Source organism: Sphaeramia orbicularis, unplaced genomic scaffold (genome assembly GCF_902148855.1).
Source record: "Sphaeramia orbicularis unplaced genomic scaffold, fSphaOr1.1, whole genome shotgun sequence".
In the NCBI taxonomy this organism is placed as follows: Eukaryota; Metazoa; Chordata; class Actinopteri; order Kurtiformes; family Apogonidae; genus Sphaeramia; species Sphaeramia orbicularis.
In genome coordinates, this window is record NW_021941646.1 from 1 (window position 1) to 69,676 (window position 69,676).

At 41.8% G+C, this 69,676-nt stretch overlaps 5 protein-coding genes across 5 annotated transcripts in view; all 5 read right to left on the minus strand.

Annotated features, from left to right (window-relative positions):
* Nucleotides 1-1,684: 1,684 nt before the first annotated feature.
* On the minus strand, nt 1,685-28,355 carry LOC115416698 (X-linked retinitis pigmentosa GTPase regulator-like; the record flags this gene model as incomplete). Its single annotated transcript, XM_030130544.1, has 10 exons — nt 28,345-28,355; nt 19,469-19,634; nt 16,460-16,585; nt 15,456-15,548; nt 8,500-8,562; nt 8,236-8,394; nt 7,561-7,710; nt 6,935-7,093; nt 4,103-4,258; nt 1,685-1,908 (listed from the first exon to the last, which is right to left on the minus strand). Coding segments are annotated over exons 2-10 (1,161 nt in total), but the record flags the coding sequence as incomplete, so codon positions are not given.
* LOC115416693 (tubulin alpha chain-like) lies at nt 21,518-33,657 on the minus strand. Its single transcript, XM_030130539.1, has 5 exons — nt 33,594-33,657; nt 29,705-29,927; nt 28,632-28,780; nt 26,325-27,005; nt 21,518-21,842 (listed from the first exon to the last, which is right to left on the minus strand). Exons 1-5 carry the CDS (start codon nt 33,594-33,596, stop codon nt 21,546-21,548), a joined length of 1,353 nt encoding a protein of 450 aa, XP_029986399.1. The 5' UTR covers nt 33,597-33,657; the 3' UTR covers nt 21,518-21,545.
* LOC115416694 (tubulin alpha-1A chain-like) lies at nt 32,760-43,130 on the minus strand. The gene is made up of 5 exons (XM_030130540.1): nt 43,113-43,130; nt 42,363-42,585; nt 39,428-39,576; nt 37,484-38,461; nt 32,760-32,773 (listed from the first exon to the last, which is right to left on the minus strand). Exons 1-4 carry the CDS (start codon nt 43,113-43,115, stop codon nt 37,484-37,486), a joined length of 1,353 nt encoding a protein of 450 aa, XP_029986400.1. The 5' UTR covers nt 43,116-43,130; the 3' UTR covers nt 32,760-32,773.
* Nucleotides 43,131-48,939: 5,809 nt separating this feature from the next.
* LOC115416695 (myc box-dependent-interacting protein 1-like) lies at nt 48,940-66,753 on the minus strand. Its single transcript, XM_030130541.1, has 12 exons — nt 66,715-66,753; nt 65,907-66,002; nt 65,704-65,811; nt 60,348-60,433; nt 59,324-59,399; nt 59,114-59,169; nt 58,994-59,035; nt 52,973-53,015; nt 52,621-52,737; nt 51,004-51,057; nt 50,095-50,196; nt 48,940-49,493 (listed from the first exon to the last, which is right to left on the minus strand). The coding sequence occupies exons 1-12, from the start codon at nt 66,751-66,753 to the stop codon at nt 49,392-49,394; spliced, it is 921 nt and encodes a 306-aa protein (XP_029986401.1). The 3' UTR covers nt 48,940-49,391.
* Nucleotides 66,754-68,798: 2,045 nt separating this feature from the next.
* LOC115416696 (X-linked retinitis pigmentosa GTPase regulator-like) overlaps nt 68,799-69,676 on the minus strand; it is a 28,729-nt gene continuing 27,851 nt past the window's right edge. The window contains exon 12 of the mRNA XM_030130543.1: nt 68,799-69,653. Coding sequence (XP_029986403.1) covers nt 68,799-69,653 — 855 coding nt within the window. The remainder of the gene's footprint in view (nt 69,654-69,676) is intronic.

Sequence of the window (69,676 nt, forward strand, 5' to 3'; positions counted from 1 at the left end):
TTTGTTTTTATAGTAGGTTAAAGTGAACTGGAACATAGAACAGAACCAGGACTGGAACATAGAACAGAACCAGGACTGGAACACAGAACAGAACCAGGACTGGAACACAGAACAGAACCAGGACTGGAACATAGAACAGAACCAGGACTGGAACACAGAAACGAACCAGGACTGGAACATAGAACAGAACCAGGACTGGAACATAGAACAGAACCAGGACTGGAACACAGAAACGAACCAGGACTGGAACATAGAAGAGAACCAGGACTGGAACACAGAACAGAACCAGGACTGGAACACAGAACAGAACCAGGACTGGAACATAGAACAGAACCAGGACTGGAACACAGAACAGAACCAGGACTGGAACATAGAAGAGAACCAGGACTGGAACACAGAAACGAACCAGGACTGGAACACAGAAACGAACCAGGACTGGAACATAGAACAGAACCAGGACTGGAACACAGAAACGAACCAGGACTGGAACATAGAACAGAACCAGGACTGGAACATAGAAGAGAACCAGGACTGGAACACAGAAACGAACCAGGACTGGAACATAGAAGAGAACCAGGACTGGAACACAGAAACGAACCAGGACTGGAACATAGAAGAGAACCAGGACTGGAACATAGAACAGAACCAGGACTGGAACACAGAAACGAACCAGGACTGGAACACAGAAACGAACCAGGACTGGAACATAGAACAGAACCAGGACTGGAACACAGAACAGAACCAGGACTGGAACATAGAACAGAACCAGGACTGGAACATAGAACAGAACCAGGACTGGAACACAGAAACGAACCAGGACTGGAACACAGAAGAGAACCAGGACTGGAACATAGAACAGAACCAGGACTGGAACACAGAACAGAACCAGGACTGGAACACAGAAACAAACCAGGACTGGAACATAGAACAGAACCAGGACTGGAACATAGAACAGAACCAGGACTGGAACACAGAACAGAACCAGGACTGGAACACAGAAACGAACCAGGACTGGAACACAGAAGAGAACCAGGACTGGAACATAGAACAGAACCAGGACTGGAACACAGAACAGAACCAGGACTGGAACACAGAAACAAACCAGGACTGGAACATAGAACAGAACCAGGACTGGAACATAGAACAGACCAGGACTGGAACACAGAACAGAACCAGGACTGGAACATAGAACAGAACCAGGACTGGAACATAGAACAGAACCAGGACTGGAACATAGAACAGAACCAGGACTGGAACACAGAACAGAACCAGGACTGGAACACAGAAACGAACCAGGACTGGAACATAGAACAGAACCAGGACTGGAACATAGAACAGAACCAGGACTGGAACACAGAACAGAACCAGGACTGGAACATAGAACAGAACCAGGACTGGAACACAGAAACGAACCAGGACTGGAACATAGAACAGAACCAGGACTGGAACACAGAACAGAACCAGGACTGGAACACAGAACCAAACCAGGACTGGAACACAGAGCAGAACCAGGACTGGAACATAGAACAGAACCAGGACTGGAACACAGAACAAAACCAGGACTGGAACATAGAACAGAACCAGGACTGGAACATAGAACAGAACCAGGACTGGAACACAGAACAGAACCAGGACTGGAAACACAGAGCAGAACCTCACACATTCAACTGGTTCTGATTCCCACAGAACATGCTGCTGGCGTCCAGGGACACTTGGACTGTTGTGATTTTTTTTGGCTAAAACAGAATAATGAGGGCGTCTGAATGTGAATGCGAACACCTACTGCCTGAACGTGGTACTGGAGGAAGCGTGGACACAGTGTGGGTTTGAACTGGTTGGTGAAGTTTTCCTCCCCCAGGCCCAGTTTTCCATGTCGACCGTCACCGAACGTGTACAGTAAACCGCTGTCTGAAAAAAAAACACAAAGAATATTTACATGTATTAAAACAATCCAATTCCCTATAAATATATACATAAATAATTTTCAGTGAGACTCAGTTGTCCAATCCACTGATAAAAACTGTATTTGGACAGTTTATCAGTGCTTATACATGTTATACATTCACAAAAATACATTTATTCAACATTTTGGTTGTGAAACCTCCTGTAATTACACAAGATATTTGTCAATGAACAAACAAGTCTGGTTCAACTGACAGAACTAATACTTCTGTTACTGTTAACTGTCAGTAATTTTATCTGGTTTTAACATTTTTTTTTTTTACAGTATTAAACTTTAAATGAACAGTTTAATCTCATAAATAGAAAAGAAATATTTGTGACACTACAATACATTTGCAAATGTATTTTAACTGTATTCTTCTGTCAAAAAAAAAAATATCTTTTAAAAAATGCAAATTTTATGGTTATTCACAGTTACAGTTTGTTTTATTTTACAAAACAAAAGAAGGTTCCAGGTTCAGACCAAAGTGAAGTGGATCGGACCAGTAAAAGTACAACTACTCATCTGAATTTTCTTTACATGATTACGGTTATTAAGTCAACCAACCTATTCTAGTTACAATCTTCTACTACACAAACCTGCGGCCCAGGGGCCCAAACCAGCCCACCAAAGGGTCCAATCCGGCCCTGTAGGATGAATTTGTGAAATACAAAAATGACACTTAAGATATTAACAGTCAAGGATGTTAAAATAATTTTAGGTCAATTCAATCTAAAGTGGGTCAGACCAGCTAAAATACTATCATAATAAACTATAAATAATGAAAACTGCAAATTTTCCTTTTTGTTTTAGTGTAAAAAAAAAAGAAAAAAAAAAGAAAGTAAAATTACACAAAGAGTTTACATTTACAGACTAGCCTTTTAAAAAAAAATTAACAACTTGAAATATCTTAAGAAAAGTAAGTGGAATTGTACTAATATTCTGCCTTGTTGTAAAATGTTTGGTGTATTTGTGTGATGCACATGTATAAACGATAAACTGAGGCGTAACATTGTTCAAATTGCACAGATTTTTCTTCAGAATTTTCCGGTTCATATTTCTTCATGTTATGTTCAAGTACAGTTTGTAGATGTAAACATTTTCATTATGGAATTTGACTTTACTCTGAAATATACAGAAAACTTTGGAGTTGACAGTATTTATAAGTTCTTGTATTATTTAGATTATTTTATTGGTCCGGCCCATCTTATATTGTTTTAGGCTGAATGTGGAAGTGACCCAACATGAGTTTGACAGCCCTGTTCTACTACAACTGGATTATGCTACTCTGTTGGATTTTTTTTTTTCTTTTTTGTCAGATTGTAATTTAGGGTCATGTGATAACCAGTGAGAGTTACAAAAAGAAACATATTCCTTTAAAAAAACTAGAAAAGCACTTGGAGAGCACAGACCTCTGCCAAGGCAGATCATTTCTGATTCCAAATGATCAACTACGACTTCCTCCAACTAGGATAAGGGACAGGACTTCTGTTAGGGGCTGGAATTACAGGCTTTACCTTAAAGTTAAAGTGGCACTTCTTTTTCACTTTTGTTCATGTTCTTCACACTTTACTACGACAGGATTTGGAACTGTAAATTATTCATAATGTAATTTGACTTTTTTCACGTTTAAACTGAGGAAAAAATTTGGAGTTGTCATTATATACGTGTTACTATGTTAAGATAAGATAAGATAAGATAAGATAAAGTAAGATAAGACAAGACAAAATATGATAAGACAAAATAAGATAAGGTAACATAATATAAGATAACATAAGATAACATAAGATAAAGTAAGATAAGACAAGATAAGATAAAATACGATAAAATAAGATAAGACAAAATATGATAAGATAAGATAAGATAAAATAAGATAAGACAAATAAGATAAGATAAGATAAGGTGAACAAGTGTAAATTTTTTCAGAATTTCTGATGGGGTCATGTGGGGACCATTGGTTGAATTGCCATGGAATGACCCTTTTCTGTTTTTTTGTGTAATTGTTGCACTTTGTAAATCCATCCACTGGCCGGACTGGACCATTTGGTGGCCCAGTTTTGGCCCCCTGCCCTTATGTTTGACACCTCTGTATAATACAGATATAGCGTGTGTTCGTCCTAGTTGGAGTGAGCGTGTGCGTTTCGAGCGGTGACAGGTTACCGGTGACGACGGCCGTGTGGTTTTCCCCACAGTCCACCCGACACACTCGACCCTTCTGGAAGTGTTCGACCTGACGAGGAATCCGCGACTCGAAGATGAAGGTCCCGTGTCCCAGCTGACCGTACTGACCCAGGCCGAACGTGTAGACGCCGTCGTCTGGGGAAAAACAAACAACAACAAGGCTTCGGTTTAACTTCTGTTCACTTTAGACGGATTATTTCAGCCTGGAACTGCCACAAGACTTCCCAAAAAGAAGGAATGAAAGAAGGAACTTCTGTTTTTTGAACATGTAGACGGTGAAATCAAAACAAAAATCAACCAACATAATATAAGTACTGGTACATAAATGAGTGATAAGCAAACAAACAACAAAAAATAATAAATAAATAAATAAATAATAGTAATAACTAGTGATAACAATAATAACTAGAAGCACTCGGAGAGCGCAGACCTCCGCCAAGGCTGATCAGTGCCCCCCCCCCCCCCCCCGTGGGCCCCCCCACCCCCGATCACCACCAAAATGTAATCATTTCTTCCTTATCCCATTTCCAACAAACCCTGAAAATTTCATCCAAATCTGTCCATAACTTTTTGAGTTATGTTGCACACTAACGGACAGACAGACAAACAAACAAACAAACCCTGACAAAAACAGAACCTCCTTGGCGGAGGTAACAACAATAACAATAATAATAGCAATAAAAGTAATAAAAATAGTGTATAATTTTTTTGGGTTGTTCTGTTTTTTTTTTTCTAATAGTGTATAATTTTATTCGGTTGTTCAGTTTTTTTTCTTACCGTGTATAATTTTTTTGGGCTGCTCCCCCTCTGGGCCACTGTACTTAAGTGTTCAGCAGGTCTTAAACAGTAGTTCCCTCAGTGCATGGTTGTGGGTTCACGTCTTTACAGGTTCATTCAGACACACTTAGTGTTGCTTGTTCCCGGTCGTACGGCAGCAGAGCACCACTGCTGGTCAGTTCTTACCTGTTAGCGTCAGTGTTAGCGTCGTTGGTCAGTTTTCACCTGTTAGCGTCAGTGTTAGCGTCGGTGGTCAGTTCTTACCTGTTAGCGTCAGTGTTAGCGTCGGTGGTCAGTTCTCACCTGTTAGCGTCAGTGTTAGCGTCGGTGGTCAGTTCTTACCTGTTAGCGTCAGTGTTAGCGTCGTTGGTCAGTTCTCACCTGTTAGCGTCAGTGTTAGCGTCGGTGGTCAGTTCTCACCTGTTAGCGTCAGTGTTAGCGTCGGTGGTCAGTTCTCACCTGTTAGCGTCAGTGTTAGCGTCGGTGGTCAGTTCTCACCTGTTAGCGTCAGTGTTAGCGTCGTTGGTCAGTTCTTACCTGTTAGCGTCAGTGTTAGCGTCGTTGGTCAGTTCTCACCTGTTAGCGCCAGTGTTAGCGTCGTTGGTCAGTTCTCACCTGTTAGCGCCAGTGTTAGCGTCGGTGGTCAGTTCTTACCTGTTAGCGTCAGTGTTAGCGTCGGTGGTCAGTTCTCACCTGTTAGCGTCAGTGTTAGCGTCGGTGGTCAGTTCTCACCTGTTAGCGTCAGTGTTAGCGTCGGTGGTCAGTTCTCACCTGTTAGCGTCAGTGTTAGCGTCGGTGGTCAGTTCTCACCTGTTAGCGTCAGTGTTAGCGTCGGTGGTCAGTTCTCACCTGTTAGCGTCAGTGTTAGCGTTGGTGGTCAGTTCTTACCTGTTAGCGTCAGTGTTAGCGTCGGTGGTCAGTTCTTACCTGTTAGCGTCAGTGTTAGCGTCGGTGGTCAGTTCTTACCTGTTAGCGTCAGTGGTCAGTTCTTACCTGTTAGCGTCAGTGTTAGCGTCGGTGGTCAGTTCTTACCTGTTAGCGTCAGTGTTAGCGTCGTTGGTCAGTTCTCACCTGTTAGCGTCAGTGTTAGCGTCGGTGGTCAGTTCTTACCTGTTAGCGTCAGTGTTAGCGTCGGTGGTCAGTTCTTACCTGTTAGCGTCAGTGTTAGCGTCGGTGGTCAGTTCTTACCTGTTAGCGTCAGTGTTAGCGTCGGTGGTCAGTTCTCACCTGTTAGCGTCAGTGTTAGCGTCGGTGGTCAGTTCTCACCTGTTAGCGTCAGTGTTAGCGTCGGTGGTCAGTTCTCACCTGTTAGCGTCAGTGTTAGCGTCGGTGGTCAGTTCTCACCTGTTAGCGTCAGTGTTAGCGTCGGTGGTCAGTTCTTACCTGTTAGCGTCAGTGTTAGCGTCGGTGGTCAGTTCTTACCTGTCAGCGTCAGTGTTAGCGTCAGTGGTCAGTTCTTACCTGTTAGCGTCAGTGTTAGCGTCGGTGGTCAGTTCTTACCTGTTAGCGTCAGTGGTCAGTTCTTACCTGTTAGCGTCAGTGTTAGCGTCGGTGGTCAGTTCTTACCTGTTAGCGTCAGTGTTAGCGTCGTTGGTCAGTTCTCACCTGTTAGCGTCAGTGTTAGCGTCGTTGGTCAGTTCTCACCTGTTAGCGTCAGTGTTAGCGTCGGTGGTCAGTTCTTACCTGTTAGCGTCAGTGTTAGCGTCGGTGGTCAGTTCTTACCTGTTAGCGTCAGTGTTAGCGTCGGTGGTCAGTTCTTACCTGTTAGCGTCAGTGTTAGCGTCGGTGGTCAGTTCTCACCTGTTAGCGTCAGTGTTAGCGTCGGTGGTCAGTTCTCACCTGTTAGCGTCAGTGTTAGCGTCGGTGGTCAGTTCTCACCTGTTAGCGTCAGTGTTAGCGTCGGTGGTCAGTTCTTACCTGTTAGCGTCAGTGTTAGCGTCGGTGGTCAGTTCTTACCTGTCAGCGTCAGTGTTAGCGTCGGTGGTCAGTTCTTACCTGTTAGCGTCAGTGTTAGCGTCGTTGGTCAGTTCTCACCTGTTAGCACCACCGTGTGTCCTCCTCCACAGGCCACCTGGCTGACCGGTCGGCCGATGGTCTTGACCTTCTGTGGGACTCGGTGTCCGGTCAGCTGGTCGGTGCTCAGACCCAGTTTACCGCTGTCGCGCTCACCAAACGTGTACAGAGCTCCGTCCACTGGAGAACGCAGACACAAACGTTCAAATATTCGTCATTTTGAACATCGTCTTCAGAGCTTCAGTTCATGAATGGATCCTTTTATTATTTGAATACTATAGTTGTTTTGAACTGGACCTTGTATATCCTTCATGTGTTGTATATATTTATTCTGTCTGTAGTATGGAGTTGGCCTTTTCTGTATTTTTAATAGTTCTTTGTAGTTTTGCATATTTTCAGCCTTTTTTTTTAGTATAATTGTGTTTCATTTAGTTACAGTCTATTTGCACTGGAAGAATCTGCTGCTAAACTGAGTTTCATTCTTCCTGTTACAGTCACATTAAAGATCTATTCTATTCTATTCTGTTCTGTTCTGTTCTGTTCTGTTCTATTCTATTCTGTTCTGTTCTGTTCTGTTCTGTTCTGTTCTGTTCTGTTTTGTTCTGTTCTGTTCTACTAAGGCAGAATGGTAGTGTCCACGGCCTCACCTGTCACTAAGGCAGAATGGTAGTATCCACAGGAAACCCAGCTGATTGGCCGTCCCACGCCCACTTCCTGCGGTGAAGAGGCGTGGCTTTCCTTCCCCAGGCCGATCTGCCCCTCGCCGTTGTCCCCCCACATGAACAGTTTACCGCTGTCTGTGAACAGGAAATAAATCCAACACCAAAACCACCGGCACATTCAAATCAAACTACTGCCTTTTTAAAATCGGATTTATCCATGTTTTAACATTTTTACTAACCATGATAATTTTATTGATTAACATTAAGATAACATTAAGATAGCAACAAGTGTTCTTAAAAATACAAAGCTCTTTAATTACACTTAAAAATAAACATAAATTCAATACATTTGAATTATCCACTGAAATGTGTATATCTAATTTTGCAGTAACTATGACTGAATTCCATAACAGTAAAATAAATAATGAAAAAAAAAATCATATTTTAACGCATTAAAAATTTATATTCAATCAAATATTTATGCACTCCTTTATTTTTAGTCCAAAATAAAACAAAAATTACTAAATCCACTCATTTAGAATAACATTTACAACGTTTGCATTTATTGAAAATGGGAAACAATATAGGTTGGTCTCATTTTAAACAGGTACTAAATAACTTGGACAATGGGAAAATCTTTGACCTTTGACCCCAGGTCACCTGTGAGAGCGGCCGAGGTGTTGGAGCCGGCAGAGAGCATTCTGATTGGTCCGTGCGAGTCGAAGAAACGGATCCTGTGAAAGGACGTCCTCTCCTCGCAGTCTCCCAGTCCCAGCTGACCTTCACTGTTTCCACCGGCGGCAAACACGTTCCCCTGAGCTACAACAAAACAAACAAACACACAAATAAACAAACAAACAAACACACATGACCAAGCGCTCCCATCCTCCTGTACTGGGACAGAACCATTAAAGCCAGTCTAACCTGTACAGATGAGTGTGTGGTTCCTCCCACAGGACACCAGCGTCACCTTCTGCGACTTCAGAGCTGAAATCACACAAAGGTTTAAGACATCTGAGTTCAGTTCCATATTCAGCTACATTTGATCTGCAGTGGGCCGGACCAGAAAAAAGAGCACAGAAGGACCCAGAAATAATGACAACTGACCATTTATGTCTGTGTTTGAGCGTAAAACCCCCCCATTAAATTATGAAAATACTTTTATAAACTATCCAAAAAAAAAAACCTGAATAAACTGAAATTTAAATTAAAAAACATAAGAAAATTTTGTGTAATTTTCTCAGTCTTCTTCCTCCACTTCTCATTAGTCCATGTGCATTCTGGATCAGATCTCCAAAGACACTAAACACTGAGGAACAGGAAGAAAAGAGTTCAAACTGGACTGAATTTAATACAGACATTTCAGGTTGGACACATTTGTTCAGGTTAGTCACATTTTATTGGTACAGGAGAGTTTGGAAATGGAAAGAGTTTCACAATTTAATGGGATTTTTTTGCACTAAAACAAAGAAAAAGAATTAAGTTGTTAATTCAAGATTTTTTTTACTTAATTGAAGATTTTTTTTTTGGCTCAATTGAAGATTTTTTCACTTAATTGAAGATTTTTTTTTGGCTTAATTCAAGATTTTTTGCTAAATTTGAGATTTTTTTTTTTTTTTTTTTGGCTTAATCCAAGCTTTTTCCTTAATTCAAGCTAAATTTGTTTTTGCTTAATTCAATTCAAGACTGTGGAATTTTTGCACTTGGTAAAAACATCCCAGGGGCTGAACTAGACCCTTTGGGGGGGCCGCATTTGGCCCCAGGATGCATGTTTGACACCCCTGGATTAGGATTCAGTTTCATGTGGGACTGTTATTAGAAACCCAAACTGACGAATGTCCAGAACCAGACCAACACCAGACTGAGCAGATCCACCTGGATCCACTGAACCAGACCAACACCAGACTGAGCAGATCCACCTGGATCTCAGTGCAATGGTTCATTTGGGTTCAATTCTTCTCTTTGCTTCTAAAATGACTCACAGATGGTTTGGACTGAATTTAGATCAACAATGATTATGATTTGAAATGTTCTAACTCTAAATTGATAAAATATTATTTGTGCTCTTTTGTACTCACCCAAAAACCACTCAAAAATCATCAAAATTCACCCAAAAATTACCCCAAAACCACCTAACATTACTCAAAAACCACCTAAAAATGACCCCCAAACCAGGAGTGAATTAGACTGATACTACAGTAGTGTGTGTAGTGTGTGTAGTTTGTGTAGTGTGTCAGTGTGTTTGTGAGCAGATTAAGCAGATTAATTAAAATCCCTCAGATTGGGATCAGAACAAATCTGGTATTTTCTTCCTGAGCAGAGTTTCCTCACACAGACAGCGCCTTGTACACCACATGAAATCTATTAAAAGGTTTTACACTTCAGCTGATCACAGCAGGTCTGAATGGTTTTATAAAATATGACATCATCTGCATATTCAGTGCAGTAGACCTTCTCAGTCATAGGTTTGTTTATGTAAAATATGACATCATCTGCATATTCAGTGCAGTAGACCTTCTCAGTCATAGGTTTGTTTATGTAAAATATGACATCATCTGCATATTCAGTGCAGTAGACCTTCTCAGTCATAGGTTCGGTTCAGTTGTGTTCTACTACTCGGTGCTCGGTCAAAACTACTCCTTGCTGATTGACAGAGTGACTGATTTATACATTTTTTTATTAGTCATGCACCAAAATAATGGTAGAAGTATTTGTGTCCTTTGTGTTTTTGCAATAATAATATGATTAAATGACCCAATCACCTCCTGCCTTTGAGCTAAAGCACATCATTTACTCCTGCAGTGAATTTATTCATGAATTCCAGATTTTCTCAAAAAAAACCTTATTCCTTAACCCTCCAGTATCCAGGTGAGTATATTACGCACACTTTGCACGTCATGTTACAAAAGGTCATATTATGATTCACAATTTGTTTTAGGTCAGAATTCAACGGTTGTTCTGTAATATTCTGACCCAGCCACTGAAACCATCCCATTGTAAACGGTGTTACATTCCTACACTAACACTCTTCTACCAAGTGAGTACAAAATGCACACTGACACATTTAACATCTGACCTAGAACCAAATACAATAATGTAAATGAACCAATGTCAGAGTTAATCATTAACATACTGTATGCCAGGACGAAAAAATAAAAAAGACAATTTTTATGTAGAACATTGAAAAAAAACGTAGTTCGTGTTTTTTGCATCAAAAATAGGGTTTGTTTTTCAAGTATGACATTCAAAGGGTTAAAAATATGACAGTTATTGAGTATTGTTTATATCTTAAGCTGATGAAATACAAAAAAAAGGAAAAAAGTTTAAAACATTTAGACATTCCTACGACACTGCACAGATGACACACTTCAGGTTTTTAGAAGGATGTCTAAAGGCAGGAGAACGACACAAGGGGACGCTAAGCTCCAGGACCATTGGTCCGATTTTCAAATAGGACCAATGGTCCTGGAGCTTAGCGTCCAAACTCAAAGCTGTGGTAAATGTATCCAGATCCATTTCTTCTGCCCCAGTTCTGTGTTTATTCTGTTACAGAAATAGTCCATGTTCTGCTCATATTCAATCAGATCTGTACAAAATTCAAATTCACACTTGATATCATTGATACTGATTTATTGGATCAATCCACTTCCTATCTGTTAGAATGGGAACATTTTTCAAAGTGGCACCAAATCCAGAATCAGATCCGGATCCAAATAATTTCACTGACTTTTGATGACATCATCATACAGAAGCTGAATACCAAGTCTGAAGTCAATCAGAACTGGAGTTTCAGAGAAGAAGACGATTGAAAGTTTTGTAACGGACAACAGAGGATGACAGACGACGGCAGACGACAGACGACGGCAGACAACAGACGACGGCAGACGACAGACGACAGATGACGACAGACGACAGACGACGACAGACGACGACAGCAGACGACGGCAGACGACAGACGACGGCAGACGACAGACGACGGCAGACGACGACAGACGACGGCAGACGACGGCAGACGACAGAAGACGACGGCAGACGACAGAAGACGGCAGACGACGGCAGACGACAGAAGACGACGGCAGACGACAGACGACGGCAGACGACGACAGACGACGGCAGACGACGGCAGACGACAGAAGACGACGGCAGACGACGGCAGACGACAGACGACGGCAGACGACAGAAGACGACGGCAGACGACAGAAGACGGCAGACGACGACAGACGACGGCAGACGACAGAAGACGACGGCAGACGACAGACGACGGCAGACGACGACAGACGACGGCAGACGACGGCAGACGACGGCAGACGACAGAAGACGACGGCAGACGACGGCAGACGACAGACGACGGCAGACGACAGAAGACGACGGCAGACGACGGCAGACGACGACAGACGACGGCAGACGACAGAAGACGACGGCAGACGACAGAAGACGACGGCAGACGACGACAGACGACGGCAGACGACAGACGACGACGGCAGATGACGGCAGACGACAGAAGACGACGGCAGACGACGGCAGACGACAGAAGACGACGGCAGACGACAGACGACGGCAGACGACGACAGACGACGGTAGACGACGACGGCAGATGACGGCAGACGACAGAAGACGACGGCAGACGACGACAGACGACGGCAGACAATGACAGACGATGACAGACGACAATAGCTTACAGCCTGTTGGCCAGTAAGCTAAAAACAGTGTAAAGGACCATTTCAGACTGACCTTTCTAAAAACAGGACCATTTCAGACTGACCTTTTTAAAAACAGGACCATTTCAGACTGACCTTTCTAAAAACAGGACCATTTCAGACTGACCTTTTTAAAAACAGGACCATTTCAGACTGACCTTTTTAAAAACAGGACCATTTCAGACTGTCCTTTTTAAAAACAGGACCATTTCAGACTGACCTTTTTAAAAACAGGACCATTTCAGACTGTCCTTTTTAAAAACAGGACCATTTCAGACTGACCTTTTTAAAAACAGGACCATTTCAGACTGACCTTTTTAAAAACAGGACCATTTCAGACTGACCTTTTTTAAAAACAGGACCATTTCAGACTGTCCTTTTTAAAACAGGACCATTTCAGACTGACCTTTTTAAAAACAGGACCATTTCAGACTGTCCTTTTTAAAAACAGGACCATTTCAGACTGACCTTTTTTAAAAACAGGACCATTTCAGACTGACCTTTTTAAAAACAGGACCATTTCAGACTGACCTTTTTAAAAACAGGACCATTTCAGACTGTCCTTTTTAAAAACAGGACCATTTCAGACTGACCTTTTTAAAAACAGGACCATTTCAGACTGACCTTTTTAAAAACAGGACCATTTCAGACTGTCCTTTTTAAAAACAGGACCATTTCAGACTGACCTTTTTTAAAAACAGGACCATTTCAGACTGACCTTTTTAAAAACAGGACCATTTCAGACTGACCTTTTTAAAAACAGGACCATTTCAGACTGACCTTTTTAAAAACAGGACCATTTCAGACTGTCCTTTTTAAAAACAGGACCATTTCAGACTGACCTTTTTAAAAACAGGACCATTTCAGACTGACCTTTTTAAAAACAGGACCATTTCAGACTGACCTTTTTAAAAACAGGACCATTTCAGACTGACCTTTTTAAAAACAGGACCATTTCAGACTGACCTTTTTAAAAACAGGACCATTTCAGACTGACCTTTTTAAAACAGGACCATTTCAGACTGTCCTTTTTAAAAACAGGACCATTTCAGACTGACCTTTTTTAAAAACAGGACCATTTCAGACTGACCTTTTTAAAAACAGGACCATTTCAGACTGACCTTTTTAAAAACAGGACCATTTCAGACTGTCCTTTTTAAAAACAGGACCATTTCAGACTGTCCTTTTTAAAAACAGGACCATTTCAGACTGACCTTTTTTAAAAACAGGACCATTTCAGACTGTCCTTTTTAAAAACAGGACCATTTCAGACTGACCTTTTTAAAAACAGGACCATTTCAGACTGACCTTTTTAAAAACAGGACCATTTCAGACTGACCTTTTTAAAAACAGGACCATTTCAGACTGTCCTTTTTAAAAACAGGACCATTTCAGACTGTCCTTTTTAAAAACAGGACCATTTCAGACTGACCTTTTTAAAAACAGGACCATTTCAGACTGACCTTTTTTAAAAACAGGACCATTTCAGACTGACCTTTTTTAAAAACAGGACCATTTCAGACTGACCTTTTTAAAAACAGGACCATTTCAGACTGACCTTTTTAAAAACAGGACCATTTCAGACTGTCCTTTTTTAAAAACAGGACCATTTCAGACTGACCTTTTTAAAAACAGGACCATTTCAGACTGTCCTTTTTAAAAACAGGACCATTTCAGACTGTCCTTTTTAAAAACAGGACCATTTCAGACTGTCCTTTTTAAAAACAGGACCATTTCAGACTGTCCTTTTTAAAAACAGGACCATTTCAGACTGACCTTTTTTAAAAACAGGACCATTTCAGACTGTCCTTTTTAAAAACAGGACCATTTCACACTGACCTTTTTAAAAACAGGACCATTTCAGACTGACCTTTTTTAAAAACAGGACCATTTCAGACTGACCTTTTTAAAAACAGGACCATTTCAGTCTGACCTTTTTAAAAACAGGACCATTTCAGACTGACCTTTTTTAAAAACAGGACCATTTCAGACTGACCTTTTTAAAAACAGGACCATTTCAGACTGTCCTTTTTAAAAACAGGACCATTTCACACTGACCTTTTTAAAAACAGGACCATTTCAGACTGACCTTTTTTAAAAACAGGACCATTTCACACTGACCTTTTTAAAAACAGGACCATTTCAGACTGACCTTTTTTAAAAACAGGACCATTTCAGACTGACCTTTTTAAAAACAGGACCATTTCAGACTGACCTTTTTAAAAACAGGACCATTTCAGACTGTCCTTTTTAAAAACAGGACCATTTCAGACTGTCCTTTTTAAAAACAGGACCATTTCAGACTGACCTTTTTTAAAAACAGGACCATTTCAGACTGTCCTTTTTAAAAACAGGACCATTTCAGACTGACCTTTTTAAAAACAGGACCATTTCAGACTGTCCTTTTTAAAAACAGGACCATTTCAGACTGACCTTTTTTAAAAACAGGACCATTTCAGACTGTCCTTTTTAAAAACAGGACCATTTCAGACTGACCTTTTTAAAAACAGGACCATTTCACACTGACCTTTTTAAAAACAGGACCATTTCAGACTGTCCTTTTTTAAAAACAGGACCATTTCAGACTGACCTTTTTAAAAACAGGACCATTTCAGACTGACCTTTTTAAAAACAGGACCATTTCACACTGACCTTTTTAAAAACAGGACCATTTCAGACTGTCCTTTTTTAAAAACAGGACCATTTCAGACTGACCTTTTTAAAAACAGGACCATTTCAGACTGACCTTTTTAAAAACAGGACCATTTCACACTGACCTTTTTAAAAACAGGACCATTTCAGACTGTCCTTTTTTAAAAACAGGACCATTTCAGACTGTCCTTTTTAAAAACAGGACCATTTCACACTGACCTTTTTAAAAACAGGACCATTTCAGACTGACCTTTTTTAAAAACAGGACCATTTCAGACTGTCCTTTTTAAAAACAGGACCATTTCAGACTGACCTTTTTAAAAACAGGACCATTTCACACTGACCTTTTTAAAAACAGGACCATTTCAGACTGTCCTTTTTAAAAACAGGACCATTTCAGACTGACCTTTTTTAAAAACAGGACCATTTCAGACTGTCCTTTTTAAAAACAGGACCATTTCAGACTGACCTTTTTAAAAACAGGACCATTTCAGACTGTCCTTTTTAAAAACAGGACCATTTCAGACTGACCTTTGACACAGGTGGGCTTGTTTACCGTCACTTTGGATCCCAAACCCAGTTGGCCCCAGTTGTTGCTGCCAAACATGAAGAGTTTCCCATTTTCTGTGGAGACAAAGACAGCAGCTGATGTCTGTGTTCATGCCAGCTGACACATCTGGACAAAACTCAGATTCAGTCCCACACTTCTGTGTGCAGCATGTGTTCCAAGTCCAAAACCAAAACTTTAACAGGTTCGCACTAGGGATGGAAACAGATGAAAATGTCATATCATGGTTATTGTGACCAAAATTATCACAGTTCTCATTATTATCACGGTATTATTGAAATTGTGCTCAAAATGTTCAAAAAGTACTGATACACACACTGAAAGAATTGAACCAAGCTGTATTTAAAATAAAATTAAATTAAATAAAATAACAGTCCCACTGTCCCTTCTGTGTCAGAAACATTCCCATATTAACCCTTAGTGGTCTGAGTCTATTCTGTCTGTTTTTCAGTCCTTTTGATTTGGCCTTTATATACTATAGAAACAAATGTTTACTATACCCATGTTTGGATCTGTTTTTTCAGCACAACTTCATCTATATCATCTGTCTATTATTTTTTCACTTTAACCAACTATAAAAACATAAAAATACATAAAATGTGATTTGAAAAATGTATGTAATTTATTGCATAAATAACACACAGATGTTTAACGAACCTTTTCAAAGATTTTAAAAGTGAATATTGGTTCCAAATATTAGGGATAGAAAATTAAAATTGTAATAAATTAAAACTATGCTCATATATTTGACATTAAAGCAGATCTTTCCATCGGGTTTTTTCCCTAAAAGTGCGGTAATCAAACACAGTTATCATGAGAATTAGAATTTAAATGCTAATACTAACCGTCTGTGATTTTACCACCGTTTATCGTTATACCGGTGATCGTTCCATCCCTAGTTCACACCATGAAAATGCACTTCCATTCAAAGAACATTCCAGTGTAAATGGTGTGAAAAGTCTCTTACCGGTGATTAAGGCTGTGTGCTCGTCCCCACAGGCGATTTTCAGAGGCACGTCGTTTTTCAACCAAAATTTACTGGGGATATTTTCAGCAAATTTGCTTTTTCCAAAAGTAAAAACAGCTCCAGATTCTAGAAAAAAGACCAAAGTACATGAGAAAAGAGGGAATCGAAGGCAAAGTAAAGAAGTCACAGAGGGGAAAAAGGTGCAGTTTGATCTGGTGCAAATAAGAACCATTTGCAAACTGATTTAGTGCTAACTCATGTTGGTTCATTGCAGATGTTTGGTTGTTTTTGTTTTATTTCAGTGAAATTGTTTTCCTTGCTACTTTTAAATGTCTTTTTTTTGCTTACTGTTAAAATGCTTCAAAGTCTTTTCCTTAAATAGAGGGATGACAGTGCTGTAGACATCACACTGTCCTCTAAATGACTGTGCACGTCCAAACCGGTCCATGTGTGATTGGACAGTTTATAAAGTAGAAATCCACATCATTACACTTTAGTGGTCACCTTCATTCCAGCTCTTCATCATGACTTCATACATTTCGTTGACACAAGTCAGTCCAAGTCAAGGCTGTGAAACTATTTTAAATGTTTTAATGATGAGGAGGGCTGGTCAAACCCAGGGTTATTCATCTGAATAAAAGACCCAAAAATCAGTCAAACTGGTGACGAACATAAGAAAAGGAACCATCCACAGTGATCAAAAAAATACATTAGGAAGTGAGTTCAATTTGACCAGAGGACAAAAGAGGGGGTTAAAAATGCAGAAAAGTCCATGTCAAAGTTAATTAGAAATATCCAGTAAAAAAGGAAAAACAACATGGTATTAAAACCTGGTACACATGTTTGATTATTAACCTTTATTTTACCAGGAAAAAGGCACATTGAGATTGTCCTGGCCCAGACAGCAGCAGCAAAAACAACAGAAAATAGACATTTCATCCATACATTCACACTATAAACACAGATAAAACACAGAGTAAAACTCAGTTCTAAAACCAGACATTAAACCAGGGCTGTCCAACTCCTGTTAGTTCAGTTCCACATTCAGCTACATTTGATCTGCAGTGGGCCCAACCAGTCAAATAAGAACAGAATAATATAGAAATAATGTCAACTCCAAACTGTTCTCTATGTTTTAGAGCGAAAAAGTAAATTACATTATGAAAAGTTTACGTCTGCAAACTATCCTTTCAAAAGATGTGAATAACATGAACAAACTGAAAAAAAAAAGCCTAATTTTAACCATATTCTGCCTCATTTCCACATGTACATTATAATTTACAGATCACAGTGGATCTACAAACACACAGAACATTTAGAAACAGGCAGAATATTGTTAGGCAGCCATGTCAGCGTTTCCACTAATGATCCCTGTGCAAAAACTAGGATCACTATTATTTATTGGATAGTTTAGCATCAGACTAAAGAGGAAAGAACAATATAGAATTGTTCTTTCTGTATAAAAATGCTTATTATTAGAAAACTGTTGATTTAAACAGTGACGTGTGACACTCTTAACACTTTCATGCATGAATTATAAGAACCTTAATCAAGATTTTTTCCTCAGTGTTTTTATTCCTCTTCAAGCATGAAAAAAAATAATACAATTGAGTTTTCATGAACCTGTTTTTCAAAAATGTCCTCTCAGCTGAAAACGATGTTAATTTTAGACGCAAGGAAACGTGTTTACTGATTTACTTTGAGAAAATGATGAAATAAAAACATTTTTAATGCTGCTAATCTGATATTTTCTCACATTTTAACATAACTACATGGATATAATATGCAAAAAAAAATTATAAACAAACAAACAAAACAAAACTGTTAATTACAGTCTAATAACAATTAGCATTAGCATGTAACTGCATAAACAGCAAAGTTACAATAATGGTCTGAATGTCAGTGTATTATTATGGGATGGTGCATAAGTGTCTACTGTGTTGGCTAATATGGAACTAAAACAACAAATTCTTTATTCTTCTATTTTGGTTTTAATTATTCTTCTGTACAACACTTTGGTCCACTGCGGCTGTTACAAAGTGCTTTACAAATAAAGTTGGATTGGATAAATACGCATGATCCCTATTAAATAAACCAATAAATTACACTAAATAAATAACTAGAACAGCTGTCCACTGTGGTGACCACTATGCATCAAAGGGTTCATGTATGTGTTGGTGGAACAGAAGCAGGATGGATCAGCACCATACTCCAGATTGAACCTGTACAAATAAAACATGTGATATGGAGGAGAGAATCTGGGAAGAAAAACTGGGGAATCCAAAAGAAGAGAAGATTTGTTTTTCAGCTCAGTTCAGTTCAAATAGAACTTGTCCATTTGTGACATGAAAATATAGCATTAATTGTGCTGAAATGGTTCATTTTTGAGCTGAAAACATAGTTCATATGAGCATCAACATGTTGAACAGAACTGAAATCCTGTCCATTTGAACAACTGTCATTTACCAACACAAAGTTCCTTTGGATTCACTGAGACTGATTTAATATGAACACAGACACAGAAGAGCTGTGAGCACATGTGAACCAACAACAACAACGTTATACTTTGGAAATACTGAAGAAAAGTACCTCAGTACACTTCTGAACTAACTCTACTTTTTTGCTGCTTCACACTCGCTCTGTTTTCTTGTCTAAATAATAACAGGAGTCATCTCCACATCAGCCTGTGTTCAACACCTACAAAAACAGACCGAAACTGGACTCACATTTCATTACGGACCACTTTCCAAAACCAACTTTTACAGAACTTAGAAACGTAAAGTAAGTGTCTAAAAAGTACAATGCAGCAGCTGGAAGTGTTCAACAAATCCAAAACACGCACTTAAGGAACTGTTAACACGTAGAATGTATGTGTTTTCTTCTCCGTTAGCATGTGAGCTAAAGCTAATGCGAGTGCAAATGCAGGTTTCCTGGTGTTTTGGAAAAGAAAACACGCAGTTAGAAAAGCTCCTGCGGTTTCAAATGTTGGATAGAAGTGTGTTCTTTTACCTGGGATCTCCTCTTCCGCCTCCCCTGCCATCTCTGCGGGACTTTAATCCGCTTTGCTCCGCGTCGTGGGCGTGTTGGTGCCGCGGCAGCTTTCAACCCGGAAGTAAACAGGGCGTCTCCTAGGCTACGGCCAGACCACGTGACCGTTATTTACGGACGTGATTCTCTTTTTTAATTTTTTTTTTTTTTTTTAATGGTTGTATCTGTTTAGTTTATTTTAACTAACGTATTCTTAACTTTCTAAGCTATTCGACAGTTAAGGTTTTTTTTAATCCTTTAACTTTATTAATCAAAATCTGGACATACATTCCGAAGAATTACAGAAAATATATATATTTTTTCCAGACTGAGCATCCATATCAACCTTATACTGAAACAGAATTTGTAAAGAACATTATGTAAAAATAAATAAATAAATAACAAAAATAAAAGAAAGAGGTCAATATATTTAAATTTTCATACACAATCAAGGCTTGTTTGGTTTTTACATGTTTCAGTGTTTTTTTTAAATTTGTTATTTCATTCATATAAATTGAAAACAGTGGGTGGTTCTTCATAAATCTACATCTGTGGATAAATCTAGGATATCTATAAATCTGGATTTTATTCATTTTAGTCTGATTCATCCCCCACAAATTCACCAAATTGAAACTTTTTCTTTTTTACTAATCAAATAAAACTGTTTTTATATATACTTCTATTTGCGTGTCAAATCAAACTTCAAAAATCAAAATTCTTCTCTGTGTTTAATCTCACCTATTGTGCTTTAAATGTTTGGACCTCAAATTAATATGGTGGATGTGACAGGCATAATTTGAGTCACTTGTATTTATATTATTATTATTGTATCGTATTATTAAAATCAGTGTTAGTGCAGTTACTGAGGACGCCTGAATACTTCTGGTTTGGTGAATACAAGAGCACAGAAGTTTAAAGTTTCAGCTACATCCATGTTTTTTATTTCGAGCATTTACAGAACACATGCAAATTCTAAATTCCACTATCATTCATTTACACTCGAAAAGGAGTGTGGGAAGAAGAAAAACTTATTTAATCCCACCCCCATTCTCATCATCAAATAACATCATAACGTTTTGAAAACTCACTCCTGTCCTTAGACTTCAGAACAATGAAACAAAAAAGTCATTATCACACCTGAACACTAGATGGAGACCTTTCATCATTAACATTAGTGTATCTGTTCATGTTGGGGTGATTTATGGAGAGGATGATCATTTGAAAAAGTCATCCCTTTGGACTTTGTTGTCTTCATTTATCTCACTGAGGACATGAGTTAATAAATAAAACTAAATAATCCAATGAACAGAAGCATAGATTTTTTTTTTTTTCAGGTGACTTTTTTCTGTCAAAAGACCCTGAACTGATTCCTTCCAAACAATTTACTGAACGGAAAAGTGTTGAGGATGGAAAGCAGATTTAAGCTTTGGTCCTTTAGAGGCGTCACTACGGTGGCCCAGAGGTGCAACAGCCCAAAAAATTATCCACTATAAGAAAAAAAAAAAAAAAAAAAAAAAGAGAACAGCCCAAAAAATTATCCACTATAAGAAAAAAAAAAAAAAAAAAAAAAGAGAACAGCCCAAAAAATTATCCACTATTACTAGGGTAATAGAATACCAATATACAAAATACTCAACATTTTTTACTCACCTTATTTTGAGCTTATTTTCCTTTTGTCAGTCGACACATGAATGCGTTCATACATCTATTTGTTTACTGATATTATTCTCACTTCAGGTCCAAGTCAACCGTGAAACTTCAGAGAAATATTCACATCAAACCATTCTGAACCCTTCATGCTGTGTCTACCACCCCCCCACTAACCCCCCACCCCACCCCACCCCGTTCATCCTCGCTGAATCCCAAACCCCATCTGATCCCTGACTGAAGAAGAAGACACCAAAAATGGACTGGATTTTTTTTTATTCATCTGAACACAAATGAGGCAGGACACTCACTAGAATGTGCACCATCACAGTCAGTCCACAACAGTGCATCCACATTTTTTTAATGTTCATCTTTTTTTCTGTCAGTGTTCTACAGCGGCCCCACAGTGAACCTAGTACTCCTCCCCTTCGTCGTCTTCCTGGTCGATGCTGTCGGTGCCCACCTCCTCATAATCCTTCTCCAGGGCTGCCATGTCCTCTCTGGCCTCAGAGAACTCTCCCTCCTCCATGCCCTCTCCTACGTACCAGTGGACGAAGGCTCTCTTGGCGTACATCAGGTCAAACTTGTGGTCCAGTCGAGCCCAGGCCTCAGCGATGGCCGTGGTGTTGCTCAGCATGCACACGGCTCTCTGCACTTTGGCCAGGTCTCCTCCAGGAACCACAGTGGGAGGCTGGTAGTTAATGCCCACCTGAGATAAAGAAGAGAGAAAAACCAACACAACGTTAGAGAAAAGGATTCAAAACGGACCAAACAAACTGAAGAAGAAGTACAAGAAACAAACAAGAAATTAACACCATGAACAAAAAGAAGAAAAAGTCAGCAGACACATGTATACACACACACATTTTATATATATATATATGTTTATAGATGGATAATGTGCAAAAGTCAAATGGATTGTATGTTCAGTAGGATGGATGGGTTTGTTTGGCTTCAGCTGCACTGACTGCAGTGTGCTGCTGGAGCCTCATGGTGATGACACTGGGGGGGGGGGCTCCACAGTGCCTGACCCACTACGTTCATCTGTGCACAGATATTGCTTCTGCGTGTCAGGGAAGTGCGCTGTTTTGCCAATAAGAAGCCCTGGATCACCAGAGGTGAAAGCAGTCCTCAACTGGAAAAAGAGAGCAGACCTGGAGGAGGTAAGGAGAGTCCAGAAAGAAGTGACCAAAGGCCTAAGGGAGGTGTAAATAATCAACAATAAATAATTAATAAATACCAATGCAGACTAAAAGACCCTAATGGTTCTGCTAATATTTAAAAAAAAAAGAGAAAAAAAATCCTATAAAATGACTAAAATTGCTTCTGTCAGAGTTTAAAAGTGTGATAGCTGAAGGAATAAAAGTGTAAAGTCAAACTGGTTTTAATTCACTGTGGGAAAGAACATGGAGGAAGGAGAAAAGGACCAAAAAACGTGAGTTCAGAGGTCACAGCACAGATCAGTGGTCAGGTCCACACTGGGCTCAGCTGGGTTCTGTCATCGTGCACACGGTTCTGAACGGCTGCAGCTGTCTCCAATCACACAGCACCGACGCAACGGATAAAAGGGCGGAGCAGACGGCGCTGCAGCTCCGATGCAAACCACAGACTGATGACGACAGACGTTTGGAAACTGCAGAGGGAGGGGCTGCTCAGACCGTCTGTGAACTAGTTCATGTGCTGCACTAGAGCTGCCATCATCTGATCATAACGACAGTGACATGAATGTGCTGTTGTGTGTGAGCACAAACAGGCTTTAACTTAGAGCTGCAGCGGTGGGTGGGTTCTGTTAAACAGGTGGGTTATTTGTGCTTTATGTTCAATATAATCATGTATTTTAAATGTAAACTGCCTGGGCACAGGATTCCAGATGTCCAATTATGTCGGTTAATTATAGTTATACTAGTGTGCGTGTGTGTGTGTGTGTGTGTTGGGTTTAAATGTTGTCAACTGAGTGTAATTAATTGGGTTTTCTGTTTCTGCTTATTTTATTTATTCAGATGTGTTAAATATATTATATATTTCTTGTTAATCAATTTAAATTAAGCAATTTTTGTACCTTATTTTATCTACATGTAAATATCTATTTTTCTATATAATGGTGATTTTGTATTTATAGCATTTTGCTCTTTTTGGTCAATTAATTGTTGGTTTCTGTGTTTGTTTAAAGGTTTTCCACCTAAAGGTTAAAGACCATTACTGCATTCAGTGTATGTGCACCAAACCACCTGTGCCTCTGAACTGTAATAAAAGAAAAAAAAAAAAAAAAAAAAAAAAAAAAGAGGAAAAAGTCGTCCTGGGAATCTTGAGTGAAGTCCTTGTTGTCCAAACCTCCTCCAGACGTCTGTGCCGTTATTCAAGTTGGAGCAAACAGCAAAAGTCAAACAAATCAGAACTTGACAAAAAGATTTAGAAGATGTGTAGGTTCTCCTCTGAGGAGCATAGTAACGCCTGAAGGCATCAAGGCAAACTTCAGATGGAACACATGGCATGGCGGGCTGTCCTCACCACCTGAAGCTCCCAGAGGGAACACAAGCCTGACTCCAGTGATCTGGAAGCATATTTTTACAATAGCATGCAGACTGTTCTTGTCTTTCAGAGTTAAAACACTGAACCAACAGACAAAAGAAAAAGTTAAAAGGCTTCCAATTAATGAACAATAAAAGTTTCTTCAAATCTTCTCACTGACATTAAGAGTTCAGTGTCTGGTCCTGACCTCATCTGCCCCAGGCGACTCAGCGTCTGTGCTGAGCAGCTGAGTGATCCTCTGCAGCACGTCTTCAACCTGAGCCTGCACCTGGGGCAGGACCCCTGATCACAGAACACCATGGGGGTTTGTCGGGGGGTCCGGGGGCATCCTCCCCCACAAAACTTTGAAATTTACAACTCTCTGAAACATCATTTCCTACATTTTGAGGGGCAAATTTTGAGGAGTGAAGCCAAGTGTTTGTCTTTGTTACAACAATGATTAAAAGCAGAAACTGTTTGTTTTTTTTTTTAATTTGTGAATGGTTATTATTGATGGGAATTACTGCATACGGGAACTTGACACAAACTGATACTCAGAGACGCAGACATGATCGTTGAAAAATATTCACTTGCACGAAATTAGGGATAGTCGGAGCGGCACTGACACCACACACACACACACACACACACACACACACACACACAAACTAAAGTTTAGATCTGATTTTCCACCGGTGATGGGTCCGTTTAATTAAGATAAACTGACTGAAGTCTCATTGTCAGCCAATGAGCGTAAGGTAAGTGATGTTGGTGGGCGGGGTCAGACAATACCAATGCACACAAAGGGGTGTGGCTTCTATCGTTCTCATTTCCTGTCTGCAGAGCTTTGAGCCAAGACAAAGGAATAGATTTTTCAAATTCAAATCTCATCATCATTACACTGGATGATCACACACACACACACACACACACACACACAAACACTGCTACGCTGGTTGAAAGACAGCGTCACGGGTCAAATCTCAGCGTTGGGGCCCCCCAGGAACAGCGTCAGGGACCCCAACGTTCAATGACACTAGCGAGAACCCTGAAGAGGAACATCCAGCACCTGAATAAGATCAAGAAGGTGGGCTCTGTGGTGGGCCTAAAGCTGGACTCCGTAGAGGTGGGAACAGAACAGAACCCTGTCCAGACTGAAGCTGGACTCCGTAGAGGTGGGAACAGAACAGAACCCTGTCCAGACTGAAGCTGGACTCCGTAGAGGTGGGAACAGAACAGAACCCTGTCCAGACTGAAGCTGGACTCCGTAGAGGTGGGAACAGAACAGAACCCTGTCCAGACTGAAGCTGGACTCCGTAGAGGTGGGAACAGAACAGAACCCTGTCCAGACTGAAGCTGGACTCCGTAGAGGTGGGAACAGAACAGAACCCTGTCCATACTGAAGCTGGACTCCGTAGAGGTGGGAACAGAACAGAACCCTGTCCAGACTGAAGCTGGACTCCGCAGAGGTGGGAACAGAACAGAACCCTGTCCAGACTGAAGCTGGACTCCGCAGAGGTGGGAACAGAACAGAACCCTGTCCAGACTGAAGCTGGACTCCGTAGAGGTGGGAACAGAACAGAACCCTGTCCAGACTGAAGCTGGACTCCGTAGAGGTGGGAACAGAACAGAACCCTGTCCAGACTGAAGCTGGACTCCGCAGAGGTGGGAACAGAACAGAACCCTGTCCAGACTGAAGCTGGACTCCGCAGAGGTGGGAACAGAACAGAACCCTGTCCAGACTGAAGCTGGACTCCGCAGAGGTGGGAACAGAACAGAACCCTGTCCAGACTGAAGCTGGACTCCGTAGAGGTGGGAACAGAACAGAACCCTGTCCAGACTGAAGCTGGACTCCGCAGAGGTGGGAACAGAACAGAACCCTGTCCAGACTGAAGCTGGACTCCGTAGAGGTGGGAACAGAACAGAACCCTGTCCAGACTGAAGCTGGACTCCGTAGAGGTGGGAACAGAACAGAACCCTGTCCAGACTGAAGCTGGACTCCACAGAGGTGGGAACAGAACAGAACCCTGTCCAGACTGAAGCTGGACTCCGTAGAGGTGGGAACAGAACAGAACCCTGTCCAGACTGAAGCTGGACTCCGTAGAGGTGGGAACAGAACAGAACCCTGTCCAGACTGAAGCTGGACTCCACAGAGGTGGGAACAGAACAGAACCCTGTCCAGACTGAGGGCAGTCATGCAGGATGTCATCCACCCATTACTCAGTGTCCTGTGTCAGCAGAGGAACACCTTTAGTGACAGACTGCGCTCATTGAGCTGCTCCAACACAAGATATGCAAAGTCGTTTGTCCCTCGTTACAATAAGACTATATAAGTCTTTAAGTGGGAGGGGAGGTGGGAGGAGACGGGAGGAGGAGCAGCTGGGTGGGGGTGTATAGGAGGGAGGAGCTCAGGAACACTTCTGTCCTCAGATGGGTTTCTATGATTTTATGTTTTTATGCTTTTATATTTTTATGTGATAGGTAGAAAACACATCTTGTCTTTTAAGTCTACTTCTATTGAATCTAAGTTATTCACAGCTACGTATACTCGGCATTTATTTATTTATTGAGTGTTGATGTGGTATGGCTGTTTGTGGAGCGGTGACTGTATTTTTGTATTCTGAATTTCCCCTAGGGGATTCATAAAGTAAATCTATCTATTGTCTGTGGCAGGACAGATTACCTTGAAGCCAGTGGGACACCAGTCCACAAACTGGATGGTGCGTTTGGTTTTGATGGTGGCGATGGCAGAGTTGACGTCCTTGGGCACCACGTCACCACGGTACAGGAGGCAGCAGGCCATGTATTTACCGTGGCGAGGATCACATTTCACCATCTGATTGGCCGGTTCGAAGCAGGCGTTGGTGATGTCGGCCACCGACAGCTGCTCATGATAGGCCTTCTCCGCTGAGATAACTGGAGCGTAGGTGGCCAGAGGGAAGTGGATCCGAGGGTAGGGGACCAGGTTGGTCTGGAACTCCGTCAGGTCCACGTTCAAGGCGCCGTCGAAGCGTAAAGAAGCGGTGATGGAGGAGACGATCTGTCCGATCAACCTGTTGAGGTTGGTGTAGGTGGGACGCTCGATGTCCAGGTTCCTGCGGCAGATGTCGTAGATGGCCTCGTTGTCCACCATGAAGGCGCAGTCGGAGTGCTCCAGGGTGGTGTGGGTGGTCAGGATGGAGTTGTAGGGCTCCACCACAGCTGTAGATACCTGAGGGGCCGGATAAACGGCAAACTCCAGCTTGGACTTTTTCCCGTAGTCCACAGAGAGACGCTCCATCAGCAGAGAGGTGAAGCCAGAGCCAGTTCCTCCTCCAAAGGAGTGGAAGATCAGGAAACCCTGGAGCCCTGTGCACTGGTCAGCCTGGAGGAAAGGAAGGGAGCAAAGGGTTCAGATACAACCAGGTTCTCAACATCCACTGCAGCTAGGGATGGAACCATTACCGGTATAACCGTAAACCGCGGTAAACTTCCCCAAGGTTAGTATTACCGTTTAAATTCTAATTATCATGATAACCGTGTTTGATTACCACACGTTGAACACAAACTTGATCTGGAAAATGGTGGACCAATGGCTCTAAGGTTCCATCTGTAATGCACATCTGTATGTTTGACATTCACTGTTTTAGACTCATGTTGGTTCAGGTTCCACATTTAGACCAGGATGAGCTAAAGTGGATCTGAATCAGTCAAATAACAACAGAATCAACTAGAAATAATGACAAATACAAACGTTTCTCACACCATTACACTAAAAATACACTAAAGTACACTAAAAATATCCAAAAATACACTAAAATATACAAAAATGTGCAAAAATACACTAAAAATATACTAAAGTACACTAAAAATATCCAAAAATACACTAATATATACAAAAGACATGTAAAAAATACACTAAGAACATACTAAAGTTTACAAAAAATATGCAAAAATACACAAAAAATATACTAAAGTACACTAAAAATATGCAAAAATACACTAAAATATACAAAAGATATGTAAAAAATACACTAAGAACATACTAAAGTTTACAAAAAATATGCAAAAATACACTAAAAATATACTAAAGTACACTAAAAACATCCAAAAAATACACTAAAATATACAAAAGACATGTAAAAAATACACTAAGAACATACTAAAGTTTACAAAAAATTAATTAAAAAAATATACTAAAGTACACAAAAATATACAAAAATATGCAAAAATACAATAAAAACATCCTAAAGTATACTAAAAATAAGCAAAACTATACTAAAGTATACAAAAAAATATGCAAAAATACACTAAAAAGTTACAAAAGTATAAAGATCAACCGATTATCATCTCCGACATTTGGAAATTTGACGTATATCGGCATCTGCCTTTTGTTTTTTTAATCTGATGGGCCAATATCAAGAAATCAATTTCAAGCTGGGTTATTTGGGCTCAGATGCAATTTTTACACTTTCACTGCAAATGAATATCGGCTCCAAATATCGGTTATCGGCCTCCTCTAACTACTAATTATCAGTATCGGTCCTGAAAAATCCATATCAGTCAATCTGTAATTCTATTCAATATTCAACAAATATTGCTGCAGGAATAAAATGTTTTTTTCCCTGAAAGAAAAGTGAATTTTGTGCAGAACAATTCCAGTGTCTAAAAAAGTTTGTAAAACAATTAAATACTTAAGTGTTGCACTCGGCACTAAAAAACACTTTTCCTTAAACAAAAATGCATGATGTCACTAAGTATTTGTTAACTGGTCATTATAGCCCTACTATTTGGAAATAGACTCATTTAGTTTTTTTTTTGTTTTTTTTAATTCCAGCTTCTTTAATTTGAATATTTTCTGCTTCATTTCCTGAACACATTTGCACAACAAACTAAACTAAGACCGGTCATTTTAACGGACCAAACAACAGATCAATAAAGTAACTGATCACTGGTGATGGCTGGTCGAACCCTGATGGAATGTGACAGGCAATGAAGACAGAATGCGCACCAGTTTACGAGTCCTGTCCAGAACCAGGTCGATGATCTCTTTGCCGACCGTGTAGTGACCGCGGGCGTAGTTGTTGGCGGCGTCTTCTTTCCCGGTGATCAGCTGTTCAGGGTGGAAAAGCTGGCGGTAGGTTCCAGTTCGCACTTCATCTGAGGAAGAAACATAGAAAAGGGTTCAAAGTGATGAAGAGCAGCAGTTCCACACATGACCTTTAACCCTTTCATGCATGAATTATGAGAACCTTCATCAAGATTTTTTTTCCTGAGTGTTTTTATTCCTCTTTAGGCATGAAAAAAAAAACTGTGATTTTTTTTTTTTTTTTATGAACCTATTTTTCATGGAGTTACAAAAATATCCACTCAGCCGGACACCACGTGTTTACTTTTTGAAGCTCAGAGACATGTATTTACTGACAAACTGTGTGAAAACTATTAAATAAAAGCATTTTTATCCTCCTGAGACTCAGCAATGCATTTCTGTCCTCTGTAGGGGACAAAAGTTTGACAGTTTTACTTGCTGTCCATTGCAAAGAACATTACATTAAAAAAATAAATAAATAAAAATAATTTTAAAAAATATATCCGGAAAAAAAAAACAAAAAAACAGTTGCATTATGCAGTTTCCAATCAAGACAATTGTTTAATGGAAAAACTCAAACATTTTCATTTTCCTGGGCCTCAGGGGGTTAATGCTGCTAATCTGGTGTTTTCTCACATTTGAACAAACTATAATACTAGTTATTACTCACTCAGATAATATGCAAAAAAAAAAAAATTTGGTTTAAAAAAAAAAAAAACTCTGTTAATTACAGTCTAATAACAATTAGTAATTGATTTAGAAAAAAGAACAGGAAAGTTACAGGAATGTCAGTGTATTATTATGGGATGGTGCATTAGTGTCCACTGTGTTGGCTGATACGGAACTGAAACAACTAAACCCATGAATAAACAAGAGAACAACTGGAGAAGAACTGTCCACTGGAGGGACCACTGTGCACGAGGGACCGTCCTGGCCCGTGGCCTAGATGAATCTGAGGTGGGCGCTCAAATAAAGTTGAGTCAAACGTGTTGTACCTATGACGGTGGGCTCCAGGTCCACAAACACAGCTCTGGGGACATGTTTCCCAGCTCCGGTCTCACTGAAGAAGGTGTTGAAGGAGTCGTCTCCCCCTCCGATGGTCTTATCGCTGGGCATCTGACCGTCCGGCTGGATGCCGTGCTCCAGGCAGTACAGCTCCCAGCATGCATTGCCCATCTGGGCTCCGGCTTGGCCCACATGCATAGAAATACACTCACGCTGTAGAGAAAGGAAGGGGCAAAAATGTACTCAGAAAACAGCTCATGTCCATGTGCATCTATGGTAATCATTAGACATTGATGGTGCACCAGTTTAGGCGCTGGACTGACCCAGATCACACTTATTACTGGGCTGACTTTGTTTTTGTATAAAGAAACATCCAGGAATAACCTTAGACCAAGGGCTGCTCGATTATAGAAAAAAAAATAATCACGATTATTTTAGCAATAATTGAAATCACGATTATTAAAAACGATTATTTGTTAACCTTAAAGTTGTTTATTTTTTTCTTGCAAAACAATGTAACATATACTCTTTAAATATAAATAAAGCTTTTAACCACTAAAACAAAGTATGTTCACTTTTGTATGAAACAAAAAAATCTTTGAATGCAAATAAGTGTACTGTAAATTCAAGTATGTTTCCTTTTGTAAACAAATAGTGCACTGGAATTAAACTGCTATAGACTTACCAAAGAACTGTAGCAATAAAAAAAAAAAACTCATTTAAAGTGCAAATTATAAATTCAAGTATGTTCAGTGTAGTGTGAAACAGTAAATTCAGTGGTGTGCCGTGAGGTTTCAGTTAGGTTAATACGGGAGTTGCAGCGTAAAGAAATTCGGAGACTGAAGATTGCATTGCGGACGAAGTTGTAGACGGAGTTGTTTTTATGTGTTTTAGTTTTTCATAAGATTATGATAAAGGTCGCGGTGGTTAAACTTTAGATGGTTACAAAGGTTTGTTGTGTTAGCGGTCGGTGCGGACACAACTACGAAACACTTTTTGCACGTAATGGGTTTTTGCTCTTCATCAAACCCAAAGTGATTCCATACAATTGAATTCGACTTGCCTTTTTTGTTTACCAAGCACTTCTGCTGTGATTCTCCTGCCGTTTTTCCAGACCACTAGGTACAACTTTCCTCTTGGGGTGGACCTGCCGGCTAGCAGGCAGCAGTATCTTATAGGGGGGCGGGGCAGAGCAGCTCATGGGAGCTTGCGTGCATGTGAATTAAACAACTCAAAATTAATAATCGTTTTTTCTCGATTACATAATTTTTGTAATCATTGCGTGTAGTAATCGAAATTGTAATTGAATTCTGATTAATTGCACAGCCCTACTTAGACCTCTGACAAATAAGATAAAATATGCCAGATAGAGGGACGGGGAGTATTTAATCAAATGATTCAATGACTAAAACAATTACCAGCAATTTTCATAATTAACTAACACTTGTTTGTGTAATGTTTAACCTTTTCACGCATGAATTATCAGAACCTTAGTCGATATTTTTTTCCTGAATCTTTTTATTGCTCTTTAAGCATGAAAAAAACAATACGATTTAAAATTTTTTATGACCCTATTTTTTAAGGAGTTACAAAAATGTCCGCTCAGCTGGACCTCATGCTTTAAATTTTTGAAGCAAAAAGACACCATCATCAGAAAGTAGCAGTAGTAGTAGTAATTTATTTGTCCATTTAACCAAACATGATATATCCATACATACAGTTTGGATTTCTATATTAAACATGGGTGAAAAGGGCTTAAACTGAAACAACAGCTTATTTATGCCTATTTACAAGAAGGAAAGCTGCAGAAACAAAATGAGAAAACAAGATGGCACTGTTTTAAACAATAATATAATAAAACAAATAATATAATCTAAGCAAAATCTTAGATTCATACTAATTATTGGCTTATTTATTCTAATACTTTATATTTATTGAATACCTTAGTTTAAAACATCCTATTAAATGTGGTGAGTGATGGGCATGTTTTTAATTCTTTATCAAAATTAATATACCGTGTGTAGGCTATGAAATAAAAATATATTTCATTCAGCTAATCTGATGTTTTCTCACATTTTAAGTTTCTCTAATACTAGTTATTACTCACTTCATGGAGATAATATACAACAACAAAAAAAAAAAGTTTTTGAGTGAGAAAACTGTTACTTACAGTCTAATAACAATTAGCAATGGATTTACACTGAAACATGTTAGTGCAGATCAGGTTTATCTAGAACAGCAAAGTTACAGTAAATGTATGAATGTCAGTTTGTGGGATGGTGCATAAGTGTCCACTGTGTTGGCTGATATGGAACTAAAACAACAAAAAGCATGACTATACAAGAGAACAGCTGGAGAAGAACTGTCCACTGAAGTGAACACTGTGTATGAAAGGGTTAAAGCAGGAGTCTGTGAGGTTTACAGAGCAAAGAGCCAGTTTGGAACCCGAACAGAAGAGAGAAATCTGTCTGCAGCCATGAAAAAAAAGATTTAAACCCATCTATGTTCTATCTAGGGTTGTGTTGACCTCTCTTCGGACATTTCTAATTTTTCTTTTTTTTTTTTTTTTGAAAGGCTAGTTTGTAAATTTACACATTTTCATGTAATTTCACTTTTTTCCACTAAAACACATAGGAAAAATTTGGAATTGTCATCATTTGTAGGTTATTTTTATAGTATTTTACTGATCTGACCCACTTGAGACTAAAGTAGGGCTTTATATGGTCCCTAAAGCAAAAGGATTGACTGTTGATATCTTGAGTGTAATTTTTGCGTATCACAAATTTATCCAATGGACCGGACCAGTAAATTAATAACATAATAATATATAATTAATGCCAACTCCAAACCTTTCAATGTATTTTTTAGTGAAAAAAGTAAAATTACATGATGGAAACATTGACATTTATAAACTGTCCTTTTCAAAATGTGAATAACATGAACAACCATGAAAAAAACTTAAACTTATTAAGAAAAAAAAGTCCAATTTTAACTGTATTCTGCCTCTCCTAACCCTAACCCCCCACCCTAACCCCAACCCCAGACGCATGTTTGACACCCTTGGTCTAAAAAACGTCCTCTTGAGCAACTTCACAATAGATGGGAAATCATCTTTTACAAATTATTTCCCTGATCTTGGACATGTTTACTAAGGGAGGGGAAGTCGGTGCATGCCCAGAACTCAGGTGATTACTTCCGGCATGTGACGTCATGAGTCACATGGCGGACGAGTGCAGATCTAAACCGTGTTGTGAATCCTCCCAAGCAGAGCAGCAACAGCAAAATCAGTTCAACAGGAAAATGGAAAAACACCGGGAGGTGGAGGGAGGGGGGGAGGGGGACCCAAACTATGGGGGCAGGAGGAGGTGCCCGCCCCCCCACCCCACCCACCTTTACATAATGTTGACGGACAGGGCGTTATCTGATGGCGCCTTCCGCATACGAAACACGCACAAACTTTGAGTTTTTCCTCTGGGATTTTCACTGCTATCAAACCCTCCACAGCTTTTCCAAGGATTTCAACTAAAAATACTAACATTAACAACCGACTTCACAGGTCAAATAGACATTTTTGGTCATTTTCTTCAACACTACAGGACCCAGCTGACGTCACGTGATACACTTTTTTTTTTTTTTTTTTTTTACATTTTGTCACGAACTTTACATGAATTATTTTCTTTACAGGTTTTGTTTTCTTTCCCGGTTTGGCATAAATAAAGTACGTGTATCTATTTAACAACTATTTAACATTCCACATTAACCTTTACAGTACTGACACATGTTCGCCTTTATATAAAGTTTTCCGAAGTGAAAATCTTCACAACAGCGGCCTTCCTTTTTTAGCTTAAAATAAACTATAAAAAGTGGGTTTATTCTTACCATTTTTCAGACTTTTTTCTCCTTCACTCCGACGTTGAAGAATCGGTTGTAAAGGCAGTTATGAGCTCGCGCCGCGGTGTGGGTTGTATATATACCTTCCTGAAAGGGGCGGGGCCAAAGCAAAGGTTTGAATTTCTATTGGCGGGAGCAAACGTTTAAACCATGATGCCTTCAGGGTCGAGTCGGAATATCCTAAATGATTCCCTTCCGTTTATATTCTTCTACTTGTCTTCATATTTAACTTAGTGGTAACACGTACCGACGAAACATAGTAGATATTATAGCGATAAAAGAGAAAATATTACAAAATGATCAAAGGAAAATCGTTACTTATTTGTAATGAAGTGCACTTCAGTCATATATTGTCGGAGGAACGTGAAGGTAGCTCAACGCAAACAGGCAGAAAACTGAGAACTGAAAAGTATACAAAAAACTAGAAGCACTCGGAGAGCGCAGACCTCCGCCAAGGCTGATCAGTGCCCCCCCCCCGTGGGCCCCCCATGCCAAGGAGGTTATGTTTTTGCCAGGGTTTGTCTGTCTGTCTGTTTGTCTGTCTGTTTGTCTGTCCGTTAGTGTGCAACATAACTCAAAAAGTTATGGACAGATTTGGATGAAATTTTCAGGGTTTGTTGGAAATGCCCCCCCGCCCCCCCGTGGGCCCCCCCACCCCCGATCACCACCAACATTTAATCATTTCTTCCTTATCCCATTTCCAACAAACCCTGAAAATTTCATCCAAATCTGTCCATAACTTTTTGAGTTCTGTTGCACACTAACGGACAGACAGACAGACAGACCCTGGCAAAAACAGAACCTCCTTGGCGGAGGTAATAATCCACTAAAACACACCCCGATTTTAAAATCTTCCTTTCAGAATTTGAAATATATATTACATCTTTAGAATTCATCTATAATAATAATAATAATAATAATAATAATAATAATAATAATAATAATAATAATAATAATAATAATAGCTCCAACACCCTGGCTATTTATAAACAATTCTTTAATATTGACTGAACTCGCTGTAGCATTTATTTATTTATTTTGTTAGATCTCTTATTTCTATTTATTTATTTATGTACTTTTTTATAGCATTATTTGTATATTATGCTTTGTGTCTTTAAATCTATGCATTATTTTCTTAAATGTATTTGTTCAAATCCTTTTTCCTTTTGGACATCTTGTTTGTTCAAATTTCTGTACTGTATACTGAATGTTTTCAATAAAGTTGAAAAAAAAAAAAAAAAAAAGACAGACAGAACTGAAAAGTGTTCCTTTTAACTTGTTTGACACATTTAACTCTTGAAAACCAACAAATATTTTTCCAAATGAATCTGCCCTCTAAATTTATCCTTTCTGACCTGACTCATGAACATTTATCACAATATCATCCTCTGAATTTAGCATTTTTTCTTTGAAAATCATGTATTTTCCAATATTTAATTTATTGATCCTGCTAACATTCATAAAATCCCTGTGCAAATTTAAAGGTTGCATCAAAATGGAGTGAACTGAAGAAAAAAAAAGTTTTTAAGCAAAATATATCATTAACCCTTTGATGCATGAATTATGAGGACCTTAGTCAAGATTATTTTTTCCTGAGTGTTTTTATTCCTCTTTAGGCATGAAAAAAACAATGTGATTGAAATTTTTTAATGAACCTATTTTTAATGGAGTTACAAAAACATCCACTCTGCTGGACACCATGCGTTTAATTTGTAATAACGGCTGATAAAGTAATAATTGTGCCATTTTAAAAATGTAATAAGCCAATAAGGTAATAACTGGCCAATAACGTAATAAAAGTTCTGAACTGATAATGTAATAACTTTTGGCCAATTACATGATAACTTATCCTGTTATTGGCTGGTTATTGAGAGAGAGAGAGAGAGAGAGAGAGAGAGAAATTTTATAACAGTTATATCTAATAAATGAAACTTAAATACAGCGATATTAATATATCATGACGTTATTAGCTCAGTTATTACATTTGCAAAGAATTTTTTTTGCCAGGCCAATAACATAATAAGTTCTTACGTTATTGACCAAAAGTTATTATGTTATCGGTTCAGAATTTTACTATGCTATTGGCCTATTACAGTTTAAAAATGACAGATTTATTACGTTATTGGCTGTTATTACGTTATTGGCTTCCACAAGCAAAGAATCATGTATTTAAAATGCAATATCAAAAAGTGCTAAACTGTGTGAAAACTACGGAATACATTTTTTTAATGCTGCTGATCTGATGTTTTCTCACATTTTATTATAATACTCTAACACTAGTTAGTACTCACTTCATGGAGATAATATGCAAAAAAAACAAACAACTTTTTGTTTAAGAAAACTTAATTACAGTCTAATAACAACTAGCGTTTGATTTACACTAAAACATGTCAGGTTTATCTAAAACAGCACAGTTACAGTAGTGGTATGAATATCAGTGTATTATTATGGGATGGTGCATAAGCGTCCACTGTGTTGGCTGATATGGAACTCAAAACTACAAAACCCATGAATATACAAGAGAACAGCTGGAGAACAACTGTCCACTGGAGTGACCACTGGAGTGACCACTGTGCATGAAAGGGTTAACAACACACAGAAGTGAGTGAACTGGTGTTAATATTTACATATTATGGCTTTATTACTCTCTATTTTCTTTAATGCAGAGAAAAGGAGAATGTCCTTTTCCCAACAACCAAAGAACCTACCTACATATGATCACCAGGGTTATTCTGTTACCTAAGAGTTTGCATAAGAATGTGAGGAATTAGAGTGAAATGTTCAGTTTTCAGTGAAGTGAGTAGTGAAGCAGACTGTGTGCATGTTCCAGTGGATTCACAGACCAAAGTACAAGGACGTCAGCACAAAGATCTGTTCGTTTATTGGTTCAAGAAAAGGAGGATAGGAAGGGTAGATCTGGACATGACACCATATTCAAATGTAGAGAGGATCCCATGATAAAGTTACTTAAGTGTTAGGGATGGGAATCGTTAAGAATTTAATGATTCCAATTCCATTGTCGACTTTGCTTATTGATCCAATTCCTTATCGATTCTCTTATCGATTCTCATTAGTTGAGGGAATAAAAGAGTACAAACAGGTGTGTTTGCATTAACTGTCTTTTATATTTCCATCTGCACAGAAAATGAGGGGTGCAGTGCCAGTCAAACTCCAGACTCTTTACTAATTCCTCTATTGTCGCATTTCCACTACATGGAACCGGTTCGACTGGACTCATCTCCAGTTGTTGTGCTCCTCATTTCCTTTCCTCTACCTTCAGAAACTAGTATTTGGGTATGACGTTTGTTGAACCCACCGGAACCAGAACTGGGCCCAGATGACGGCCTGGTGTTCACTCTGTCGCTAGATTCACAAGCACCGCTGAGTAGAGAATCTGATGAATCACATGTGGACGAATGTTTGAACAGACTGGAGGGATTCCACCTTTAGAAGAAATGGAAGCTTTAACAGAGTTCAGCTGGACCTGGTGTGGTCTGTTTGGACCTGGTGTGGTCTGTTTGGACCTGGTGGGGTCTGTTTGGACCTGGTGGGGTCTGTGTGGACCTGGTGGGGTCTGTTTGGACCTGGTGGGGTCTGTTTGGACCGTTCGTTTCTGCCTCAACACCATGTTGTCTTCGTTCTGACCAAAACAATGCAACGTACGCGTGACGTCATTGCGCATGTGCAACGAAGGAGGAATCGATAAGAAGAATCGTTAAGCAGGGAGGCAAATAATTCCAAGGAATCGAGCTACTGGGATCCGGTTTTCAGAAAGAACCGGATCTCAATTCCCATCCCTTTTAAATGTACACTACGTTCACAAACTTAGATACTACAGATCAGTGGGAACAGTAAAGTCACCCACTCAGTTTTTCCACTCAGTACTCCTCTCCTTCCTCCTCTCCGTCCTCGATGCTGTCGGTGCCCACCTCCTCATAATCCTTCTCCAGGGCTGCCATGTCCTCTCTGGCCTCAGAGAACTCTCCCTCCTCCATGCCCTCTCCTACGTACCAGTGGACGAAGGCTCTCTTGGCGTACATCAGGTCAAACTTGTGGTCCAGTCGAGCCCAGGCCTCAGCGATGGCCGTGGTGTTGCTCAGCATGCACACGGCTCTCTGCACTTTGGCCAGGTCTCCTCCAGGAACCACAGTGGGAGGCTGGTAGTTAATGCCCACCTTGAAGCCAGTGGGACACCAGTCCACAAACTGGATGGTGCGTTTGGTTTTGATGGTGGCGATGGCAGAGTTGACGTCCTTGGGCACCACGTCACCGCGGAATAACAGACAGCAGGCCATGTATTTACCATGGCGAGGATCACATTTCACCATCTGATTGGCCGGTTCGAAGCAGGCGTTGGTGATCTCGGCCACCGACAGCTGCTCATGATAGGCCTTCTCCGCTGAGATAACTGGAGCGTAGGTGGCCAGAGGGAAGTGGATCCGAGGGTAGGGGACCAGGTTGGTCTGGAACTCCGTCAGGTCCACGTTCAAGGCGCCGTCGAAGCGTAAAGAAGCGGTGATGGAGGAGACGATCTGTCCGATCAACCTGTTGAGGTTGGTGTAGGTGGGACGCTCGATGTCCAGGTTCCTGCGGCAGATGTCGTAGATGGCCTCGTTGTCCACCATGAAGGCGCAGTCGGAGTGCTCCAGGGTGGTGTGGGTGGTCAGGATGGAGTTGTAGGGCTCCACCACAGCTGTAGATACCTGAGGGGCCGGATAAATAGCAAACTCCAGCTTGGACTTTTTCCCGTAGTCCACAGAGAGACGCTCCATCAGCAGAGAGGTGAAGCCAGAGCCAGTTCCTCCTCCAAAGGAGTGGAAGATCAGGAAACCCTGGAGCCCTGTGCACTGGTCAGCCTGGAGGAAAGGAAGGGAGCAAAGGGTTCAGATACAACCAGGTTCTACCCCTAACCCTAACCCTAACCCTGTGGTCAGCCTGGAGGAAAGGAATCAAATAAAACAAAATGTGAGTCCACAGTTCGTTATCTTCTGAAGTTCAAGTTTTATCATGAAAATTGTCAATGTCCTGCCACAGGTGGGAGACCTCTTTGGTCCTTTTGATGCTCTTCCTCACTGTCCTCTGTAGTGTTGAATTTATGTCTCTGAACTCCCATCTATGTAGTGGAGCTTCGTCCAGTAAATGCACACAGAGTCAGGTCGAAATCAGAGACTGAGCAGAACTGGAGCCGCACAAAGTGTTTATTCATCCATAAAATAAACACTGAGTTGACGCCTGCAGAAACAACTGACTTTTGGCTCTGGGAGACCACTTTTATATTGTCAAAAGTAGGTTGGGTTTAGCTACAAACCACACCCATTTTTATCATATTTTGAACATTAATCTATTCACGTCAGAAACCCCTTTTCAGCTTGTCTCCGATAGGATATGGTCTTTTTGGCATCTGTCAGGATTGGTCAGAACATATACAACTAATTTCCAGTATTTGATTACCATATATTAATATTAAACTTTTCCCAGAAAATGTAAATTATTTCCCAGAAAGTCCCAAATTTCCACTCACATGTCCTTCTTTTCTACACCACGTTTGCTGAAACTTTCCATGAGCTCACATGTTCTTTCTGCCCGCCTCGTTTTGTGTCTTTCCACAATTTCATGTGTTCTTTCGATGACTTCATGTGTTTGTTCTTTTGTGGGCCTCTCAGGAAAAAAAGTCAGCTGTTCTGGTACAATCCACACATGACACTAAGAAGAACTTCTGGCATATAAATGAATACAGGTTCAATACTTTTGAATACAAATTGAATACTTTTGATCAAAATACTGATTTTTTTTTGACACCACAGTTTCTTCACGGAACTCACCAGTTTTCGAATCCTGTCTAGAACCATGTCAATGATCTCCTTTCCAATGGTGTAGTGTCCACGTGCATAGTTATTGGCTGCGTCTTCCTTTCCAGTGATCAGCTGTTCTGGATGGAAGAGCTGCCTGTATGTCCCTGTACGCACCTCATCTGCATTTGGAAAACAGCAGTGTGAGCCTCCACGTGCTTTACAAGTTCAGTTTATTCATTCATTTATTCATCTTCTGAACCGTTTTATTGTCTCTAGGGTCATGGGGGGTGCTGGAGCCCATCACTAGGGTCATGGGGGGTGCTGGAGCCCATCACTAGGGTCATGGGGGGTGCTGGAGCCCATCACTAGGGTCATGGGGGGTACTGGAGCCCATCACTAGGGTCATGGGGGGTACTGGAGCCCATCACTAGGGTCATGGGGGGTGCTGGAGCCCATCACTAGGGTCATGGGGGGTACTGGAGCCCATCACTAGGGTCATGGGGGGTGCTGGAGCCCATCACTAGGGTCATGGGGGGTACTGGAGCCTATCCCAGCTACCTATGGGCGAAGGCGGGGTACACCCTGGACGAGTCTCCAGTTCATGGCAGGGCCAAGTACAGTTCAACTTTGAGTGAGATTGTGAGGCATATCTTCTGTTCAATGGAAGTTGAATGTGTGACTTTGAATCTTGCTTTAAAATGTCAGATAACCATCAGACATCAGGGTTGTTTCAGGTTGGTGTGTGCTGAACTTGGAGAAAAGGTCAGATTCTAAGAAAAACATCTTATTTAGCAGCTTTGTGGTAAAAGTGAGCTGAGTTCATCTTGAGTCAGTTTACCGTCACCTCAAGAACATTTCTAGGATTAAAGGACTGATGTCACAGCAGGACCTGGAAAAACTTGTCCATGCATTTATCTTTAGTGGAGTTGATACTGGAGCAGGATCTGCTCTGATCCGCCTAAAACGTCTATCAGAAAACTGCAGCTGATCTAGAATGCTGCTGCTCCAGTCCTCACTAAGACCAAGAGAGTGGACCACATCAGTCCACTTTCAAATTCTCTTGCTAGCATATGAAGCACTGAATGGTTTAGGCCCCAAATCCATCAGAGACCTTCTAGTCCAGTCTGAACCCTCCAGTCCACTCAGGTGGTCTGGTGCAGGTCTGCTCTGAGTTCCAAAAGTCAGATCTAAACCTGGAGAATCAGCGTTCAGTTTCTGTGCTCCGTAGATCTGGAACAAACTACCAGAAAATATCAGGTCTGAGATCTGAGAGTCTGAGTTCTGTTCAGTCCAGGTTCCAGACTCACCTGTTCACTGGGTTCTGGTTCTGGTTCCAGACTCACCTGTTCACTGGGTTCTGGTTCTGGTTCCAGACTCACCTGTTCACTGGGTTCTGGTTCTGGTTCCAGACTCACCTGTTCACTGCTGCCGTTGACTAAAAGGCTTTTGACTTTTTAAATTTTAGATTCTCTTTCCAAACTCTGTACTGTGACTCTTCCTTTAATATGTGTGTGTTTTTATATTTGTGGTTTTCTGTGTTGTTTTCTTGCTGTTTTTTATCACCTTTAACATGTTTCTTTTATAATGTTTTAAATGTTTCTTTTCCCTGTCGTTGTGTTTCAGTGTCCTGTGTGAAGCATCTTGAACTGCCTTGTTGCTGAAATGTGCGACACATATAAACTTGCCTTGCCTTCTAAACTCAGGGACTTTCTGTGGTCAAGTGTTAGAACTAGACGTACTTACAGAAACTCTTTGTGGCTAAACTATGCAGTGTAAGCTAAATTTTTGGTGCAGATGTCAAAACAAGGTGTGATTAACTCAAGTGAACTTTCAAATGTGGTTTTTCTTAGAATTAGCTTATGTGGAGTTATTGACATAAGCTGTGACATGTTTGACCCAGAAACAACTGTCAAACCAATCATATGTGAATGTTGAGATTATGAACCAAATATGGAAGACTTCCAAGTGACTGAAGACTAGAACATGTAATGAAGAAGATTTTCATGTAGAGGAGACAAAGTCAGACACGAATAGTGTGTTTGATGCTAGACTAATTGATAACTGACTTCTTTCTTTTTTTGTAACTTTTTCTATTTTTGCATGAAGCAATAAATCAAGCTCTGTTTTAACTTTTTAAAACCTCCGACCTTCTTTTTGGTGAATTCCTCCTTTCTCCTGGGTTGGTCCCTTCATCCGAAATATAACTGGTGAGTTAATTTAAATTATGCGACGCCCCGGGGCAGCCCAGATTTAACCAGAGAGCCGTTTTTACGCAAGTGTTGGAGTAAGGTGGAGAAACACCGGCAGTCATATGTTTCACATGAGCACGCAGTGTAAGTCAGAGCAAAGCGAAAAGAGTACCCAGTGTAGAAAATATAAAGATGTCTGACGCAGTAAATTCATCAACCTAAACAAGAAAAACACTCAGAGAGCGCAGACCTCCACCAAGAGAGATCTGCCCCCCCCCCCTTCATTTTGTTCATTAGTTTCTTCATTTTCCGTCATTTTGTTTTTATATTTTCTTTATTTTTCTTCATTTTGTTTTTATATTTTCTTCATTTTCTTCATTATTTTCTTAATTTTTCTTCATTGTGTTTTTATATTCATTTTTCTTAAATTTGTTCAATATTTATATTTTCTTCATTTTTGTGCATTTTGTTCATTATTTCCTTCATTTCTGTTCATTCTGATGATGCGAGTCCACTCCTCCTTCTGACTGAACCAACCCCCCCCCCCCCCCCCCCCCCCCGATCACCATGAGAATTTCATGAAAATTTCATGAAAATCCGTCCCTAACTTTTGGAGTTATCTTGCTAACAAACAAACAAACAAATAAACACGCACACACACACACACAAAGCAAAGCGATCACCCCAGCTCCTGGTGGAGGTAATTCATTGTGGTTTTTGAGCTGTCCTGTTACTGGCGTGTTCCAGCAGATTTCCAGTCAACAGAGTGGCCGTACCTATGACGGTGGGCTCCAGGTCCACAAACACAGCTCTGGGGACATGTTTCCCAGCTCCGGTCTCACTGAAGAAGGTGTTGAAGGAGTCGTCTCCGCCTCCGATGGTCTTATCGCTGGGCATCTGACCGTCCGGCTGGATGCCGTGCTCCAGGCAGTACAGCTCCCAGCATGCATTTCCAATCTGAGCTCCAGCTTGGCCCACATGGACAGAGATACACTCACGCTGGACAGAGGAAAAGACCAGACTGCAGGGTTTTTGTGTTTTGTTTTGTTTTTTGCCAAATTACAAAGTTCAATTACTTTTGCATCCTCCATTTTATACATTGCCATTTTTAGATTTTTTTTTTAAATTTTTACTTTGCTTTATTGCTTGTTTTAAACTCTCCTGTTTTACTGTACGGTGTCCTTGAGTGCCAAGAAAGGCGCCTATAAATAAAATGTATTATTATTATTATTATTTAGAAGATATCTAACTGAAAGTCATTTTGAAATTGTTTGCAGGTACAGTTTGAGAATATCTTGCATGGCAGAATAAACTTCCACACAGTCTAACACGATATTATTAGTACGAATGATCCGGTCCCATTTACAGCTTTAAAATCTGAGGCCTCGCTTTCTTGATATTAAAAAAAGGTAATTAGAACATTATTACAACAAATTCTAGATGAAGAGGAAAAGGAAAGTTCATCTACTTTCCTTTTACTTCTTGGTTATTTTTTTGCAGAACTTCTAGATGAAAATGTTCCTCACCATGTTTGGACTCTTGCTCAGTTCCTCGTTCACCTCAGATGAGTGTCCAGGGCGTTGTGTCGCATCCAAACGCTCCACGCTGCTTTATAGAGCAGCATCGCTATAGCAACAGGCTGATGTGTTGTGGTAACTGGAGGAGCTGAAGAAGCAAACGGCACTTCCATTGATGAAAGATGAGGAAGAGGGGTAGAAAAAAAGAGAACGTACTGGTCTGCTGCGCTGCACAGATCTAAGAAGCAACAACAACAACATTCTGCAGATGAATAAGCACCGACAATGATCAGAGGAGCAGAGAAATATGAGCCACAACTGTTCATCTGCTCAAATTTCCCATGGATACTGTGGTCATGGAAGCCGACTTCTATGTGCTAAACAGCTGACAGAAAAGAAATAATAAAAGACCAAAAATCCTGCTGAAGGTGGACAGAGAAGTGAGCGGTAAATAAAAGGACAAACCTGCTGACAGTATAATGCTGTCATCCGTACGACGCCAAGCCTCTGGAGAAGGTTGAACAAGTTTGAATCTGATGTGAACCCTCTGTAGATGATTTAAACCTGTTTAAACTGATGTGAACCCTCTGCTCTGACCTCCACTCTAACCCACTGTCCGCCCAACTCAACAGCCATGGCAGACTTTAGGCAGACGTTTGCATGTTCCACCACCATCATCAAAACAACATGAAGGGAATAGCTTCGATTTAGACTTCATGTAGGTTTTCCTTTCATTCATCCACCATCTGCCCTCATAGCCTGACACTGGATCAAACTCACCATCCTCTGGTTATTATTTCACATGATGGCTTCGCTTTGAGTTCACAGTTTTCAAATTAATGGTGAGTCCTGCTAACATGGCACATTTGGAGCCTCTGTTTGCCAAATTTGTAGTGGAAAGTAAAGGGATAGCTCTACAGAGTGACCTGAAAAGGCTTCTGTTACAGATCACTGTTCAAAACCACTTTGGTTGAGATTCATTTGCAATGCAAAGGTAGAGGAGGCCCAGAGGAGGACCAGAGGAGGACCAGAGGAGGCCCAGAGGAAGACCAGAGGAGGCCCAGAGGAGGCCCAGAGGAGGACCAGAGGAGGACCAGAGGAGGCCCAGAGGAAGACCAGAGGAGGCCCAGAGGAGGCCCAGAGGAGGCCCAGAGGAGGACCAGAGGAGGCCCAGAGGAAGACCAGAGGAGGACCAGAGGAGGACCAGAGGAGGCCCAGAGGAGGACCAGAGGAGGCCAAGAGGAAGACCAGGGGAGGACCAGAGGAAGACCAGAGGAGGACCAGAGGAGGACCAGAGGAGGCCCAGAGGAAGACCAGAGGAGGACCAGAGGAAGACCAGAGGAGGACCAGAGGAAGACCAGAGGAGGACCAGAGGAGGACCAGAGGAGGCCCAGAGGAAGACCAGAGGAGGACCAGAGGAAGACCAGAGGAGGACCAGAGGAAGACCAGAGGAGGACCAGAGGAGGACCAGAGGAGGCCCAGAGGAAGACCAGAGGAGGACCAGAGGAGGACCAGAGGAGGACCAGAGGAGGACCAGAGGAGGCCCAGAGGAGGACCAGAGGGAGTTTATCAGTGCACACATCTGTAAAAGACAGGCAACACTGGGCAGCAATACATGGTGCAGCAGATTTAAAAAAAAAACAAAAACAAAAACATACATATATATATATATATATATATATATATATATATATATATATATATATATATATATATAAGGGTAGAGACTGCGATCTGGTAGGATCAGCGATTCTACCAGTAGAAACTCCGATCAGAGTCTCTACTGGTAGAATCGCTGATCCTACCAGATCGCAGTCTCTACCCTGACATATATATATACCACAGGTGTTTGTGTCAGACTGCAGTGGAAGCTCCTCTTCTCCTAACATGACTCCCATTAAATGCTCAAATCTGTTCAGTTGTTTTCATTTCATTGACTCCAAATGTGTTGGAACACGTTCATCTCTCAGACCAGTTGGTTCAGAATCAGTTTGATCCCAGATCAGTGGACTGGATGTTGTTCACTTCTCCTCCATTCCCGTGTCTGTGTTTGTTCATTCCATCTCTGCTCAGTGCATTTGTCCGTAGACGCTCAGCGTCCATGCACTTCAATGGGACTGAGTGGAACTGCTGGAAAAACCACTACAAACTGGACCAGCACTGGACACAGGACACCCTGTCGTCCCGCCCCCGGACGCTCGGCGTCTCTTGGGGTGAATGGAGCTGTGGGCGGAGCTCGGCCGGGCTGGAAGCCGAGCTTCCGCGTGCCGATCGGAGGACGGGTCCAAAGGCTGAATTCAGTTTGATTGACAGCTGTTTTCAGATCTGCTCCTTCACTGACACAGTTCAGTTTAATACGTCACACATTCTGCTGTGGAATCACAGAAACCAAATGAACTGTTCATTTACTGACCTGGAAGAAAACACAAGCACTGGACTAACTGGGCTACATTTAACAGAATTTCAATGTTTTCTTGTTTAGTTGGTACGATAAGGTCACTGAGCATTTACTTTAAAAGGAACGGAGGACGAATTTATGTTTAAATAACGACCATTTTTTTAATGTAAGCTGACAATGAGCTTCCCCTGTCTGAAAGACGAGCAGCCAACACTGATATATACACTATTTTGCCAAAAGTCATGTCTCCTCCATCCCAATCCTCAGACTCAGCTGTTCCAGTCCCTTCCATGTCCACAGGTGGATTAAATCCAGCCCTAGGCATGCAGACTGCTTTTACAAACATTTGGGACAGAATGGGTCTCTCTCAGGAGCTCAGTGAATTCCAGCGTGGAACTGTGATAGGATGCCACCTGTGACACAAATCCAGTGGTGAACTTTCCTGGCTCCTAAATATTCCACAGTCAGCTGTCAGATGGATTAGAAGAAAGTGGAAGTGTTTGGGAACGACGGCGACTCAGCCACGCAGTGGTAGGCCACGGAAACTGACGGAGCGGGGTCAGCGGATGCTGAGGCGCAGAGTGTGAAGAGGTGGACGACTGTCTGCAGAGTCAATGGTACAGACCTCCAAACTTCATGTGTCCTTCAGATTAGCTCCAGAACAGTGCGCACAGAGCTTCATGGAATGGGTTTCCGTGGCCGAGCGGCCGCATCCGAGCCATACATCAGCAAGTGCAATGCACAGCGGTGGATGCAGTGGTGTAAAGCACGCCGCCACTGGACTGTAGAGCAGGGGAGGAGCCTTCTCTGGACTGACCAATCGACCTTCTCCATCTGGCGATCTGACGGACGGGTCTGGGTTTGGCGGTCTCCAGGAGAACGATACTTGTGGGAGCGCATTGTGCCGAGTGTAAAGTTTGGTGGAGGGGGGGTTATGGTGTGGGGTTGTTTTTCAGGAGCTGGGCTGGGCCCCTTAGTTCCAGTGAAAGGAACTGGGAATGCTTCAGCAGAACAAGACATTTGGGACAATTCCATGCTCCCAACTTTGTGGGAACAGTTTGGAGCCGGCCCCTTCCTCTTCCAACATGACTGTGCACCAGTGCACAAAGCAAGGTCCATTTGGACATGGAGGACAGAGTCTGGTGTGGATGAACTGGACTGGCCTGCACACAGTCCTGACCTCAACCCCATAGAACACCTTTGGATGAATTAGAGCGCAGACTGAGAGCCAGGCCTTCTGTCCAACATCAGTGTGGGACCTCACAAATGAGCTTCTGGAAGAATGGTCCAAAATTCCCATGAACACACTCCTAAACCTTGTGGACAGCCTTCCCAGAAGAGTTGAAGCTGTTAGAGCTGCAAAGGGTGGAGCCACGTCAGACTGAACCCATAGACTAGGAATGGGATGGACCTGACATTCATATGGGAGTCAAAGCAGGAGAGGGAATACTGTTGGATATAGAGTGTGTGTGTGTGTGTGTGTGTGTGTGTATATATATATAAACAATGTCTTTGCACCAAAACTCAGATATAGGGCAATGGAAGCTTGAGATTTACCAAATATTCTGTCTGCTTTTGTCTTGAATCCACTTCCTGGTTACAGGTTCATATAAAGAGGAGCTCATGTCTGAGGCGAATGCTTTAGTGCAAACACTGAGTGTCCAGTGGACCTTTCCCTCCCGTGAATGAAACAAACTTGTGTTTCCATGGGTTTATTCATCTGAATAATCTCAAATGGCTGTGACATGTTTCACGAACGTGTCTCATAGTTAGTTCCCTTAGAGACAGAATGACAAACTGAACAGGTTAGTTCAGCAGGACTGTCAGAACACGCTCCCTTTAGTTTCCCTGGTTACTCTTTTCTCAGTACCCGCTGACTCTCAGATGTCACCTGATCCTTCCAGACCAGCGCTCGTCCAAACAGAGCTGTGTGCATTGGATTTCATGGCAAACACTGTCAGTCTGAGCACAGATAGAGGAAGAGGCAAATGATTAACACACAAAAGTGAGGTGAGGTGGTTGGAAATGTGAGACAAACAGACAAACACAAGCTGAACTTTGTCTTTTATTTTAAACGTTACTGCTGTTTTACACTGGAAAGTCAAGCACTGATAATGGTGCAGTTCACTCCAACTCAAATAGAATCACTCCAGACTTTGTTGGAATACTGAACATTTGGTGGAGATGTTCATGTGTGAGGTATTTAAACTCCAAAATAGTGGTGACTAAAAGGAGATAAAGAATAAAAATCAGCAGCTTAGTCTGATGGGAGGTCATCAATTCAAAAAAAAAAAATGAGGGAAAACGTTACTTGAAATTCAAATCAAACTGTTTTTTGCAGTAGAAAACTGGAGTCCTGTCCTCCAAATGGACACAAAAAAAAAGAAGAGCTGAAAAACTGCTGTTCCCTTTAACAATCCTACAGGCTTGAAGACGGGCTTTGAAATGTGTTGGACACAAGGCGGAGCCTGTTGGGATGTTACAGTGGTGTTCCCCAGGGCTCCAGGCTGGGACACCGGCTCTTTTTTTTTTTGTTTTTTTTGCATATCCTCCTGAGACCCAGCAATGCATTTTGTCCTCTGTAAGGGACAAAAGTTTGACAGTTTTACTCAAAAAAATACTGTGCATTACAAAGGACATTCCATTAAAAAAAAAAAAAAAAAAAAAAAATCAAAAATTATTTTAAAAACATATCTGAAAAAAAAAACTGTTGCATTAAGCAGTTTCCAATCAAGACAATTTTTTTTTTTTTACATTAAAAAGCTAAAACTGTCCATTTCCTGGGTCTGAGGAGGATTTTATCTCCATGAAATGAGTAATAACTAATATTAGAGTATGATAAAAATGTGAGAAAACATCCGATTAGCTGCATTAAAAATGTTTTTATTTCATAGTTTTCACACAGTTTATCACTTTCTGATGAGTTTTAAATGCATGTTTCTTTGCTTCAAAAATTAAACACATGGTGTCCAGCTGAGTGGACATTTTTGTGACTCCACAAAAAATAGATTCATAAAAAAATTTCAATTGCATTGTTCTTTTCATGCCTAAAGAGGAATAAAAACACTCAAGAAAAAATATTGACTAAGGTTCTCATAATTCATGCATGAAAGGGTTAAACTCAGAAATAGTGGTAACTAAAGGAGATACAGAAAAAAATAAATCAGCAGCTTAGTCTGATGGGAGGTCATCAGTTCAAATAAAATGAAGGAAAATGTGACTTGAAATTCAAATCAAACTGTTTTTTGCAGTAGAAAACTGGAGTCCTGTCCTCCAAATGGACCAAAAAAAAAAAAAAAAGAGCTGAAAAACTGCTGTTCCCTTTAACAATCCTACAGGCTTGAAGACGGGCTTTGAAATGTGTTGGACACAAGGCGGAGCCTGTTGGGATGTTACGGTGGTGTTCCCCAGGGCTCCAGGCTGGGACACCGCCCGCCCCCCCAACACAATCCTACAATGTTGCAGTGTTAATGTTTGTACAGTAAATGACAATATGATCAAATGCTTCATGCAAGACACTGTGAAAAAAAATACACAACATAAAATATTTGGACATTAGTACATTTAGTTCAATCCTGACTTTAAAACCCCCTTTTTAAATATGACTAACAGACTGTTTTGAGTACAGCTGAAGTTGAACAAAAATACAAATAACTCAGGAATTAGAAATCAAAACAGAAAATATTTGAGGAATTCTACGGGGACAAACCTGATTTCTGAACTTTTTCGTGCCTCGTGCACAAACACTTGGTTCGAACCACTGACATATTGTTGTATATTTCCGGGCAGATCTCTATTTTAGCTCGAACCTCTCATTTTAGGACAAATTGTGTCTTTTCTTGATCTGATATCTGAGGAGTAGGAGGCAGAAGCTTCCCGTGGCGTTAACCTCAAACCTTCTGGGTAAAGTTCTCGGGGAAAACTCCTTTGGCTGAAGTGTCTTTATTCTGAACCCAGTCGGACTCTTTCAGGCCCAGCAGCCATCCATCATCCTGCAGGAAAAAAAAAACAAACACACACATCCATGTTTGGCCTGGAGCTTCAAAAAGCACTGCGTTCAATAAGAAATGCATGAGAAACAAAAAAAGCACTCAGAGAGCGCAGACCTCCGCCAAGGCAGATCAGTGCACCCCCCCGATCACCACCAAAATTTAATCATTTCTTCCTTGTGCCAGTATCAACATTTACTGAAAATTTCATGAAAATCCGTCCATAACTTTAAGAGTTATCCTGCTAACAAACAAACAAACAAACAAACAAACACACACACAAAGCACAGCGATCACAGTACCTCCTGGTGGAGGAAACAATGCTGCTGTTAATTCAATAAGAAATGCATGTTAAACACTGGTATTACTTTATTTATTTATTGTTTTATTTTTTTGGATGTCTATATTGTTGTTGCCGTCTCCATCGTCTCTTTCCAAACAGAGGCATAGCACTTTTTTTTTTTTTTAATTGTTTCAAGGTTCTGAACCAATTTAATTTTTGGTCAAAATGCTCTGAATGGTGGAAAACTAAGTTCGGGAAGTTTGTGGGAAAGGAAAAACAGACTTGGAAAAGTGCAGATGCCTTAAAATGCCGGTGTCTGACCTGTTCATCTGGGTTATCGAAGGCTAAAACCAGAACCATGTCTCCAACCTTCAGTTCCAGCTCATCTCCGTCAGTGGCAGCGTAATCATGGACAGCTTTGACCTGGAGCCCAAATACAAATACAACAATAATTAAATTATAAAAAATAATAATTAAAAAAAATACAACACACACACAGCCATCAGCTTTAACGTTCTTTTCTTCATACCTTCATGTTAGGACTAGATTTGAAGGTTTTTCCAGACAAATATGATCCAATTAAAGAAGAAAAAAGGAGGCATTGTCGCAGCCCTAACCACTGAATAGAATCCATATATGAGCATTTAAAGTCGTGAATTCTGTTCAGACAGAGTGGGAACTGAAACAGATCCAGCAAAGTCTGCAGCTCAGTTTGATGGTACGTGGTCATCAGCGAATGAAAAGCACAACAGCAGCACAAATATGAACAGGTAATGCACAACACACAGCTGAAGACAAAGGACAGCCTCTGGGTCTGGAAAATGAGTACAAATACACAAGTACAAATACACATGTACAAATACACATGTACAAATACACAAGCACAGTCATTAACTCTGTCGTTTGTCTCAAGTTTTTTTTTTCAGTGTTAAATGGTTTGTCTTGTAGAAAGAAGAAACCTGTCGTCCAAATCAAAAGGGTGTTTGTTCACCTGTTTGTGTGAACTGGAAAGAAAAGAAAAGAAAAGAAAAGAAAAGAAAAGAAAAGAAAAGAAAAGAAAAGAAAAGAGAAAAATGAAAAGAAAAAAATGAAAAGGACAAAAGAGAAGAAAAAAATGAAAAAAGAACAGAAAACACAAAAAAGTCACAATAGAAGAAAAGAAGAGAAAAGAAATATGAAAAGAAAAATGAAAAGAAAAAAAGAAAAGGAAATAAACTGAAACTATTTGACCTTGTAGAGGAATCCAGGAGGAAGTTGATCATCAGAGCCGTTGGTCACCGCACCCTGGAACATGAATAACAGAAAAGATCCAGGTCCATTAAAGACAAATGAACCCTGGAACATGAATAACAGAAAAGATCCAGGTCCATTAAAGACAAATGAACCCTGGAACATGAATAACAGAAAGGATCCTGGTTGACATTTTGTTGTGGATGGTTGTATTGGGGGGCCTAAGATCCTCCCCCCACCACCCCACCACCCCACCACCCCCAACCCCCCCTCAGTCCTACCTGGTCCTCTCCAACCCCCCCCCCCCCACCACCACCCCCAGTCCTACCTGGTCCTCTCCAACCCCCCCCCCCACCACCACCCCCAGTCCTACCTGGTCCTCTCCCCCCCCGCCCCACCCCCCCTGCTGCTCCTCCTCCTCCTCCCAGTTGCCGTAGCCTCCGTCGTCGTTCCATCCGTCCTGACCCTGGGCGCCGTCATCCCAGCTGGGGTGGGTGGAGCCCTGGGGGGCGTGGTCACTGTAGTCCCACCCACCCTGGGCTTCCTCTGGGTCATCACTGTACTGGGGTTCTGGGTCTGGGGGGGTCTGTTCACGCTACGAAGGCCAGGGGGTCATGAGGAGGAGGGAGGAGGAGGGAGGAGGAGGGAGGAGGAGGGAGGAGGAGGAGGTAGAGGGCGGAGCATTTGGGTGGTGGGCGGAGCATTTGGGTGGTGTTTGTATTGATCAGGTGGTTTTATCAGGTTTAAAGGTGGAGGAAAAATGCAAACACATGCATGTGTTTTATTTCAGTCCATGATGAAGACAAAGAAAAACAGAGTGAACGTCACTACACTGTAAAAAAAAAAAAAAAAATCTGTAAAATAAATGGTGAAAATTCTGTTTTACTACAGGTTTGTTTTTTTTTTTATTTTACAGTGCGTTAACCTTTGGATAGCTGTTTGTCTTCTCCTCTACAGGTTCTTACCCATGAATCCCAGGATGGATCCTTCAGGGAGGCGGGAAAAAAAACAAGGCAACCAATGAAAAGAGAGCATGCAGGAAGCCTTCCCCCTCCTCCCATTTATGATTATTCAACACTTTTATTCAATCCTGTTTATTTGAATCCTCCTTAAAGCACTTTTTTCTGTCTGAGGCAGATGTTGGTTCCTCTGTGGGGATTGAACTCCAATCCTGTTCTGATGTTAGTTTGAACTAATAGAATCTGAACATTTGAACAGGATCTGAAACTGGAATGTCTGGAAAACACAAGTTCAGTTTGAACACAGTTGGAACATTTGCTGATAGAACATTAGATCCTGTTGGGATCAAATACAAATGTGTTTAGGATTTGGGCAGATTTATGATGGAATTCAGTTCTTCCAGGAAAAAATCTTAAAAATATATAAAAATCTTAAAAAATATATATATATGAATAAATGAAAGTAAAATGAATAAATCACAATAAAAATAATTTTAAAAATCATTAAAAAAATCTTTAAAAATAACAAAAAACAGAAAAATTGCCTTTTTAACAGTATCATGACATATCACGATATATTGTTTTGTGATCCTATTATTATTATTTTTAGCGTATCTCCAGATTCTTGTCCTGGTTCGGACGCTAACGTTGTTCTGACCTGCGTTGTCGTGGTGTTAGCGGCGTTAGCGTTAGCGTCGTCCAACAGACCGCCGGCTCTCTGGTCTGGGGATGGCGTCAGTCTGGGTGGGGGTCTGCTGGGAGGGGGGCCGGGCCTCTGCAGCGCCGGACCAGACCGGACCGGGTTAAACACGTGCACATGCACACATGCACATGTGCATGTGCACATGCAATTAGAGGGAGAGCCGTTAGTGCATGCAGGTCAGACGACAGCGTTAAAGTCAGAACAGAAAGGCTTTTAGCAGGACACACAAATACGACCCTTCCACCGTCTGTTCTGTGTGTTGGAAATCTAATGTCACATTTGTGGTGTTTCTTCTTTTTTTTTTTACCTTTGGTGCCGAGCTGGCGGACTCGCTGTGATTGGCTTCCTCACTGACAGAAAAAATACACAGAAAAATAAAGAGAATAAGTGAGAAAAAAAAATGACTCAGCAAATATAATATAAGCAGACGTTAAGCCTCTGGTATCCAGGTGAGCGTATTCTGCACACGTTAACCAGGTGAGCGTATTCTGCACACGTTAACCAGGTGAGCGTATTCTGCACACGTTAACCAGGTGAGCGTATTCTGCACACGTTAACCAGGTGAGCGTATTCTGCACACGTTAACCAGGTGAGCGTATTCTGCACACGTTAACCAGGTGAGCGTATTATGCACACGTTAACCAGGTGAGCGTATTCTGCACACGTTAACCAGGTGAGCGTATTCTGCACACGTTAACCAGGTGAGCGTATTCTGCACACGTTAACCAGGTGAGCGTATTCTGCACACGTTAACCAGGTGAGCGTATTCTGCACACGTTAACCAGGTGAGCGTATTATGCACACGTTAACCAGGTGAGCGTATTCTGCACACGTTAACCAGGTGAGCGTATTCTGCACACGTTAACCAGGTGAGCGTATTATGCACACGTTAACCAGGTGAGCGTATTATGCACATGTTAACCAGGTGAGCGTATTCTGCACACGTTAACCAGGTGAGCATATAATGCACATGTTAACCAGGTGAGCATATAATGCACATGTTAACCAGGTGAGCATATAATGCACATGTTAACCAGGTGAGCGTACTCTGCACGCATTAACCAGGTGAGCGTATTCTGCACACATTAACCAGGTGAGCGTATTATGCACACGTTAACCAGGTGAGCGTATTATGCACACGTTAACCAGGTGAGCGTATTCTGCACACATTAACCAGGTGAGCGTATTCTGCACATGTTAACCAGGTGAGCATATAATGCACATGTTAACCAGGTGAGCGTATTCTGCACACATTAACCAGGTGAGTGTATTCTGCACACGTTAACCAGGTGAGCGTATTATGCACACGTTAACCAGGTGAGCGTATTCTGCACACGTTAACCAGGTGAGCGTATTCTGCACACGTTAACCAGGTGAGCGTATTCTGCACACGTTAACCAGGTGAGCATATAATGCACATGTTAACCAGGTGAGCGTATTCTGCACACGTTAACCAGGTGAGCGTATTCTGCACACGTTAACCAGGTGAGCGTATTATGCACATGTTAACCAGGTGAGCATATAATGCACATGTTAACCAGGTGAGCATATAATGCACATGTTAACCAGGTGAGCGTATTCTGCACACATTAACCAGGTGAGCGTATTCTGCACACATTAACCAGGTGAGCGTATTATGCACACGTTAACCAGGTGAGCGTATTATGCACACGTTAACCAGGTGAGCGTATTATGCACACATTAACCAGGTGAGCGTATTCTGCACACGTTAACCAGGTGAGCGTATTCTGCACATGTTAACCAGGTGAGCATATAATGCACATGTTAACCAGGTGAGCGTATTCTGCACACATTACCAGGTGAGTGTATTCTGCACACGTTAACCAGGTGAGCGTATTATGCACACGTTAACCAGGTAAGCGTATTATGCACACGTTAACCAGGTGAGCATATTATGCACACGTTAACCAGGTGAGCGTATTCTGCACACATTAACCAGGTGAGTGTATTCTGCACACGTTAACCAGGTGAGCGTATTATGCACACGTTAACCAGGTAAGCGTATTATGCACACGTTAACCAGGTGAGCATATTATGCACACGTTACACTTGATGTCATAAAAAAAGTCATGTTATTTTTCACCGTTTGTTTTAGGTCCGAAAACAAGTTGTTCATTTTTGCATGATTTTCTAAATTCTGATCCATCCACTAAAACCATCCCATAATAAACAGTGTTAAATTCCTAAACTAATACCCTTCTACCAAGTGAGTACAAAATACACACTGAAAAATAAACAAAACAAAATACACACATTTAACATTTGACCTACAACAAAAAATAATAATGTACACTGAGCAAAAACATGAAAAAATTAATTCAAGCGAAAAAATTTTTTTTGCTTAATTCAATGTTTTTTGTTTTTTGTTTTTTTTACTAAATTTAAGAGTTTTTGTTTAATTCATGATTTTTTTACTTAATTGAAGATTTTTTTTTTGGCTTAATTCAAGATTTTTTCCTTAAATGAAGCTAAATTTATTTATTTATTTTTTGCTTAATTCAATTCAAGACCGTGGAATTTTTGCACTTTGCAAAAACATCCCACGGGCCGGACTGGAACCTTTATTTTACTTTTTTTTTTAAAAAAATTAATTTATTTTAATTTTTTTTTTTTTTTTTGAAACCTTTGGTGGGCTGCATTTGGCCCCTGTTTGGGCTGCAGGTTTGACACCCCTGGTGTACATGAACCAGTGTTGGAGTTAATCATTGACATATGCCAGGATGAAAAAAAAAAGTAATATAATTTTAAGGTAGAATATTGGAAATAAATGTTTTGTGCTTTTGCATCAGAAATGATGGTTTGTTTCCATTCCAAACACAGCATTTAAAGGGTTCAAATATGACAGTTATTGAGTCGTAGGTATTTGTTGTTTATGGCTGAAGGTGATGAAATACAGAAAGAAGTTCCAAACAAACTTCAGACTGGACTGAAGCCTCTATGGGCAGATACCCAAGGGTTAAATAAAAGTGAGAACAGCCAGAAAAACAACAGCAAATAAACAGTGAAGTGGTCGCACGTGCACCACTCAGCCACAGGAGGGCGACAGCGAGCATCCAAACCAAACATGCACACGACAAGAGAGGAAGAAAGAAAAAAACACATGCTTTTATAAAAAACATGTCAACGTTAAGGCAAGAAAAAAGGTCTGGGTCAGATTGGATAAAAGAGTTTCAGAGAAAAAGAGACAAGAACATATGGGAAAGTTTTCGACAGATGCTTTTTTGTTTTTTAATTCAAGATTTTTTTTCCTTAATCCAAGCTAATTTTTTTTTTTTTTTACTTAATTCAGATGTTTTGCTAAATTTAAAAAAAAATTAAAAATTAAGGAATAATTGACGTTTTTCCCCTCAAAAAATATTATGACTTCATTCCCATGATATTTTAAGACTGGAAAAGTCATAATAATGATATAATAAACTCATACTAAAAAAAAAAAAAAGTAAAAAAAAAAAAAAAAGAAGAAAGAAAAACAGTATAAATAAAAAAGTTGAACACAACTGCCAAAAATATCAGAAAATGTCAAAAACAAACACATCCTGTGGAACCAAATGCGTTACAAATCTCTCACCAAACACAATACCACTGGGAGACTTCAACAGACACATGGACAATACCAATGACCTTTGACCACAGACTTTCCATCCTGTCTACAGAGTTTTGGATTTCAGCAGCATACCCACGTTCCCACACATTCTGAAGGACACATTTTGGACTTAACCTGTTGCTCTGGTGTCTCCCCTCTGGACTGTGCAGCAGATGACCTTCTCATCTCTGACCACTTTCTCGTCTCATTCCAAGTAAAACTCCCACTCTCCATCACTAAGCTTCCCCGTACCATCACATTCCGACTCTCTCTCATCCAGTATCGACTCCCTCATGAACACTGTCCATCCATCCAACCCTGAAGATCTGGTCTCATATTACAACACAAGTCTCCACAGCATCCTTGACTCCCTCGCTCCACTAAAAACCACATCTGTCTCCTTTTCTGCCTCTGCTCCCTGGTTTACACCTGAACTTCGACACATGAAAGCTGAAGGTGGACGACTCGAGCGGCTCTTCAGAAAAACTGGACTGGCTGTTCATAAGGAAATGGATGCTAACCACATGAAGCTTTACAAGGACTGCACTGTCAAATCCAAATCCAACTACTTCACCAACAGAATGTGTTCAAATGAAGGGAACACCGTCACTGTTCTCACTGGTCTACAGTGTCACTAAACCCCCAGACTCTTTACCCTCTCACCTGCACACAACCACATTCTGTCATTCACTCATCTCCTTTTTTATCAGCAAATTCCAGAAGATCCACCTCAACCTCAGTTCAAACTCCTCCACCGTCACATCCGAACCTCATCCACCCACACACTCACTATCCTCCTTTGACCTCCCCTCCCTTGATGAAATATCAGAACTTATGCATAAGTCCAAGCCGTCCACCTGTCAGCTGGACCCCCTCCCCACAGTCCTGCTGAAAGCCTGCCTTCCTCCTCTGACCCCCTTCACCACTGGACCTGTTCCTTCATCCTTCAAAACCGCTGCAATAACCTCAGTTCTGAACAAACCTGGTGCAGATCCAACCGACTTCAATAACCTCCGCCCTATTTCCAATCTACGCTTCATTTCCAAAATACTGGAGAAAACAGTAACTGTTCAACTTCATTCTCATTTCTCTCACAATAATCTGTATGAACAGTTCCAGTCTGGGCTCCGCCCCCTTCACAGAAACAGCACTCATAAAAACCACCACTGACCTCCTCAGTGCAGCAGATTCTGGTCTACCTTCCATCCTCCTCCTCCTTGACCTTTAACTCCATCTGCCACACCACCCTTCTCAGTAGATTCTCTTCCACCTCCATCACCCACCCTTCATTAGACTGCTTTAAATCAGACCTCTGTGGCCGCACTCAGTTCATCCAGATCAAATCCGTCACATCCTCCCATTTCCCCGTCACTTCAGGTGTGCCCCAGGGATCTGTACTGGGCCCCCTCCTCTTTATCATTTACCTCCTTCCCCTTGGCAATATTTTCTGGAAATACAATATCAACTTTCACTGTTATGCAGATGACACCCAGCTCTACCTCACCTGCAAACCCCCTCCACCCCCCCACCCTCCTCCCTCACTGACTGCTTGCCAGACATAAAATCCTGGTTCACTTTCAGTTTTCTCAAACTAAACAGTGACAAAACCGATGTTCTCATTGGCTCAAAATCCACTTTATCCAAAACCAACAGTTTTTCCCTCACCATCGACAACTCCACGGTCTCCCCTTCCCCACAGGTTCACAGTCTGGGGGTCATCCTTGACAGTACTCTATCTTTTCAATCCCACATCAATAACATCACTCGGTCTGCGTACTTCCACCTACATAACATTAACCGCCTCCGCCCCTCCCCCACCCCCCATACCACTGCTATCCTTGTTCACAGTCTGTCACTTCTCGTCTGGATTACTGGAACTCTCTCCTCTTTGGTCTCACACACAAATCCCTCCATAAACTTCAATTGGTTCAGAACTCTGCTGCTTGCATCATCACCAGGACCCCCTCCCCTCACCAGGACCCCCTCCCCTCACCAGGACCCCCTCCCCTCACCACATCACTCCAGTCCTCCAACAGCTCCACTGGCTCCCAGTTCAGTTCCGGATTGAATTTAAAATCCTTCTAATGACATTCAAGGTCATCCATAACCCTGCCCCTCCATAACCCTGCCCCTCCATAACCCTGCCCCTCCATAACCCTGCCCCTCCATAACCCTGCCCCTCCATAACCCCGCCCCTCCATAACCCCGCCCCTCCATATCTGTCTGACCTCCTTCATGTTGCCCCTCCCTCTCGTACCCTCAGATCTTCCTCCTCCATCCCCCTCACTGTTCCCTCTGCCCGTCTCACCACCATGTGGACCAGATCATTCATTGGCTCTGCTCTCAGACTCTGGAACTCCTTTTGCCACCAGATCTCACAAACACCACTTCACTCCCTCTCTTCAAATCCAGACTCAAACCCATCTGTTTAGGACCTCTTTCTCTCTGTGAACACAATTGCATTGTCCAAATTTTTAACCTGCCTTTTATTTTTACTCCGCTTTATTGTTTGTTTTTAACTCTCCTGTTTTACTGTACGGTGTCCTTGAGTGCCAAGAAAGGAGCCTATAAATAAAATGTGTTATTATTATTATTATTATTATTATTATTATTATTATTATTATTATTATTATTATCTTCAGATCATTTGTTGGAGTCAGTGGATGAGTCAGAGCAGTTTCATGCCAGGTGTGTCAGTGGGTTGCCAGGTTTGTGTGGTTTTACCTCTTTGCAGCCTCCTGTGTCTTGGCTGCAGTACCTTCTCTTCTGCAGTAGGGGGCAGTGTGAGCACATTACACATTCATATGATCAGAACAGACTGAACAGTGTTTGTGTCAGACTCACTTCAGCTGCCGCTGCTCCTCCAGTTTGGTCATGATGTCGTTCAGGTTTTGGCTCAGCTAACGAGACAAACACATCCCATAATTTACCCACAAATCCCAGACAAATCACTGTTGGCTTGTTAGTCTCCTTTTGTTTCTATCTCGTTGTGTCTTAAATGTGTCTCAGTAGTTTCCTGGGTTTTCTGCGTTGCTGTTTGTCAGTTGCTCTCACCTTACTCATTTCTTTGTGAAACTTCTCCTGCAGATTTGCCAGACTCTGAAATGTGTTCACATAGACACACACACGACTGCACACACACACACACACACACACACACACACACACACACAGACAAATACACACACACACAGACACACACACACACAGACACACACACACAGACAAATACACACACAAACACACACAGACACACACAGGCACACAGACAAATACACACACAAACACACACAGACAAATACACACACAAACACACACAAACACACACAGACAAATACACACACAAACACACACAAACACACACAAACACACATTGTCATTTCATTGATATTTTTCTGTATCTTAAAAATCCAGGAAAATCTGTCAAACACTGAAAATTCTGTTAAATTACAGATTTTTTTTAGTGTGTTCATGATGAACATGTGGAACACACTGATTTTGTGCACACAGTGACAACATTTCCACGCCCACATCAGTGACTGAGGCCCGTTGCCTGTTTGTGTTGTGTGTTTGCGTTGCCTGTTTGTGTTGTGTGTTTTGCGTTGCCTGTTTGTGTTGTGTGTTTTGCGTTGCCTGTTTGTGTTGTGTGTTTTGCGTTGCGTGTTTGCGTTGCGTGTTTTGCGTTGCGTGTTTGCGTTGCGTGTTTTGCGTTGCATGTTTGCGTTGTGTGTTTTGCGTTGCATGTTTGCGTTGCGTGTTTGCGTTGCATGTTTTTCGATGTGTGTTTGCGTTACATGTTTGTGTTGCGTGTTTGCGTTGCATGTTTGCGTTGCGTGTTTGCGTTGCATGTTTTTCGATGTGTGTTTGCGTTACATGTTTGTGTTGCGTGTTTGCGTTGCATGTTTGTGTTGCATGTTGCGTGCTTTGTGTTGCATGTTTGTGTTGTGTGTTTGCGTTGCATGTTTGTGTTGCGTGTTTGCGTTGCATGTTTGTGTTGCGTGTTTGCGTTGCATGTTTGTGTTGCGTGTTTGCGTTGCATGTTTGCGTTGCATGTTGCGTGCTTTGCGTTGCGTCTTACTTGTCCCACAGAACAGGAAGTTCGTCCTGCAGTTCCACGTTCAGTTCCTCAAAAATCCTCTGAGCTCGACCCAGTTCTTCCTCAGCCTTAACGAACACACACACACACACACACACACACACACAATAATTACATGGATGTGTGTGTGGACGCTGTGTGTTAAAGTGTATTAAACACACACACAGTCCAATAAACACACACTGCATGCACACACACACACACACACACACAGGGTTTCATAACCACTGCCAAAAACTTAGTCACATGACCACTGTCAAATACTGATGCATTATGGGACACAAAAAAGGGGAGGAGTCAAATGGTGTTTGTGCTCTGGTCACATGATCGGCAGCGTGTGGACGCCATTTTACACCAAGAACCAAAACTACACGTTTTATTCAGTTTTTATGCTTTAACTCATTTTGTTCATTTTTCTTTGATTTTGCTGCTTATGTTTGTGCATTTGGGTCCTTCTTTTGTTCATTTTTTACTCATTTTGTTGCTTATATTCATTATTTTTATTCATTTTGTTAGTACTATCTATCTATCTATCTATCTATCTATCTATCTATCTATCTATCTATCTATCTATCTATCTATCTATCTATCTATCTATCTATCTATCTATCTCTCTCTAATTTCAATTCTAGCTGGGTTCTTTTTGTTACTTATTTCTGTTTCTTTTTGTTCATGTTCTTGCCCATTTTGGTCCGTTTTTATTCATTTTATGTCATTTTTATTCATTTTTCATTGATTTTGCTGCTTATGTTTTACTTGTTTGTCCATTTTGTTCCTTATTTTGTTAAATTTTATTTGTTTTGTTGCTTATATTCATCATTTTTATTCATTTTGCTCTTTTTTTTGCCTTTACTCGTTTTGATGCTAATGTTTGTCCATTTTTCCTTATCTTGTTTAATTTTTTTTACTCATTTTTATTCATTTTGTTAATTATCTGTCTCTCTATGTCGCTGATCATGTGTGGAGTGGGCGTGGGCGTGGGGGGGTGGGTCCAGGTCTATCAGCTTTGGGGGGGGGGGGTTAGTTTCACCTGGTTGTAGCAGAGGTTAGTCTGAGCCACCTGGTGGGCTGAAATCAAACCCTGAGCCCAGCTGGGAGCCGCCATCTCCAACAGGGCTGTCGGCTAAAGCACACACACCATGCAACCAATGACCAACGAAGAAGAAAAAAACCAAACAAAACAAAAACAAACAGTTCAAGACAAACGCAGACATGTTCATTAAGCATTTAGTCGTTCATTTCACATGGATTCAACACAAACAATGATGCACTGCTTTGGATTTCTGTCACATTTCTGTCATACACTGTAAAAAAAACCCAAAACAAAACAAAAATCTGTAACAAAGTTTTCACTGTTTATTTTACAGATTTTTCCTGTATTTTTAGGATACAGGAAAATACCAATGAAATGACAAAAACAGACTGATTTTACATGTTAAATGGAAAAGAACTGGAAAAAACTGCAACTGTGAATAAACAAAATATCACTTCTGCAATATATAGTGATACTTCACTTCATGATACTGTATCGATATTAAAAAGTACTGTATCGATATTTTTAAGTAGTTATTCAAAGGCAGATATGGCAGAGATTCTGTTTTTTGTTTTGTTAATCGTGCTCTTGTATTTCTATATTCACATGGGGATTTTGCTCTGTTTGTGAACAACAAAAGTAGTATTGTGATATTGCAGGTCATATATATATATATATATATATATATATATATAAGTTTATATATATATACACACACACACACAGGGTGGGGAAGCCAAATGTACACTGAACATTTAGTTGTTTTTTCTCAGCAGACACTACGTCAGTTGTTTTGAACCCAAACATATACTGATGTCATAATCATACCTAACACTATTATCCATACCTTTTCACAAACTTTGGCCCATATGAGTAATCAGGAAAGCAAACGTCAAAGAGTGTGTGATTTGCTGAATGCACTCGTCACACCAAAGGAGATTTCAAAAATAGTTGGAGTGTCCATAAAGACTGTTTATAATGGAAAGCAGAGAATGACTATGAGCAAAACTATTACCAGAAAGTCTGGAAGATACTATTAAAGAAGAATGGGAGAAGTTGTCACCCCAATATTTGAGGAACACTTGCACAAGTTTCAGGAAGCGTGTGAAGGCAGTTATTGAGAAAGAAGGAGGACACATAGAATAAAAACATTTTCTATTATGGACATTTTCTTGTGGCAAATAAATTCTCATGACTTTCAATAAACTAATTGGTCATACACTGTCTTTCAATCCCTGCCTCAAAATAGTGTACATTTTGCTTCCCCACCCTATATATATATATATATATATATATATATATATATATATATATATATATATATATATTTATGTAGTCTCATGACGGTGGAGTGAGTGAACAGACTCGAAAACAGAATTATAAATTATATTATCTTCCTCTCCGTGTCAAACCAAATTCCTGAACAACCATGCTGATTGGTTGGTTAGCAGGTCAGTGCACGGACATCCTCTGCAAATGACATTTATGAAGACAGATGATCTTAAGGAATGAGCCTAATGGACTTGGTGTGTTACACTAGTCGACTTTGTCCTCTCAACATCTGTTTTTTATCATGTTGCTTATCCAGAGGTGAAGATGAACCCAGAAGAAGAAACAGACTGAATGATAAATCCCTATATGTGCCATGTTAATAATGTATTACATTATGTGTTAATGTTGATTAACTCAGCACGTTAACTCTTTTATGCACGTTATACTTAAGCCATTTGCCTGACCTGTGGTTTCACATATGTGTGTCCTGATCATGTTCACGGTGAATTATGTGAAAGTAAGAGTATCACTGCTTATAGCATGTCTGAATAATCATGCTGTTATTTTACTGATGCTTAAGTGAGGTTACAGGTGATGTATAAAGTTTAAGTGATCTTATTTAAGGATCTTATTTAAGGATGCAAAGTTTTCTTACAAGGCTGCCCACAGTCCTCTCCCCCTCTGTCTTCCCAAGAGGGAAGAGAAACGTGATACTGAGATATGCAAACGACTCGTTTAAATATTCACGAGGAGGCGGTTTCCCGCCGAAAACAGACAAAGAAGGCAACACCCCGAGGCATCGATGACTCATCTATATGCACGAGGAAGGCGTGGCAAGCTGGTTTTTGGACAGAACTATAAAAGTGAATGAAACCAACTTTTCTCCAGAGTCTTTACCATCTCCAGGGCTCTCACCTACGCAAAGAGAAGAGTCTTCTCCAGAGTCTTCTCCACCTCTTCTGGGCTCTCACCTAAGAGCAGAGCAGAGCTTTTTCCACCCTCGCTGCTCTCACCTATGCAAAGAGTCTTTCCCATCTCCCAGGCTCTCACAGAGCAGAGCAGAGCTTTCTCCAAGGAGTCTTGACCATCTCCTTGGCTCTCAGAGCTGTTCTATCTTCTAAGCTCTCCAAAGAGCTTTACCATCTTCGCTGTTCTCCACTTCTCCTGGCGAGCTTTCCAGAACCAGCCGCCAGAGCCAGCTGTGAACCTCCTCCAGCCAGCAGAACTTCAGACCTCCAGACCTTCAGGCCTCCAGCACAAGCATGTCACTTCACAGCCTGTTCCTGCTTCGAACTCCGTCAGAAGACTTCATCCATCCGCCGTCAAGGCCTCTCCAACCTGCATCCTTCAGAAGGCTTCTAACTTGTAAGAAAACTTGCTCCTGATTTATCTGAGTTGGTGTTATTCCAATTTAAGTAGGTTTACCTCAACGTAACCTCACTAACATTAGAATATCTTGAATATAGCTACCTGCCAACTTAATTTACATATTCTCCTGTCCATAATCTCCTGCTCCTTTTGTTGTATTTGTCTCTTGTCTTTATATTATTTGTGTGTCTTAGTTTAGTTAATAAATTATTTATATGCGTATAAATCCATTGCCTCAGTTGTGCTTTGTGTACTATTATTCACACTCGGGTTCTTCTGTGCAGTCCACGAACTATCAACCTATGCAAGATTTCCAAATTATTGTTTTGGGTTGATTTAAGTTTAAGCTTAGTTATAAATCTATAATTAATTAATCAATAAATCAACACTCAATTAATCAATAAATTGGTATCCTATTCTTGATATATATATATATATATATATTATATATATATATATATATAGTATATATATATATATATATATATACATATATATATATATATATATATATATATATATATATAAACTGTAATGTCTGCAAAACAGTATTTATTTATTTATTCATTTGTGTGTTGTTGTTTTTTTTGTACTGGTAAAGCTGCATGTTAAAACTTTATTTATCCAGATGCTGGACTATAAGTTTTTCCAGGAAATAATCTTTGAAAAAAAGAAAAAAAAACAAAAAAATATTGCCTTGGTTAACAATATCGCGATATATTGTATCGTGATCCTAGTATTGTGATTTGTATCGTAGCGCCAAATTATTGCCAATTCACACACTGTGAAACAAACCCAGTAAAAAAAAAAACACGATTATTCCTTCAGCAGGGGTGCCGAAAAAATACTGTAAAATAACAGAAAATACCATCTCATAAAAATATGGTAATTTTCCATCATTAAAATACATTTTTTTGCCCTAACTTTACATGAGATTTTGCATAATTATTGATTTATTTTTAAACTTTTTAATGTTTAATGAAGAATATTTACATGTTATTAAAAACAATCCAATTCCCTATAAATAATATATAAATAATTTTCAGTGAGACTCAGTTGTCCAATCCACTGATAAAAACTGTATTTGGACAGTTTTATCAGTGCTTATACATGTTATACATTCACAAAAATACATTTATTCAACAGTTTTGTTGTGAAACCTCCTGTAATTACACAAGATATTTGTCAATGAACAAACAAGTCTGGTTCAACTGACAGAACAAATACTTCTGTTACCGTTAACTGTCAGGAATTTTATCTCACTTTATTTTATTTTTTACAGTATTAAACTTTAAATTAACAGTTTAACCTCATGAATAGAAAATAAATATTTGTGAAATTGCAATATATTTGCAAATGTATTTTAACTGTATTTTTCTGTGAAAAAAGAAAAAAAAATCCTTTTAAAAAAAATGTAAATTTTCTGGTTCTTCACAGTTCCAGTTTTTTCCTGTTCTTTTCCATTTGACATGTAAAATCCACAGTCTGTTTTTGTCATTTCATTGATATTTTCCTGTATCTGAAAAATACAGGAAAAATCTGTAAAATAAACAGTGAAAATTCTGTTAAATGACAGATTTTTTTTTTTTTTTTTTTTTTTTACAGTGCAGCCTTCGTTTGGCCCCACTCGTCCAAACCCAGACCACAGTGGTGGCGTTCGTTTACCTTGGCGATCTTGGCCTCATCTTTCTTCTTTCCTTTCTGTAAGGAGGCGAAGTGATGCCTGGCGCTGTCGAAGTCCACCATCTTCCTATCGCGCTTGGCTATGCGGGCCTGCAGGGGGCGCCCACACCACAACAACAGCAGAGCTCAGGTCAGTGTGTGTGCAGACGTTTGTTTAATGTCAGTGAATGTGGACCAACACCAACCTTAATGTCAGGAAACTGAGTCAGGTACGTGTCGATGGAGCTCACTGATTGGTCAGCGATGTTCTGGTGGTAGTCCAACCACAGAGTGTCTGTGTCCTAGAGGGGACGCACAACACACACACACACACACATTAAACACACACACACACACATTAAACACACACACACACACATTAAACACACACACACACATTTGAATTCATGTGGATGTTCGGTTTCAGCTCATGTGAACATGGGGGTTACAGCAGGGGGGCAAACATGTGGCCCCCCCAAAGGGTCCAGTTCAGCCCCTGGAATGTTTTCGCCAAGTGCCAAAATTCCACAGTCTTGAATTGAATTAAGCAAAAAAAAATTTTTAGCTTGAATTAAGGAAAAATCTTCAATTAAGTAAAAACAATCTGGAATTAAGCCAAAAAAAAAAACTCTCAAATTTAGCAAAAAGGCTTGAATTAGGCAAAAAAAATCTTCAATAAGTAAAAAAAAAAAAAAATCTTGAATTAAGCCCCCCCCAAAAATTCTCAAATTTAGCAAAAAGTCTTGAATTAAGTTAAAAAAATAAAAATCTTGAATTAAGTTAAAAAAATAAATAAATAAATAAATAAATAAATCTTCAATTTAGTAAAAAAAATCTTGAATTAAGCCCCAAAAATTGTCAATTTAGCAAAACCTCTTGAACAAAGCCAGTTCATGTGGATGTTGTATTTCAGCTCATGTGAAGGTGGGGTTCCAGCGTAGCCCTGGTTCTCTGGAACAGAGACGCTCTGTCCACTCCATGTGGAACATCTGTTCTGGGCTCTGGAAGACACACCTGAGGGTCCATAGCAGACAGAGCAGGCCCCGTTCCCATGGTAACCCATCAGGTGGTATCCAATGAGACGTCCCCACCCCGAGTGCACAAGGTTTACGAGGGCCGTTCAATAAGTTCATGGCCCCACCCAGAACAGAACAACACAGACTGATAATTTATATAATTTTTTTCAACATAATCTCCATTTACACAATGCACTTGGTCCATTGATGTTCACATCACTATCCCATCACCAAAGAATGGAACATCCTGTATTAGAACAACCAGTATTTCTGGGCGAGGCCATGAACTTATTGAACGGCCCTCGTACAGTGTGTACAAAAGCCCCTCAGACCTGCAAGACAAACGGACTCACAGGAGGAGGAGACGCCAGCAGACGCTCTGGGCCCCCCACCGCTGGAGGGGTCCACGCAGACCAGACCTGACAGACGCAAGCCTGGGTGGACGGAGGGGGTACCTCTGATGGATCACACCCGTGCAAGACCACTGACCAGGATCTGGACCTCACCCTGCACAGGCCCCAGGTCCGGACAGGCCCCGGGTCCATCGGATAGGCCCCGGGTCCACCGGACAGGCCCCGGGTCCACCGACAGGCCCCGGGTCTGGACAGGCCCCGGGTCCATCGGATAGGCCCCGGGTCCAGACAGGCCCCGGGTCCACCGACAGGCCCCGGGTCCATCGGATAGGCCCCGGGTCCATCGGACAGGCCCCGGGTCCCGGACAGGCCCCGGGTCCGGACAGGCCCCGGTCCCGACAGGCCCCGGGTCCACCGGACAGGCCCGGGTCCACCGGACAGGCCCCGGGTCCATCGGATAGGCCCCGGGTCCACCGGACAGGCCCCGGGTCCGGACAGGCCCCGGTCCAGACAGCCCCGGGTCCATCGGACAGGCCCCGGGTCCACCGGACAGGCCCCGGTCCATCGGACAGGCCCCGGGTCCGGACAGGCCCCGGTCCGGACAGGCCCCGGGTCCGGACAGGCCCCGGGTCCACCGGACAGGCCTCGGGTCCAGACAGGCCCGGGTCCGGACAGGCCCCCGGGTCCACCGGATAGGCCCCGGGTCCACCGGACAGGCCCCGGGTCCAGACAGGCCCCGGGTCCACCGGACAGGCCCCGGGTCCGGACAGGCCCCGGGTCCATCGACAGGCCCCGGTCCACCGGACAGGCCCCGGGTCCATCGGATAGGCCCCGGGTCCACCGGACAGGCCCCGGGTCCACCGGACAGGCCCCGGGTCCATCGGATAGGCCCCGGGTCCATCGGCAGGCCCCGGGTCCACCGGACAGGCCCCGGTCCGGACAGGCCCCGGGTCCGGACAGGCCCCGGTCCACCGGACAGGCCCCGGGTCCACCGGACAGGCCCCGGTCCATCGGATAGGCCCCGGTCCATCGGACAGGCCCCGGGTCCGGACAGGCCCCGGGTCCACCGGACAGGCCCCGGGTCCACCGGACAGGCCCCGGGTCCATCGGATAGGCCCCCGGTCCACCGGACAGGCCCCGGGTCCGGACAGGCCCCGGGTCCAGACAGGCCCCGGGTCCATCGACAGGCCCCGGGTCCACCGGACAGGCCCCGGGTCCAGGCCCCGGGTCCGGACAGGCCCCGGTCCACCGGACAGGCCCCGGTCCACCGGACAGGCCCGGTCCACCGGACAGGCCCCGGGTCCACCGGACAGGCCCCGGTCCATCGGATAGGCCCCGGTCCACCGGACAGGCCCCGGGTCCAGACAGGCCCCGGTCCATCGGACAGGCCCCGGGTCCACCGGACAGGCCCCGGTCCAGACAGGCCCCGGGTCCATCGGACAGGCCCCGGTCCACCGACAGGCCCCGGGTCCACCGGACAGGCCCCGGGTCCGGACAGGCCCCGGGTCCGGACAGGCCCCATCCACCGGACAGGCCCCGGTCCATCGGACAGGCCCCGGGTCCGGACGCCCCGGGTCCGGACAGGCCCCGGTCCACCGGCAGGCCCCGGGTCCAGACAGGCCCCGGGTCCGGACAGGCCCCGGTCCGGACAGGGGCACAGTAATCAGTGTTTAGTTGACCTGGCCCCGCACACGCCCCCCCAAAGGAGGTACTGGTGGCCACGTTCAAACTATAAAACCTGGTAAAGGCGTTGGGTGTGGCCCATGTGGCTGCTGCGCACACATCTGAGGGCAGCTCCGCCCCCAGGCCTGGAGGTGGAAACGCCTCCTGTACAGACAGCTCCGCCCCAGGCCCGGAGGTGGAAACTCCTCCTGTACAGACAGCTCCGCCCACCAGGCCCGGAGGTGGAAACTCCTCCTGTACAGACAGCTCCGCCCACCAGGCCTGGAGTGGAAACTCCTCCTGTACAGACAGCTCCGCCCACCAGGCCCGAGGTGGAAACTCCTCCTGTACAGACAGCTCCGCCCACCAGGCCCGGAGGTGGAAACTCCTCCTGTACAGACAGCTCCGCCCACCAGGCCTGGAGGTGGAAACTCCTCCTGTACAGACAGCTCCCCCACCAGGCCTGGAGGTGGAAACTCCTCCTGTACAGACACCCGCCCGCCCACCCGGCCCGAGGTGGAAACTCCTCCTGTACAGACAGCTCCGCCCACAGGCCCGGAGTGAAACTCCTCCTGTACAGACAGCTCCGCCCACCAGGCCCGGAGGTGGAAACTCCTCCTGTACAGACAGCTCCGCCCACCAGGCCCGGAGGTGGAAACTCCTCCTGTACAGACAGCTCCGCCCACCAGGCCCGGAGGTGGAAACTCCTCCTGTACAGACAGCTCCGCCCACCAGGCCCGGAGGTGGAAACTCCTCCTGTACAGACAGCTCCGCCCACCAGGCCGGAGGTGAAACCTCCTCCTGTACAGACAGCTCCGCCCACCAGGCCCGGAGGTGGAAACTCCTCCTGTACAGACAGCTCCGCCCACCAGGCCTGGAGGTGGAAAACTCCTCCTGTACAGACAGCTCCGCCCACCATGCCCTGGAGGGTGGAAACTCCTCCTG

Excerpts from the sequence above, each read along its gene's own strand:
- LOC115416693 (XM_030130539.1), bottom strand. Across the intron at positions 27,006-28,631 it reads TGGACAGGACTCGTAAACTG|GCTGACCAGTGCACAGGGCT; the intron begins GTGCGCATTCTG and ends CCTTTCCTCCAG. Across the intron at positions 21,843-26,324 it reads GGTGTCCCACTGGCTTCAAG|GTGGGCATTAACTACCAGCC; the intron begins GTAATCTGTCCT and ends TCTTTATCTCAG.
- LOC115416694 (XM_030130540.1), bottom strand. Across the intron at positions 39,577-42,362 it reads CCTGGAGCCCACCGTCATAG|ATGAGGTGCGTACAGGGACA; the intron begins GTACGGCCACTC and ends TTCCAAATGCAG. Across the intron at positions 38,462-39,427 it reads TAGACAGGATTCGAAAACTG|GCTGACCAGTGCACAGGGCT; the intron begins GTGAGTTCCGTG and ends CCTTTCCTCCAG.
- LOC115416695 (XM_030130541.1), bottom strand. The coding sequence starts at position 66,753 with ATGGGAACGGGGCCTGCTCTGTCTGCTATGGACCCTCAG. Across the intron at positions 59,170-59,323 it reads TTCACAAAGAAATGAGTAAG|CTGAGCCAAAACCTGAACGA; the intron begins GTGAGAGCAACT and ends TTGTCTCGTTAG. Across the intron at positions 53,016-58,993 it reads ACACAGGAGGCTGCAAAGAG|TGAGGAAGCCAATCACAGCG; the intron begins GTAAAACCACAC and ends TTTTTCTGTCAG.